The sequence below is a fragment of the Athene noctua genome, chromosome 21 (assembly GCF_965140245.1).
Source record: "Athene noctua chromosome 21, bAthNoc1.hap1.1, whole genome shotgun sequence".
In the NCBI taxonomy this organism is placed as follows: Eukaryota; Metazoa; Chordata; class Aves; order Strigiformes; family Strigidae; genus Athene; species Athene noctua.
Window position 1 is genome coordinate 6915654 of NC_134057.1, and position 72089 is coordinate 6987742.

Here is a 72089-nt window from a genome sequence, read left to right on the forward strand (position 1 = left end):
TATTTGGACACCCAAACTAAAAGTTCTCACTCACGTTCACCAACTTTGCCACTGAACATAAACTGTGCTGAATGTTCACACAGCAGAGGAGAGCATCTAAAACTTGGGTTGTTTATAAAAGCATACCACATACCACATCTACAAACATTCATTAGACTCAGGATGAGTCAGGTTTTGTGGCTTTTTTACAACTGCTTTATTATTTTTTAAAAAATAATAGAAGTTTAGGACATTTTAAAACTTGAAAGATGTGTAGGAGTTTCAAACTGAACATCAGGCATTTCAAACATTTCTTATTTTCAAAGAGAACAGCTGAACACCTACAGAACAGTTCCATTTAAGACACTGCTTAAATTATGGTCATATTTTATTCAGAGTGAAAAAGTTGTCAGTTCCTGACCTCACAGATCAGACAGCTGGACATCTAAGGTTTTTTGCCTATAATGAATTACATAAGATAGGTTTAAAACCAAAACGGTTTAGGCCTGACTTTAAAATGAACTGAACTATGGTTTAACTTCTATTATAAAATGTGCAAAAATTATTTTGTAGGGTTCACAGTTTGTTTCAATACTCTTTAATCAGAATATGTTCAGACTGTTTCAATCATCTTTATGAAAGCCAGACAATGTTCCTTCTTGCTGCCACAACATCACCATTAATGACTCAGCAATGGGGAATTCAGCAGAAGTAGAATTTAGGACAGGTATGGTGGAGAATAGCAAAACCTAGCTTCCATTTTCAAAGCAACATTGACCATGAAGCACTGACAGATACAAAACAAACAAATGAACCAGCTTTTCGGGCCTGAGCCCTCAACCTTGTTCACACAAACAGAGCCTGGGGTGCATGTGGAATGTCGTTCAACTTTGAGTCACTACTGTTATGAAGTGTTTTGTACCAGCTAGGGCTAGATCTTTGGGCATCAGAGTCCACATTTGTAAGTTAGGTTGAGAAAGACACAGTTTTTTACAACTGTTTCTTCAGATGAAAATCACAGAATCTGTTTTAAGAGTCTGGGAGAATAGCAAGGGATTGCTAAAGAGGACCCAGCTGAAAAAAAATTCTCCTAGAGATGCAAAGAGCAGACTGACTTAGTTTTGTAGCAGAGTTAAGGCCTCTTCCTCCCATCCCAATCGCATCCCTATGAGTAATAAATGTGAGCACAGACCAGGGCAGATGAGAAGCTACAGCCAGTGCCTGCACCATGCAGCAGCACAACCCTCTCCCACACTCACCCTCCACCAGAAGCGGGAGGACACATGGTGGAAATGTAGATGCAGGGAATATGAGACTGCAGTTATCCCTCCTTCTTCTGAAGAAAAAGGATGAGGAGCTCACGCTGTTCTTAATGTAGACCAGGACTAGTATCAGTCCTGTTCCTAATGGTTACATCTACTCGTTTAAATGAGTAGAAAGATGTTGATTTACAGGAACTGATGACCTCTTATTGACCTTACAATAGAAAAACACAAACAAGACAGGAACCATCATGATGCCCATGTCAGGTTTATAATTACTCCATTTCAGTAAGATACTCATATGAATATATAGACAGTATATTCAAGCCAATATTAGAATAAGAGCAACACACTCACTTGATGCTTTTTACTTTGCCGGAAGTTAAATATATCTTCGTGATTGCAGACATAAGCACACTTGCTCAGACCTTCCACTGGCCTGATAAATGGTATGGTGGTTTTCCAAATCAACTGGGACAAGTCAGGTGACAAATGATTTCCATTAGCTTCAGCAGAATGGAAACAAAACAGATCAATACAAATGATTTGCAGCAAGTTCAGATCATAAATTTCCTTTTGCCCAGTTCCATCATTTTAAAATAGAAGCATTCTCCCCACATAGTATGAATAAAGGCAGCAGTGATCCAGAGATCTGATCATTCCAGTTACAACAAACTGCTCATGATTACAGCTTGGAGTACTTTTTAATCAAGCATTAATTCTACTCAGTGATAGATAACAATATTATTTTAAAAGATGGCAAACGATAAAAATTATAATGACCATATTTTTTGAAAATTAATTGGATCCTACTGTTATGCAAAAGCCTTAACAGTCCTATATGCTACTTTTACTGTACTAAAATCACCTGTTATTTTGCTTTTGCCTGTCCTCATGTGTCCATGTGTCTATGATGCTTCCTAAACTCTGTTTGTCAAGAATATTTTGGGATCACCAATTCATTAGGTCTTTGAGATCAAAAAGCAATAGATTTTGAGCACACACGGCAAGGAATAGTTTGTGCCATAGATCCTTGTTCTTTGTAACTGGCTAAATTAACCGCTATTTAACAAACTAGAGTACCAAAATATACTCATCTACTGTAATGTTGAGAGGAGATGCACAGTGATTTATTAATCTGCTCTTATTGGGTAAACCATCTATACTAGTGAAAAAGACATTCATTAACAGGAAAAAAAAAAAAAAATCAGTGAAGCAAGAAAGCCATTAATTCATTCCCTCAGAGCACCTCACTTTGAGTTACATAATACACTTCCACAAGAACATGCTTTGGGGAAAATTCGTTTGTAAATTAGTTAACATAGTGATAAACACACACTGATGTTTGCTATTTGCACTTACATTCTATCAATATATCTATACAGTTATCAATGTTAGTGATGTCTCCTTAACTGACTCTGATTCTGGGTCCCTTTCCATACACGAATTCTTAATGCTAAACGCAAAAGGAAAAAAACTTCCCATAAAATTAAGTAGTCTCCCTTTCAGTGTATTGTCTTTAGCTCTTTTACCACTAAAAAAAAAAAAGAGAAATAGAAGGAAAACACTGTCTCTTTTCCATAACAACACAATAATATTTTTTCAAAACACCCCTCCTCTTGACATATGGAAAGGTGGAGATTGCAATTTTCTCCTCAGGATGGCTACATGACACCCTGTATGGGGCATACCTCTGCCTGCCTTGTCACAACACTTGTCCCTGTCTCCTACCTATCTTTATTCAGAAGCCACACAAAGAGGCCATTGGTAGAAAACAGACCTTTCTCTGATATAAAACAATCCTACCTTTCCATTTTTGTACTTAACAGCATAAACTAAAGAATTGTTATATATCACAAGTGGGTACATTTATGAGTTGGGATCCTATTTCTAGAAACAAATCTTAAGAAAAACAGCATCATGGTTTAGAAGATATAGCAAGTACTGTAGTCTATTTGTATATACTAAGTATTTCTCTGGAGGAAGAAAGCAAAAAAAAAAAAAAAATCACCAAAATGGAATTTAGAACTTATTTAAATAAACTAGAGCTGTCTGGAAGCTAATTAGAATGAAATGGCCTCTCTTCAAAAGGTAGAATAAAAAACTAAGAAAATACATGTTTTACTTTACTCCAGACAGGAGAGAATTTCACCCACGTTGCAAAATGCTCTGTGGTGCAAATTACTTCAAATCCAGAGCACCATTTCCCCATAAACACTAAAAAACCCCCAAGTTTACAAATACAGCAGCTGATCAATATAAAACAGACATAGCTCTTTTAAAAAAAGATATGAAATGCATCAGCACAGTTTTATTTAATTTGGAGAAAGTGGAATGAGAATGTATTTTACCCCAAATTTCTGGTGTAATTATGAGATTTACTGCTGCACTTCGATTTCTGCCTCCCTCTCTCTCAGCTACCCCACCCAATGGTTCTTACCAAAGTGTGCTTTCCTGCACATGGAGCTTTTCTAACGTCACGGCTGAACACAAAAGTGCAGTTTCTGTAACCCGTATTTCAGAATGGGTGACACGCACACCTGTGCCAGCGCCTGCCAGATATTCTGTCCCACCACTGACTTTCTGTGACTCAGTTATTGCACTGATAAATCCTGTCACAGCTTTGGCCTGCTCTGCAGGACACTGAGGTCATTTGTTGAGAAGTTCTACACAAGAGTCAGCTTGCGGGCACTACCCCATCCAATACCTGCTAAAGAGATTGAGCACCACAAAGCAGACAGGTAGATTTCATTTCAGTTTTTCACTCTGTCAGGAAGTAAAAACTACATTGGAGGGTGGGAAGCAGTTATCTGCTGTCCCTCAGCATTATTTTGGATCTCCCCTTCCCACCTACATTCATCCCCAGTGCACTTCTTCATTTAATCCAAGTCATTCTGTACAACTTAAAGTCAAAAGCTCAGATTGTTTTTTTATTCCTAAAAGGTCACAGAAATTCACTTTTTTGCCCCCCTCTTAGCAGATAAATACTGAAAAAGCAAGTTAACCCAGTTCACAGTACATTTCATCAGTTGGTTTAACATCTAGGAAGAATTTTTAAATTGGTTTTGCAATCGTTTGCTCACTGTAACACACTACATCAAAAGGACTGAGTAAACACCAGCCATATTAGAGCGTTTGAGAGGTAGCGACTGCATTTACTCAACACTTATAACTCTAATAGATCAGGAATAGAATAATGAATTATACTGTGTATTCTTATGCCTATACAGAAATAAGTGCAATATCTATAACCAGTAATGTTATGATGCTTCACAACTGAGCCACGGTATTTTTCCATTTCAGGGGAAAAACAAGACAACTGACAAAACCATCAACAGAAAGGACTGCAAGAGGCTGTCAGCTTTTCTAAAAGCCTCCATTAGGCTTCCCAGCTTCTTAGAGGAGAAAAATAAGAGAAAAATAGACAGAAAGAAGAGATGCAGCCTCTAAAATGAGCAAATGGTCACTTTAGGACTGCAGCTGCTTCTCTCTGCGGGAGGCACAGACAAGATACCAGAAGAATATTTGGCAAAGATGTTCAATATGGAGAGAAATACATAATGTGTGATCTATGGTGCTATGCTTTCCCCTTAAACAAATCCCATTCCCAGATGGCCTGTGAGATATTAAACTATTGCTTATGTTTGCACTTCCAGCTGGAGACTGTATATAAACAAAACTACTTCTGTAAGCCTCTTCACAGTTCAGTAGAATATTTATTCTTACTCTTAAATAAATCCCTTTAACAATATTAGATATAGATAAATACATAGAATTTCAACATTAACTTATCTCTCCACTGCAGAGTTATTAAAAAAAAAAAAAAAGCAAGAACTTCTCTTGGTCCAGTCTACTAAAAAGAAAAATCAGATGTTGTAATTGAGTATTAACTGTCCTCTGTGCCTTAGAAGCCTCTAAACACCAATGCAAGACTGAAAGCAGGAAAAACATCCAATGAACGCAGTAACCTCCTCAATTTGAAACCATTTATTAAATATTTTCTCTAACTTTACTAAATATACTATGAAGTATGGAACCCTCAATTGCTCTAATTGTTTTTTCATAGAAGCATAGACTGGTTTGGGTTGGATTGGGACCCTAAAGACCATCCACTCCCAGCCCCCGTGCCACGGGTAGGGCCAACTTCCACTAGCCCAGGTTGCCCAAAGCCCCGTCCAACCTGGCCTTGAGCCCTGCCAGGGAGGGGGCAGCCACAGCTTCTCTGGGCAACCTGTGCCACTGTCTCACCACCCTCACAGGGAAGGATTTCTTCCTCTATCTGATCTAAATCTACCCCCTTTCAGTTGAAAACCCTTATCCCTCTCATCCTATCACTACACCCCCTGATTAGGGACACATCGCTCGTGTAGGCCCCCTTTAAGTACCGGGAGACCACTAGTCTTCCTTTTATCACTGACATACAGACTTCGTTCTTGTTGCCCTCAATATCTCTGGCCAGGTTTAATTCTGTTGGGGCTTTGCCCTTCCTAACCTGATCCCTGGCTGCTTGAACAATTTCTCTTTATTCCTCCCAGGTCACCTGTCCTTGCTTCCACCCTCTATAGGATTCCTTTTTGTGTTTGAGCTTGTCCAGAAGCTCCTTGCTGATCCCTGCAGGCCTCCTGGCAGTCTTACCTAACTTGCTCTTTGTCAGGATGCATTGCTCCTGAGCTTGGAGGAGGTGACCCTTGAATACCAACCAGCTTTCTTGGGCCCCTCTGCCCTCCAGGGGTTTATCCCGTGCTACTCTGCCAAGTAGGTCCCTGAAGAGGACAAAGTCTGCTCTCCTAAGTCCAGGGCGGCAAGCTTGCTGCTTGTTCCTTCATGTTTAATCAAACAGTTGCACCTAGAAAAAACCTTGTTTGGTAAGAGGAATTCCCTGGGTACAACATATATTTGTAATTTTGGGGCTCCAAATTAAGTTTCCATGCATGTATACGAGGAAGAAAAATTGATGTTAGAAGACAATATTGAGAGCATAGAATAGATCTAGAGACAGCCAAGTATTTCAAAGGAATTAAAAGACAGAAGAATGCTAAAAATATACTTGGAATATCAAAACCTCGAGTTAAGTGAATAAGAAAAGTAATTAGCTTTCCCTGCTGACACTGCTTTCCTGTCAGTAGCACAAGAGCACCTAGTGACAGGGGCAGCTGGCCAAGTATTTGACAGCTGTCCACATTGTGGGGGGTGTAGGAGAGCAAAAAAAAGCTTAGACCATGGAACTAAAGAGCTTTGAAAAAGTTACGAATGTTCTAAATATTACTTCATGAGCAAGCTGATGCACAGGTTAATATTAGAGCTGAGCTAGTTTACTTAAAAAATCCAAGCCAACATATAAAAATTATTGCTGTGATTAAAGTTCACTGGTACAAGCAAAATTTTATCTGGTGTGTTCATCCACAGGCCTGTTTGTACAATTTTCAATTGAAAGTTTATATGCTGACAAACTGTTTTGTTAAATAAGAGTAAGATGTCTGTACTTCGAAATGTATTTGCTCAAAGTTTTATGAAATCTGTCTCCTCCTCCAAGTAGCAGAGTCCCTGATCAGCAAGTACCCCTGTAATGCTAAGTCTACACTAGCGTCAAAGGTCAACAGAACTGATTCCCAATAGCTTTGTTTAGGATTGAGACCAAATTAAAACAGAAAGATCCTTCCTCCCAAATGGAAAACCAAAGTCGGTTCTAATAAGCATAGCCCTGCTTCCCCATTACAGACCGCATTATGAAACCATCAGCTGCCTCCCCTAGGCCTTCCAGAGAGCGTAATTAACATTTTACATTGCCATCTTTGAAGCTCTTTTCCTTCCCATAAACCTCTGATTCCGCTTTTACTTTCTGCCTTTCTGAGTTCTGGTAATCCATCTGCTGTCTGCTGCTTTCCTTCATCTCTCTGAACTCTCTTCAACTAGAAGACTAATTCAAGGTGTGGAATTTCACACACACAGTACTTCTGTGCTCACTTATTTGCTGACAGAAGTTCAAAGACTATTTCAGAATGTATTTGTCCTCTTTAATAATACAAAGAGGTGCAAGTGAAATTATGCACAGGGAAAGCTGCTCAGTTGCTATGCTAGCTATGAGATATATCCTATCCTATCAACCTGGATCAGGGGAACACGCAAGGTGATTCCCTGACAAGGAAAGAAATCCAGTGCTGTACTAAATTGTTCCTCTATTTCTTCCCATCCCTTTCTGTTACTTCCTCTTCTCACCCCTTTTTTTTTTATTGTACTTCTAAATGTTATCACCTAGCAGTCATTCTTACAGCTGATACAGCCTCAAGATCTAGTTTTAGCTTTAGAGCTGGGCACTATTTTTTTTATTTTTTTTTTTACTGATGGTAGCCTCACTTGCTCATCTTATTTATGCTGCTGTACAGTTGGAACAACAGATGCTGAACACATTAGTATAACAAATCACTACAGCCAGGGTAAATGGGTAACCAATCTTAGAATATAGGGTTTATTCTACAGGTGTTTTTCTTAAAGTAGCAAGTTAAAGGCCCTTATCAACAGAAAAATCAATGCTATGAACTGCACTTAACATTAGAGATGATGTCCATCCACTTTCTGTACTTTTTTGTTTTAACAGCAGAATAGTTTAACTTTTCATTCACATTTATAAAAAGCATTAACATCGTGATAGAGTCCATGGTTTCATTTGTCTAAATACAATTCTACAATATATTTACTGCCTGCTGGATACAAGTACCACTCCAAGCCACCGACTGCCTCCATTTTACTTATACCTGCAATATGAAACTCTTCACATTTGCTGCACTGCTAAGATGATTGAGATCAAATACTTTAAAAGCTATGACTGATTTTGCAAGAGCACATTTACTTGCTATTTAAAATGTTCTCCTAACTTTATTACACTCAACAATACATTCCAAGTTCACTTTTTTATCCAGGCTTCAGCATCTATTGGTTCTTTGGCTGAATCTGTACACCTCTCCTATTAGACAGGATTTGAGCTGCATATAGCCTAAGGACATCAAGAATCTCGGAATAATACAGAGCTTCATGCCTAAGCCTTTCTTGTAGCTCTAGTGCCAGATGCACAACTTCAAATGAACACAAGAAAAACCCTACACAAATGAACACAAAAAAACCCTACACAAATGAACACAAAAAAACCCTACACAAATGAACACAAAAAAACCCTACACAAATGAACACAAAAAAAACCCTACCAAAAATACCCTGAACAAAACAACCCCAACAACAGCTACCCACCAAAAAAAACAAACCCCCCAAAACTCCCAAACCCCACAATAAACTGCCTTAGTTCAGCACGAAGGCCTTTCAAATTCTTGTTCAGTAGTTTATGTCAATGTTCAAACTGTAGTTTCTCTATTCCAGGTTTCATTCACAGACAGAGCAAGTTTCACTGGATATTTTTGCTATGTGTTTCACTACTGCAACTTTATAAATAATCCCTGAGCGGCAGTGCATGAGGAGTTACTGAAGATGCCAGGATCCCTTGGTTACCATTTCCTCCAGGTTAGCACCAACCACTGCTACTGCAGTCACCCACCTCCCAGGACTCCAGCATCTGCCAGTCCCATCCACTCCACATGGTCTCCCAGCAGATCCCAAAGTAACAGGGAAGAGATAAAAACCCAAACTAAAGCAGGAAATAGGAAACCAACCCAAAAAAAAGCGCACCTCAAAGCATAAAACCTCATAATTTTATGTCAAATCCCAAGACAGTAACATTCCCAGCAGAGCAGACAAACCTCTCTTTAATGAGCCCCAGAAGGGAAACTGCCATAAAAGTGGGGGTACCAGGGCTGGGGGGACTCAGCTCCTCCATTTCCACTTGCAGAGATGAAGGCCACCACCCTGCCCAAACCCTGCACAACCTTCCCCACCAACGTTGCTTGCAAACCAAGAGGTCCCTCTCTGCCCCAAGCCAAATTTCAGACAAGGCATTCAAAACCCAGCCTGGCTGCAGTTTACTTATTTAGCCCTCAGTGACCAGAGCATTTCACAGCTGCTGTTCTCCTGGATTTTCCCCTCCAGCTTTGCTGAACAAACACTTTTGTATTCAGTTCTTCTACCTGTATTGCTGCCTTCTATTTCCTAGAAAGCAACTACCTTTTTTGACCATCTGTCTTAAAATAAAAGAACCCCCCTGAACAAACCAAATAACCCACCCAGCACAAAAATAGCATTCCAGCCTTCTCTAAACCAGGCATGTGCAACACTTGGATCAAACAAAAGCACTTTTTTTAATTGACTATATAAACAGTCAGTTTAAGCCATCTCAGGCTTCTAGAAGGAACGGAACTTATTATAATTATGCTACAAATCACTCCTGTCTGATCTGTACAACTGGTTTTTGAAGGGCAGTTCTATTTTGAGGCTGAAAGTAGCAGAACTAGTGAATGGTGATTTGCCAAAGTCAAAACATCACAGGTAACATCCTACTGATCACAAACAGAGATGGAAAAGTCAAGCAGCTCCGTTGATCTGTGCAAGGTCTCACTGCCAGGAGAGTACTGCAGACACCCCACACTGAATTTTTAAACACATTGATACAGCTTCACTTGGTGTCAGCAGTTTACCTACACAGGCCAGTTAGCCCCCCCAACGCATACTCTCATCCAGAAATAACAGCAGTTGCCAAACTCTGCTTTAATGAATTTGGGGCTTTTTTGTGAATAGTATTTGTAAACAGGATTAAGTACAAAGTCTGCTTTGATAACTCTAATGATAACCAACATAAAGAACATCAACGAGGAGGGTGGAGAACAGAGTCAGCTTCTCGTTTTGCATTAAATTTTCTGGATTGCCAAACTGCTTAGTCCCAGCATTAGCCATAACCTCTACAGTCAGAGCTGCCAGTATTATTCCTGGAATAAAAAGCAGTCAGCTTGATCACTGAACACATAACGGTCATTTCAAAAAATACCAAGTAACAAAGTTGGGTACTGAAGAATTCTTATCTGCAGAGCAGCATGAACTGAGCATAAATCTGCAATAAAACCTCTGGCTGCACATATGGGCTATCGGAAAACACAGCCAGCCCAACAGTGCCGAGAGCGGGCCACCGCACGCTCCCCTCCCTGCAAGATCCAAAGGCCATTTCCCTGGCAGAGACCTGCAGCTCTGCTTGCCTTGGCGCACGCTGTCCCAGCAGATCACACAGCTGCCCAGAGTCACAGACCGTGTATTTGTGATGCTGCTCTGTGCGCGAGGAGCCGTTCCTGAGCATTTATACCACCCACGAATAAGGTGCTTTGGCTGTGTATGTCCCACTGCTGTTCAGGATGCACAAAATGTAGGTGCTGTTTTCCCCTCTCTCTACCCATGTACCAGCAGCTGGAAAGGTCAAGAGAGCCCATCTCATCCCGTGTTGTTCATATCTGCTGGTAATAAAGCTATATTACTTGCTTTCTGGCTGCTTCATTTCCTACACACTCAGTTCCATAAACACAGCAACACTCATCAGTCAGCTTTCACATTAGTAAATCCAGTTGTGGAAATTGTACTGCTACCCAGAGATGGTATCATGTATTTTGAAAGGCCATAATATCATCTGACTAATGGTCTAGGAGTCGATTCTCTTTTCACCAGCATTCTGAATGAGGCATAAATTAGCATATGCCAGGGGAGTTAAATCCAAAACCAAAACTTCAAACATAAAACTATATATCAGTTACAAATAAGTCACCAAAACCACCCGTATGAAAGCAGGCGGTGGAGATACAGAACCACAACAACTTATTTGGGGTTCAAAGTAAAAAATACCATTTTTGGTCACTCCAAATGTCCCTACCTTGCCACAAATAAATATTTTAAATATAAATGCTCATGGAAGGCTCCCAAAATTTAGCCCATATTAATATGCCTTTTGTTTCATGTTTGCCCTGTTAAGACATTAAGCCTTTTCAGAATGATGTTATCTTTTTCTTTTAATGCCTATTGAGAGTAGAACAGCTTATTATAAATGGATTTGGAGTTTGAGTGCAAATGAAAACAATTATATTCCCTCAACAAATAGATACTTGGTTAATTCCTAGCAATCCCTAATCTCCACACCAACTCCCAGAGCTCTGAAGAAGAAACTGTGTAAGGCTAAAAAAATGCAAAACCAATGGATTCCTTGCATTTTCTCCCACATAAAAAGGGAAAATGAGATGCTCACTATATCATATTATCCCATCCTTTTTAGGAAGTGAAGTTAAAAATACACAAGTCTACATTCTGGGACAAGCAAAGGTAATCATATTCGAACATCTGCGTCATTTTATCAGACAAGAAGTGAGAAAAACCTATTTGGCTTTTTTGACTGATGATTCTTCAGTGAAAGAACTGAAGGTCAGCCCTTGGTTTTCTGTCTCATCCTCAGTCACAGCCTGCAGCACAGTGAGTCTTCTACGGCATGAAAACCTCATTTGAACCTCCACACACTTGAACTGGCTACTCTAGGACAAACATTTTTAATGCATTCAAACACATTATGCTCAAGCACACCAACATCCTCCAGAGCACTCCAAGACCACAGATACTTTTAAAAACAGAAGTCCTAGGAGTTGTAACAGATGTGCCTGACAGATGTCAGTTGCCTTGGTATTTCACATTAGATAAGTATCAGTCAGAGAAACTTCTTGCACTTAAAAACATATTGAATGTTTGCACGGTGTATTCATATTTAGAAATATACAGCATTTCAAATTAACGATTAACATATATTAAAACAGAGACAAGTGCTTTGAGGAAAAAGTCTTTCAAGTTTAAACAAGATCTACAGATAAGAAATCAGTCTTTTTAGAAATAAATTCTTAAATAGTATTTTTCATTTGATGTTCCTGAAATAGAAGTTAACTTCTCATTAACAGAAGAAAAGCCAAAACCAGCAGAGTAAGGTCTACTGAAACTCCCATGTTAGGCTCATATAAACAAAGTGCTTATCTCCATTGGATCCTGTTGTTTCTTCTGAAGACTATAAAAGCATAATAAAACATAATTATATCTGCTCATATTGACATTTCTTTGTCACGTCAAAGACGACTTTCCCAGATTCAATCTGGAGAACAGAAGGGAAGAATCACAGACAAATCAATGTCTATGCAAAGCTGTCTTTGAAAACAGTTTTTAAAACCAGTATATAGACATGACGCTCTGAGCAACCCAGCACCGATAACCCAGGCACAGCCTGAACAGACAGCTTGCAGCCATGACCACGTTCCAGAGCGGAAGGCGATTCATCCACCCACTAATGACATGATCACAAAAGCCAGCTTTCTGCACCCTGTTCCAGTAAACACACCCTGTGGAATAGCAGCTGTACACCAAAAAGTGACTTAAAGCACCTAAGGGAAAAAACAAACTCTTAAAAAAAACCCCCAAATTTCAAGCTATGTACCTTTTTTATATTCCCCACATATAACAGCCCCACCTAACATCTCTCTCTGACAACAGAAATCTCACATACTGTGCAGTTCCTACATTTGGTTGACACAAACAGAAAATGTTCTACCTACCAAGGGATACCTGCTTCTGCAGATGCCCCACAGAAGGTTTCCACCCATGATCCTCACTCCTGGATCCACTCAGGATCCACTTATTCTCCTGTCGCCCCACCTTTACACCTAAATGTCTGAATAAATTTATCAGCTACCTTGTGATACAGAAGCTATAAGATATTACATCTTCATTCATAGAGTAGCCCCACTTCTTTAAGAGCAAAATCCTGGATTTTGCTATCAAAAAGCTCTAGTACATTAAAGCACAAACCAAGCTGGGCTACAGATCAGTTGAAGACCACACTGCACAACATTTTTCTGAACTGCAGCTTGTGTGTAAAAGTCAGATTGTCATACAACCAAAACTATAAAGAAATATTTAGTAGAGAAAGAAGATTATGCTTTGTCAGTTACATTCCCGATGAATGCGAGAAAACAACTGCTGACAGAGCTGCCATTCATTATGTACAACAAACCCAAAGAAACAAAAAAATAATAAAAAAATATTAAAAAAAGAAGTGCCTGGGGATGCTTTTTGAAGAATTTACTTACTCCGATCTTCACTGAGAAAATCTGGTCTCCTTCAAAGTAACAATCACTAACATTTTGAGATAAATAAATGTGTTACACCCACCTTACAAAATTCATCATTCTGGTCTATTAATATTCCTGGAACCAAACTACAGTTTGCAACATATATCTTCAAGCCTAGATCTGTAGATTGCTAAACTTGACTTAGTTTGAGGTGCAATAGTTAAGTTCTTGTAGAATTGTTATAGATGCTTGAAGGTTAAACTAACAGAATTATAATTTACAGTTTTTAGCACATAACCACCACCTGATTGCTGCAGAAATTTGATAAGGCTCTTATCTTTCAAACCAACCACACTACAGGATGTGCAAATCACAAGCTATTATCCTTTAGTTCCCCCTTCTTCTGGGAGAAAGGCCAGAGTGGCTGCGTTCAATGCGGATGAAGGCGGTTTGAGATGTCGCCACCATTTCAAATTCCAGCTGCAGTAGTCAGCATGCAATATGTTAAAACTAAAGGGTTTGGGTTTTTTTGTTTGTTCTCTTCCTTTTTTAATGCACTGTGTCCTACTGCAGACCAACTGCCTGTTTTTTCTGGGGGTAGAAAGGTAGAAGGCACATAAGAGCAAACCGACCTACTCAGTTACCAACGCTCCCTACCACCTCTCCTCAAGGTGACCTGTTTAACTCACAAAAGGAGCATCCTAAAGCTGCATAGCCACTTCACGTTGTATTTCAAGTCTTTTTAATTCCTCTCTGCCCAAAAATTCAAGTGACAAATTTTCCCTGCCCACACAACTCCCCCCCGCACACCCCAAGATGTACCTCTTCATACCTTGCTGGGTACACTTCTGTCATCTATCTAAGCTGGGGGGCTGCACAGCTTCTCTTCTATATAGCAGCTCTGCATTGAAAGAGGGCCCCCACCCAAATACACCAAACTAAACCCCTTAGCTGACCCTTAGTTGACTCCATTACTTTATTACAAAGAAGTTGAATTTGACTCTTGCCTAGCATAGGTTTATCTTGTATATCTTTAATAATATTTAGTATATTCGCTGTATTGTAACAGCATAATGGACTAAAAACCATTTCCTTGATTCTCAATGCACTGGTCTTCATTCATTTCTACTGAAGAATAAGCCAAACACATCATGACTGGAATATTTCACATTCTCTGTAGTGAGATGAATGACTAAACATGCAGAGCAAGAGAGATACAACATGCTTAGTTCACTTTTTTCTTTTTTTTTAAAGCATATTTAAAAGCTGTAGTATGCCCTAAACAGAAAACAGAACTGTATTAGAAGACAGTGGAATTAATTAGCTACCAAAACAAAGTACCGAGTTGAAATGTGAAGATATTCAAATGGCTGTTATACAGTCTAATACTCTAGTGACCTAAGTACAGAAATCCATTTCCCTTTAGCTGTCTACAGGAATCTAATTTACCTCAGTAGCCACCTGCGCCCAAAATGATGATATTTTCCAATATAAAAATTATTCTTTCCCTTCTCCATCTATTTACGTAGCATCTGCACATGAACTACTCCCATACAGTTTAGACAGCACTAATCATGGCTACACTTCAATAATGGATATACCATGTCCTTACCAGTTTAGCAGCACACAGCAACCTTACACGAGTCACTTGAGCCAGCAAAGGCAAGCAGCAAGTACATACAAATATTTTACTTCATCCAAAAAAAGTGTGTGTCTGTATAAATAAAATACACAGAGCTCCCAAACAGTTTTTCAGTGTTGTCCTCAAGTGTTCTCCTTTTATTTGTGCTTTACATGACTAATAGTTCTGCATGATTAATACAAGACACAGACAAATGAGGGGGTGTTTTTGTATTCCGGGCATTGAGATGATAGTGGCTGTGTTGCCACACAACTGCTTTAGTACTGTGCCTCTCTTCCTGAAATCTTTGTATTATGGAAGCATCAACCCCTTAGTTCTTAGTCTGAATTTCACTCTTCCCCAGCCTTTTTCAATTCAATCCTTCCCTTCCTTTGTTTTAAGGACATGACGCTGACAAACCAAGCCCACAATTTACAGAGTGTGGGCCAGATGACAGAGCAATCAAATGAGCACAGACCTGAGGACACAATACAGTACTCGAACTCCAGATCAGTCACAAAATCACAAAAGCAGCTTCAACACAACCTCATGCCAGAGCTACCAAGCCTGATTTTGCCAGGTGCATTAGCTCAAGTGCATTATTATACTGCTTTCCACTCCACAGCCAGCCCGGTGTCTGCCAGCTTGTATGTCTTTGGCCAATACTCCAGTGCATAGTAAAACTACACATGCTATTTGCTTAAATTTCACAGCTCATGCTCAATGTTGACTTGTCAAAGCATCTGGAAGACAAGTAGTAATGTGGCTGAGACACAGCAGAAGGCAAAAAAAAAAATTTCTACTCTAATATAGATCTACCACTAATGCTGCAGAATATTTCCTCCTGTGGCTCACCACCATCTTTTTTCTTCTCACCACCCTGTCACTGAGATTACTCTTATGAAAGTACTTTATCATGTTTTGCTTTAGATGTTTTTCCCCATGAAAAATTTTGGTCTAATGGAGCATTCCATCAGGAGGACCACGGCACATAGCCAGGCCTCTGAAAGGGAGTTTGATGATAGATAAAGGTAATTATAGTGTAACATTTGCCATACTACAATTTAAGGCTATGTCAGCACTTTCCCTCCTTTAAGAGCCTTATAACTCCATGAGAGCCTCTAGCTTGAAACTTGATAAATACATCCAGTGAAAAACAATCTGAAATGTGGAGTCAATGAGATGCCTTGAATTGAAAAACGGTAACACCAAAAGTAGTCTTGGAGTGATAGTGGATGGAAAATTAGATATGATTTGCAAAGAGACCTGATGGAAACAAATAAATCACTTTTCTACTTGTGTATTTTTAAAAACTGCCAGCGGACAAAGTTTTTAGAATATATACTCTAAGTTTCTCAGTAAAATTAAAATTAAGAGTGAAAAGTAGAACATGTTCCAGACCCCACAACCGAGAGCAAAAGCTCTATAAAACCAACAAAACCTGTCCCTCCCCCAGGATGGTTTTGCTATTGCATGCTACTGTGTTTACCTCATCCAACTATTCTAGGTAAACCATTGCACAATTCTTATTTTTCCATGAAAAATCTGTACATAAGCCCTGAAACCATGACAGTGTCTTATGGACAACACTCAAAGTGTGTCTGTACAACTGGGTACTGAGCACAGACCCGAACCCCTCTTGCCCTGCACACAGTACCAGCCCAGGTCAGCTCTGGTCCAGGGGTCCTGTTAGACACATCAGCTAGGTGATGCACCTGAGCCAGTGCTTCACTAGTGAAAACCTCAGAGTGAAAAAAAAAAAAAAAAAAAAGATAAGTAATTATTTGTAATTATTTTTCTGCCGTTGCCACAGCCTAGGGATGGTTCAGTTTGCTCAAGACGGTTTAATTACGAAATTGGAAAGACCAAACTAGAGTATCTCTAATTTGGCTGCATTTTTTTTTCTATGTACACTCCCACAAACAAGCCCAAGCAGCTGAATGTAAGCATCCTGAACCAGAGCTTTACCCAGACTCCAGTTCATTTGGCAAAGCACCTTCACCAGTATAAAGGTGCTGATATGTCCCAGTTCCTGTCAAAGAAAGGGAAGTGTCATGGGTGGCACAGGTCAGGACATTCCTGGGGGGGGAAAAAAAGACAACTTGAGCTATAAAAAGTCACAACAATGGCATCACAGACATTTTTGATCATGACTTGCAAAGCTCTCACAATGAGCTGCAGTAGGGTTTTTTTGGAAGTCCTCAAATCCATCTGTTTTACCATCAAGCCTCTACCAGTTCTAAAGCATCCTCAAGAGCCTCAAGAGGACAAAACAGGAGCCATGACAGCCCCCTTCCCTGCCCCCAGGCTGTAATTTCTGTATTGTGCCTTTTATAAAGAACAGCATAAAATGTCACCAGCTGTGTTTTCAGTGAAAATAAAACAGGAATTTCAGGTAGTCATAAAACAGAGTCTTTGACTGGAATCTGTCTGTATGAGGTGGTACAAAACAGATCCTCGCCTCTTCAGGTGAGTGTCTCATATGTTGTGAAAAATACCACTAAAGACAGTAAAGTTACACTATTGTGGAATTTTAAAAATTAGGGAACACCACAGCATTTAGCATCTCTTCCTAAAATTCATCTCAAAGAGCAGGAACAGCACCACATACCAACTTACCCCATAAAACAAAATGAAAAAAAATCCCATTCTGATGAATCCCATCACCACTTCATAGCCAGGCGACCCTGAAGAAGTAGCTGTCTGTTATTTAGGAGACACTGTAAAAATACAACCTGGCATCTGCCTTGTTCACAAAAATTGCATCAGCAGGTAAAACTTCCTCTTTGGTGGAAATCTGCAGGATAGAGAGAGAGCAGATATACATTGCTCCTCTTGCAGTAAACTTTTGGGGAAAGGTCACCTCAGATTAGATCTGGTTCCAGGTGTGCCGGCAGAAGAAAGAATAAATACCCACGTGCTGCCAGCAGACAGAATTGCTTCACCAAGAGGATTTGGGAAAAGTGTAAGGCAATATACAAATTAAGTTATATTAGACTTGAGAAACGGAGATTGTGAAGGAGAAACCATATTAGCAATGATCCCTTTGGGAATTTTGGAAGAAAGAGAGATTTATCTGGCTCTGGGAATTTATAGGGGATGAAAGCAAAAGGACATGGGAATGTTAGTAAGAGCATTTCAGAAGATCTTTTTGATATGCGTGACTAAAAGAAAGCATAAATTCATTTCAGCCACCGTTGTTTGCAATCACAGAGTAAGAGAAGGATAAATAAAAGTGAAAAGAGGGAAGACTGTTTCTTTCTGAGGAAATAACATAATTTATGATCATCTCCACATTCCATAAAGAGTCCCTGGAGAAGGTGATTTTATTAACTCGCAGAATACATAAGCATTACATTGTAAAATGACTCCAAGTACACATTTGTAAAGAGAGGAAAAAACATTGGAAAAACTCAGACTGGAAACAAGGACAACACACAAAGATAAAATGAGTAGAAAGAGGACTACATTAACCAAGCTTAAATAGGAAAGCAAAATGGTGGAAAAGTGATTTTAAATGAAATTATATGACAGTAGTAAGAATCAAGTCACTCAATTCCATTCTTTCCACTTTCTGTTTAAGATAATCCACAAGTGGCTCCTGTGGGACCGAAGAAGTCACTAGTTACCAAAGGGTCTTGTATTTTACTCTTACAGGGTTAAAAGCAGACACAGCACTCAGCTAGTACTAAAAGAAGGTCCAATTAAAATTCACAGAGCTATTGATCTTAGCCCTGCTCCAGTGAACCCTCTTTCTGCTTCTAGCTCATAAACAAGATGACATAGAAAAGAACTATCGATTTTCATATGATATCTTTTTGGAGACATTTTCTTAGAATCTTAAAATTGCATCAAGTGTTCATAAAACAAGCAGACTTAATGTGGTCATGTCTGGCAGACAGCACAACTCATTTGCTAAGTGTTTTAGATGGGGGAAAGTAAACCAAGTAGATAGGTTCAACTTAGCTCAAACTCAAGCTTCCCACCTGGAAACCGAAACACATCATCCTATATCCATTTGCTTTCTTGTTACATGACAAAGCAGTAGCTTTTTACTCCAGATTAAGTATATGCTGATCAAAATGCTCCCAGCTGACACTTCTTGCAGCCACAAACGAGGCTGAAACTCACTGAAAATATCCACTGGCCCTGCAGAGAAATGCTCCCCATGGACCGAAGCCTTTGCCCCTGTGGCACCTGCAAGGCTGCTGGGGTAACCCCTCACCTTCTCGATCACCCCCTGGTATCGACAGGTCCCAGCTGCAATACTTTTCAGGCAGCAGGTCATTAAATAGATGTGCTGAAGTTTAACATTTGAGTCAAAAAAGCAGTTAAAGCACAAGCACCAGAGAAAACAGAAGTGGCACGCTGCCTCTGCTAAAAACCTTACACACCACTCGATTCTACCCAGACTGTTCTGGAAGAGGTCGAAGCACAGCCCCTTTCCCTGACGTCTTCTCCTCGTGAGAGATCACGGAGATTCAGGTCACAGTGCCCACAGCTTTAATATTAGCAATTATATTTGTCACTATTAAAAGAAGTAGAAATACTTCCCCTCCCTTCTTATCAGCCTTCCAGCATTTTTTGCCAGTCTGAGTCACGAAGATACACTGACTCGCTTGCCATTTTCAAACTATACCTATAGCAATGAAGCATACTTGGATGGGATAAACAAGCACTCAACAGTGAAAATGCAAGAACTGAGGTTGTTCAGATTGTAGGCATTAAAAACTGCTATTTTTACTACTGCCCTCTCAGTTGAGTAGCTCTCTACATAAACTGGGCAGTCAAAAGTCAGGAATTGCATAAAAAAATGCTGGCTTTCTTACCTACTTGCTTACAAACTGGTGCAAAACTGATCATGCCTAGAACTCATCTGAGTCACCATATATCCAAGCCTTTCTGAAATAGGATACATGATAAGCTCAAGTATTACATGCCTTTCCTTGGATTAAATTTTGAATAATGGATTAATATTGTAATATTAACAGAGCGAATGGAACCACAAGCACCTTACAGAGAATATAACTAATGTCTTACTTGCAGGAATAAAAAGTAGAAAAATATCTTATTTGAGGAATCCTTTTATCTGCAAATTGCTTTGTTCTTGTAAAAAAGAAAAAAATCCCCACGCATGTAATGACAGAATACTCTGACAGAATTATTTTGTGATCTCCTCTTTTTAAGCAGAGACCACTTCAAAACATTCATTTGCTTCAGGGATTTGTTTAAAGCAGAGCAGGTTCATAAACATTTTCTTTTCAAGAGAAAGACTAAATTGTGGGTTGTTTCAATTCCCCTTTCACAGTCATTTTTTTCCATATTATTTAAATAACTACAGAATTTGCCTATAAACAAATGAGAAAGACCCCTAAATCTTTGCTTTCTGCTGTATTAGTGGTTTCCCTAGAAGGCAGTTTACAGCCTCTCTGTCTCCTATCACCAAAACTGAGTTAGAAGGGATGTCCTCACTGACGTGTTTTTATTTAGCGTTGAAGATTCCTGACCATGGAGAGCCCACACCTTCCCAGGCACTCTGTCTTAGTGCTGTCTTACCGCTAGGAAGTTCTCAACCCTTACATCTGGCTTTTTCACTTTTTGGTCTAACCGCTACGAAGAGGTGGAACAAGTGAGACTGCTCTGCTTTCAAAATCCGTTTTGGGCATCCTCTCTGCACCCAACCACTCCACCACCTTCTGTCTTTATTCTCTGGACAGTTTTTTCTCATCACTCACACTCTTCACCCCTCTGTTCTACCGCTTTATAGACTTGCTAGCTGGGTCATACAGCAAAATGTTTGCTGGTCTTCAGCTAAAGCTGTATCTAGCTGTAGTTATTTCATGAGCGTTTCCAGGTCACCACTGCTGATTTTGAAGAATCTTACATGGGATGTCAAAAGCTTTACTAAAGTTACTGCCCATGCTTCTCCTGTAACAAAAGTCCTATTTTTCTGCTTAGAAAAGAGTCAGATGAGTTTGCCAAGAACAAATCATGTCACACTGGGTTACTACTTATCTCCTCATCTTAGCAGCGCTGACAAAGAGAATAATTCTTCAAGGTTAGGCAGGTAAGTGACATTCTAGGTTTTCTTCCCCTTTAGAAAGAACGACGTTATGCTTGCTGTCCCCTGCACCACACCTGATCACAACAGTATCTCCAAAGTAACTGCTAACAGTCTGAATCAACAGTGAGAAATGAAAGCAGTAACTAAAAATAATCTTTAGTAACAGTAGTTAAGCCACAAAGTTCCTTGGCTTCATTTAGACTTCTTTTGATCCCTACGTATCCCACCTAACACAAAAGCAGTAAGAAGATGCAATGCCTGTGCACTGGCAAAAAACGTTTAATGACCTCAACTGAAACGGAAAACAGTAACCGTAGATCTTACTTTTACAAGTTTGTGATGATAAATGTACTGTAACTGAAATCAGAAGGGCTGCTCCCAGCACATGATCAGCTTAGGATGGCTGCATTTCCCTGCAAGAAAACAAACAAAACACACCCACAAAAACAAACTAAAAAAAATATAAGCAATTAAATCTTACTTCAGGCCAAACAGTTCGGTTCAATTATCAGTACCATTTATATTGCAAACCAGCGCCATCTGTCAGGACCCAGCTTGTGAACAGGCCATTTAATGTTGAAAATCAAGAATGACTATTCTTTCTCCTAACTGCTCACAGGCGAGGTCATGTTAAGGGACAAAAGGAGAAGAAGTTGTGAGAATATGGTAAAAATGGAAAAACTCTTTTTCAAGTGTCTGATAAAGGCCTGACTCTACAGAATGCCAGGTGCTGCTAGGCAAGCAGAAAATGTATAATAGCTGCTATTAAATTCTGTCAGTTGGAAAGTACACACTGTTTACACAGACATCCTGTAATTTCACATTGCAACTTTCAGGCTCTGTGTTTTGATCCATGGTCTATACTTTCTTCAGACTGAAACTTCAAAACACATTTAAGTTAAAAAAAAAAAAGTCACCAACCTTTCCTAGCATGCACTCAACAGCAAACTTTTCAACAGAAGAAAAAACAAACATACTTTTTGGTCATTTCAACAATTCAGTTTTTGCTGGTTTCTCTTACAATCATCAACACCTAAGTAACAGTTGTGTCTTATGGGACAAGTGGGAGCTTTGCTAGCTTTTCCAGACCAAAGTAGCTTAATATAAAGAAAAAAGGCAAAGCAGCAACCTAGTAATTCAGTGAGAAATCTCGAATTGATTTCAGAGTGAGGGCCAAGGTTTTATGATAAAACAGAACTATGCACTAGAGCAGTGATAGATTGAACTGGGCTAAACCTTACATAAGTGGGAAGCCTAAACTCAAAGATATATGATGCTATGGGAAGTCAACTCCATTTCAAATTCTTTTTTTTTCTTTCAGTAACCAAGGAATGTATTACAATGTAGAGACTATGGTGACTTCAAAACATACACCATTGCTTTATTCAAGACATGATACTAAAAAAAGCACCCTGAAGCAATGCTTACAGGTGGCTTTGGAAGGCAGTTAACTTCTCCTGAAGTCAAACAGGGCACAACATCTGAACATCTCCAATTCACCGTGCTTTTGCTCAAGTCATCAGGATTTTAGTTGCCTGAAGATCAGTCGTGTTGACAGCACCATTGAGCAACACACCTTCAGGGCTCTGAGCCCATTTCTCCTTGTGGATGAAACCCAAAGGCTGCAGGTCCCATGTGCTGCCTCCTCGGTAGTGCTGGGATATTTCATGAGCATGAAGGTTTGCTCTGCAGATCACGGGGGAGCATGGATGGTCAGAAAATTTTCTGTTTTCGTGTAACACTGGTTGCAGCTTATGTTACAGCTGCTGTGTGAGCCCCAGGACTGTAACAGGTAGTATTGATAGATCAACTCCTTTTCACACAGTGCAATACTACTCAAGAATTTAGCCATTTTTGTGTTTGTTGTTCATAACCAGCTTTTACCTGCGTTCTCATTTTGCATGCATCACTTCCACATATGAAATCACTCTCTCTTCCCTGGTATAGTTTGTGCCCAAACAGAAAAGAATCACAGCACAAACTCTAAGGATTCGTCTCCAGAGACAAGAAATACATTTTTCTGTCTTTATTTCTCTAACAAAGTATTTCATAAGGAATTCAAGACTTCATTCTCTCTTTCAAGTACAGATTTCTCTGGCAATTCCTCCTTAAAGCAGAGAAATAGAATACTGCTAAGCATACTGTGAAAATACCAAAAGTGAAGATTTCAGGAATATAAAGCAATTTTATATAACATCACTATAGAGCTAGTATCTGCTAGATTCAGGGGGAAAAAAAAAAAAAAAAAAAAAGAAGTAGCTATTAAAAACTACATATGCAGTGAGATTCAGTAAAGACTGAGAACATAAGGTACACATCTGATTTTAAGAATCACAACTACAGACTCATCTAGCATAAGCTGGCGCTCAAACTACATTTCAACTGAAATGTAATGGCATGACACAAATACAGAAAATAGCAATATTAGCGATACTCGGATATTGCCAAGGCTTATCCTTTCTACTCCCTTAGATACACATCTCACCTTCTCTAGGCACTCTCTAAAGATAAGCATAAAAATATGTCACCTTCCTCATTCCAACTATGCAGCTTGAAAGGAAAAATTAGGATGCTATGCAGTACAACTTGCATAAAACTAGTGTTTCACTGCATGATCCAGATTTGTCAGATGTGAAAGACCAGTGCCACCATCTGGTGTCTTCTAAGTCTTAGATCTTTCTTTCCAGTCAGAAAGGAATTCCTAGTTCATCTAATTCAGATGGGAGGAAGATAAGCAGTTCTAAAAAAAATAGATTAGAAGGCTTAAAAAAACCCACCAAAACATTCAATGCAGCTGTTGCAAAAGGAGTCCAGTATGTTAGAATGAGCAAAAGACAAATACTGGAAGCTGACAGGGATGAAGAAAGTTGTGGTGGTGCAATTCTGTCCCCCCTTCCTCCTTGCTGGGCCACTCCGCGCTTGGTGTGACTCCAACCCCCCTCCTGGGCCACATACCGACCCAGGGCACTATGGATTGCAAACGGCAGTGGACCAGAGCCTCAAGGCACCCCCTTGACAGTGCCTGGCTCCTGCTCTCCCTATCACTTGGGAGCAGTACTAACAGTCCATCCCTTCCCCACAGCCTGGTACACCTGTACCTGGGATGCGGCCAAAGGAGGGTGATAACTGAACTGCACATCCAGCAAGTTCTGAGCCTGCGCAACTGGTGGAAAACGCCGCAATATTTCATCGCTTGAGTTGGGCTGGAGCGGAAAAGTACCTGACAGAAGTCAATTATCTTGGACCCCATGAACAGCGACCTTAAGCGAGACCCTTTGAGTTCTCCTGGGTCGCAGCAGACCTGTGACCAGCGTCGCCCCGAGCTGAGATGCCTCTCAGGTATCTACTCCTTGAGGCACCACCGAAGGGCCAGGGTGAAACCAACCCCCTTGAGGAACAGCGATGCATTGTATTTACTCTATGCCAAGAAGAGGGAAATTTTAACTGTAGGCTAGCTTCTCTTTCACCCACTTCTCTACCTACCAATGTGTTTGGGTATACAAAGTTATTTTCACAGGTGTGGGTACATACATATTTCACTGGATCCAAATACTTTTGTCTGTGTGTTTGTACATCTTGTGTTTATGAATATACACATATATGTATTGATTAGAATACTTTATAGTAAGTTAGTATGAATCTTGTAATTTCTGAATCTGTAGTTAAATTGCTATTTTAATCATAATGTATTTTACTGAATTATTTTGTAAATCCTTAAATTGGCTAATCATTAAAGTGCTGCTAGTCATTAATCAATCTTGATCTGCTGCTAAATTATTACCATATTGATATTTTCATCCACAACAAAAGTAAAATAAGCAAGCTAAGTCTTGTCAAAAAAAAGGACAAATCTTAGAAAAAACACAGTCCATGATTCAAACCGTATCTGTAAACTCAGCCTTCATGAGTTCGGAACTTTTAAAAATATTTTTCCAAGCATGGTTCACAAGGAGGTTGGGAAACATCCAAGCGAAGCATTAACTATTTCTATGAGCTTCACGCAGAGAAAATACAATCACAATTCAAAACTTATTTTCCTTCAGTTATTACTCTAAGAAAACAAAATCAGTTCCTAGTACAACCAAATTTAAAAAGTATTCCTAAATATCAGATAAGCATCTTTATTTTAAAACCAATTAATGTCTTTTAATTGATTTCACATTGTATTTGGGGATGTTTGGGAACCCCCTAGGTGAGGGAAAACAGCAGCAACATTCATTAATATTTCCTCCTTCACTTCAAGGGGATGCTTAAAGTGGGAGCTATTTAATTTCTGTGGGTTTATGGGGGTCAGGTTAGTGTTCATAATATTTTAGTCATCTGCACCCTGCTCGTGGTGCAGAATGGCAGTGGAAGAACATCCTCCCCTGCGCACCTCTGCGAGGGAACTCTGCTGACACGAGCACACCAAGAAAGTCCCCACGATCTAGCCATGCACAAGGATAAGCAGCACTCTGTGACAAATGGGAGACTAAAAATCAAAATTGAGAGGAAAGTAGTCAGCACCACAGCACTGACTGTGCCCAGCGCAGCCGAGGTAGGGCTTGGGTGTGCCGTGCCTGGAAAGCAAGGGAAGCACAGGGGGGGCCTGTAGGACTCAGTCCTGGACTCTGCTTGAGCAAGGTATGGCACCATGCTCCAAAACTTGTTATATTAAAGTGCTAGTCCGGCTTATGCCACATGGACATGAAAGCCCAGCAGCGAAGCTCTCCGAGAGCAGCGTTCAGGGAGCACTGTGCCCCCTGGCTCAGAGCAGCTGTGGGCAGCCCTGGGCTGAGGCGCAGCACGCACACAGAATCAGCTAGATTGGAAAGGACCTTGAAGATCATCCAGTCCAACTGTTAACCTAACATTGACAGTTCCCAACTCCACCAGATCCCTCAGCGCTGGGTCAAACGTACACCCCCCATCCCGGGGCATTTCAGACTGCTTGCACCCTGTTCCAAGCCTGGCCGGCTCCACTGCCCAGAGCAGAGCGGCCCCCAAGACACACTTCTTGATATTACACAGAGATGGCTCGATTCCTTCTCATACAGATCCCTTATTTCCAAGTTCAACATGCCCTTCCCCTCTTCTGCCCTGTCAAAAGGACTGTGAAGGACACAGCAAGTACTTGAGGTTTTGCTCAGCTACCAACAGAAAAACAGGCTAATTCTTTGCAAGTGATTAATGGAAGTTGTGAACCTGAATATTAGACAATGCTGATGTAGCAGGTGAGGCAAAACTGAGAAGATACATATGCACAGCCAGTTATGTTTGACACTGGTTAGAGCCAGCCTTTAGGCACCTCAGCATTCAAAGCACAGACACATCCACATTTCCATCTTCCCTTTAAGTACTCCAATTGCAGCCTTCAGAGTCCTCAGCATGACATACATCTCTTCTTATATAAAAAGGCCTCCAACTTCCACAGATGCACCCCCTATCCAATTAACTAACAGTTTGTTTGCAAAGCCATCAAATCCACAAGACCTCCCTACGGTTGTGAAGTTTGTCATTCTGACTTTACTCTTCAAATACCCTCCCAGAGGCAGTCTGAAACATTCTGTCACGAAGCAATAAGGATGAATTATTGGGAGGACATTGCCAATATAGATTTGCATTAATTATTCATAATCGTGACAAAATATTTCCCATATTCATAACTTAGTAAATTACTAGTTTAGACACACAGTCTGAAGATTATGATTCACAGAGCAGCCTGCATGCTGTAGCACTTAATCACTCCTCCAAAGTTAAGGCACCTGTCCTGTGAAGATTACAAGAGCAACATCTGAACTTCAACAAGTTTATAGCCAAATAGCATGATTAATCAGAATTCTTATCAGAACAGTTGATCTATCTTTTGTCATCTCTGTCCGGCAGTGTCATTTAATTGCTTTCCATCACTAGCTTCTCATTGGGCCAGCTACATTTAAAGAATGTTTTTTGTAAGCAGCTTTCTAAAATATTAATTTTTATAAAGCCTGAAGTTCAACAATAATAAACAAAGATTCACATACATCATACATACTGTAATTGCCATGTCAGAATAACGATGTATAATTTTAATCCAGGGAATACAATATTTATTAATATGCAGACTTGAAAGGTATAAGTAAGCAGTATTTATTTACATCATCTGGTAGGAGGTATTGGTATTCTCAAATGTACCTGGTAAAAATCTAAACTACTGCTAAAGTAGATTGAAACATCCATGGTCTTCCAGAGTTAGATCTGAAGCCTGATGCAGTAACGTGGAGATTCTTTCCCTCCTGATGTCATGTAAGGGCTTTGTCCTATATTAGCCAGTAGGAAAGTTTGTCCTGTAAGACAGCTGCAAAAGGCAAATACTTCTACATCCCTACTACACAATACATACTTTATAAAAATCTTGGGTATTTTTCCCCCCCAAAGCAGAAAACAGTTTTCTTTTTATACATGAAGACATTCAGGTTTTAGCTATTGCAGAGGCAGGGTTAGACAAATCAAAGGTCTGTAACATTACAGACCTCCATTATGATTTTCATCACAATACAAGAAAAATCTTTTTCAGTCAAAACAATTATTCACTGGAACAACTTCCCCAGGGACATGGGAGATCACCATCTCTGGCAGTTTTTAAGACACAAGGGGGCATGGGACTAGATCATCTCACCTAGACTCCCTTTCCCACAAAGGGTTGCAGCAGATGATCTTCCAAAGTTCATTCCAACCTGGGCCATTCTGTGACAATTCTGTGATATATGGATCATCCTATGGACACTGAGCCAAGAGCCTTTTTTTTCTTAACTAGCCTATTACTAGGCTACTATTACTAGGCTGGTGTCCAGCCAAGTCTTTCCTGCAGTAACACCAGCCCATTACCACTTGTCCCCAGACATGAGGAGCAGAGCACATCATCATCACCTGCTGCTCCACAGATCTCTCTTGCATCTTTACAAATTTTATCTTTGTATGCCTATGCAAACACAGTTCTTTCAAGCCCTCCACGTTCATGTTTCATCAACCTGTGATCGCTCTTTGCTTTCTTCCAGGCTACTTTTGCCGGTTTGCAACCTGTTGTAAGAGTGGAGCCTGAGCTAGCTGCAACACTCCAGGCTGCACCTGGCAGCATCACAAGCAGAGTGCGAGGATGATTCTTTTCTTACAGAAAAATACATCTCCCTCATACATCCTAGCGGTGTTAATACTTTTCACAAAAGCTTGACATTGGTGGCATTTAGGTTCAAGTGAAGAGAGCATAGTAACTCCCAGCGTTCTTTTCTGTATCCCGTGTCTGCGTAGATGCTGTTCTTACCCTTCTGCCTGTTGAACAGCTGAATGCCAGACCAGTAAAACTGCATGCTTTGGAGTCAGGGGAGGGGGGGTGTTGTGCTTTCTGTAATTCATCAGTTCATTTGGAATTCTATTCCCTTCAAGTTCGGTATTACATGATAATTTGATAAGTACATGCTCTATTCCTTCATTTAAGTCATTCACAAAAAAAAAAAAAAAAAACCCACACCAAACCACAACAACAAAACAAAAAAAACCCCAAAACACTGAGCTGTACCAGGGCTGACTGCTGAGGAAATCCAGTCAGTAGGCCCATTCTTTTTCACAGCTGGCCATTTACAACTATTCCTCACACACAGTTTTCCAGCCACTCACGCACCACCAGTAGCTGTTCTTACTAAGAAAGTCCCCTCACAAAACATGAAATACAGCAGGGAACCTCTGATTTGTCCTTATGTACAACAACAGACCTGCTGGAGCTGCCTCTATTTCTGCCAGTTTAAGTCTGTGCCAACGGCCCGTGGTGCAGTTTACCTGTGCAATGTTAAGGAGGCGAAGAAATGCAGCAGTCTGGTAAGGGCACGCTCTGTCTCTACCAGAAAGAACACTTTTACAGCTTCAGTAATTGATTGCCTTTGCAACAATCACATACTGCCAGCTTCATTTTTCAGAAAAAAACCATCAGATTGGAGCAGATGGGAGCAGATCAAAACAGATTGCACAGAGCAGCCACATCTAATGGTGAACTGGGAATACTGAGCAAATAGACGAAGCCCATGTGCCTTGTGTCTGAATTGGAAGCAGAGTTCTTTCATTGCAGCTTTGAAGTGCTGGTGTAAATGCTCTTATATGCGTTCTGACAGCTAATGGCAGACTATCACCTATGCAATACCTTTACTTGCTGGGTGAATGCTTCGGTTATGACCAGGACTGCAGATCTGCACAATGTCGGAGAAGCTGCACAAAGATTGGTGCAGACTTCTTAGCTCACAGAAAGCAAGGAGATGCAAACAGAGGGTCTCCTCCAGCCACAGCTGCTCCAGCAGCCCACAGCTCATCCCTCACATGGTCATCAATATTGTACCCCATCCCCCCCAAAATCAACCATGTTCAGCAATGCCATGCCATCTAGAACCATCTTCCGATGAACATGGAATTAATTTTCCACTTGGGAGCAGATGATACAGTTCTGGTAAAGAAAAATTAAACATTTTTAATGAAGCTTTCCATGTAGATCAAAATATTTTCTGGTACAGTGAGGCAAAACAGGAATCAAGATAAAAACTGTGAAGTAGCCAGTCCATTCAGAACCGCTTCGTTTCTATACTTTTTACTGCACAGTTGTTAGATGATGGCTCTATACCTTTTGCCTTGTATTTCTAAGGAGTGGTGAAAATTTCCATCTTAAATCTTCATTTTCATTTTAATTATATTGATGGACCATTTCAGTGAAAATAGCAACGAGTATCAATCAAGTTGTCCTGTATTTTCATTCTGAGTGATCTTATTTGGTTTGGAGCAGGGGGGAAGGGGTTGCACTCATAGCACTGACTTTTTCCTTAGTGATTAAATCTAATCAGTCAATTGTTTCTTTACATGGCAGGCTAAACATACTGTTTTGATCTAAATTTTATACAAATTTTAATTGTATTTCTCTTTACATTTATACAAAACACAAATGAATTATTTTTTGTCACAAAATTATATCAGCTGTAACATTTGGACCCACCCTTTTTAAAGAGGAATGCACCACGGATCTGTAATTTAATCACTATAAATGGTCTACTTCCTAGCAAAAGAAATAAAAAGCTTCCAGAAATCCAGAGGAAAAAAATTAATTAAAAATTATGACATCAGGTTATCACTGAATGTACTAAGCAGAAATAATTAACAGTTTCTCTTTGTGACTAATGCATAGCTATAATAAGAGTTATGCTTTCAAACAATCACTATGCCATGTAGCCAGGAGATACGTCCAGAAAGTAAAGCTCATTACAGACGTCATTCCCCCCATGCTTCTTCCCAAGAGGATGGATTTAGGCACTGAAACAAGTACAGACCTAGCAGGGGGCACAGCCTCCCCTCAGCCCTTCCCATAGGTTCCTTATGCCTTCTTCAGGCTGGTGCACAAAAATCCCACATGTAGCATTTCATTATGAAAAGGAAGGTTCCACTCATATGAAACCTGTATTTATTGTTCTACCGACTGGTTTTTAGCTGCTTTTCATTGCACTGTGAGTGCCTCTGCCAAGTATGCAATACAGCTTGTTAACAGAAAACTTGAGGCTAAACCAAACTCCAGTGAACTGGTTTTCCTCATGCATTTGCCATGCCTATTCTCGTTTCTTTGTCATGTTTCCAATCACCAATTCACCTAGTAGGAATTAGTAGGAGTATTAAATATTATTTGGGAATGATGAACCTTACAGAAGATGAGATGTTAGTTCTTGGTCTCTGTGCATACATCAGGGTTTACTACTTCTACTCTAATTATTTACATGGACCTACAAAATTTATACAAGACATCTGCCAGGCAAATAAGCCTACAACACTACTAGTGCTCTGACACACTACTTGTCTTCTTACAACGAGCAGTGAAAATCTCCACGATATATTGAAGGCAAGTAATGGTTACCTACAAACCAACCTACCCAAAACCTACAGATGCTGCCACCTTTCACATGCTGCAGGGACCAAGATCTCCCAGATCTGTGTCAACACTTCCAGGCAAGCTCTAGCACCACCTTCCCTTGCCACTACAGGGGCAAAGAGGAGCCTAGGATGCCTCTCTCTCCTGCAGGCAAGTGTCTTCAGAGGATTTCCAGCACCACCAGGTTTCCTTCCAGGAAAACACCTGTCCCAGAACTGGCACAGAAACCTCCCTACCAGCAGGAACTAGAGAAAGGCAGCTATTTTAGCTGCACGTTCATCCTGGTGGGCACAGCGTGGATACAGCCAGAGCCACCCCTGCTCTGGGCACAGGAGCAGAACAAGGTCCCACAGCAGCACGGTTGCTACAGGAGAGCGCTGCAGAGACTGTGCCCACGTAGCAGAACCATAAAGCTGCGCACAATAAGCATTACCTGTCCCTCAGCTAGTTTTGTCTTTGAAGAAGAGAACCTTCATATAAAAAGATAAAAGAAAACCCTCAAAATTTGCTTGTTTTGCTTCCAGGGCATGTTATTAAAAAAAAAAAAAAAAAAAAAGTACAGCGATATCTCAAACTGAATGTTTGAATCCAAACACCTTCAAAGAACTAAGCTAAAAGCATTTCTTTCATTCTTTTTCATTTAAATTGAACAAAATAGTTTGCTGCATACATGCTGTTCACTTCAAAAGACCATTCTTAATCCATTAATAAATAGCAGCCTAGAAGGAGTCATACACAAGTAAATTTTTAATGCATTAGCAAAAAGAAGCAACCAGAAGATGAGCAGGACTGAATGAATTGTGTGAATCTTTACCACTTGTATCTTTACAAAATATGAAAATTAATAGCAGAAGAAGTACTATTAGAAGGGCAGAAAGTTTTTAAGGGTTCTTTGTTTTGAATCAATTAAGTAGGTTGTGTTGCACTCCAAGTTAGTTGATATATTAATCTTTTGCAGCTGTACAATTAAAAAAATCAAACTGTATTTGTAGCTATTGAATCTATCAAAAGGGTAATGACAATATAAAAACAGCAAAAGGGAAGAAAAAAGAACCTATATTTTCGCATAATCTCTCTGCTTTCGATGACTGGTTTTGGCAGATTTGAACTAGACTTTGATTTTGACTAGACTAGATTTTGAGTATCATACCACATTATAAACTGAAATACCTGTAGGGAGCCTGGCTTAGCACGTTCATATATTGATGATTAACAGGAAAAATCGGTTTCCACTTTCAGTAAAACTCCTCCCAACTCATCCTGGGCTCCAATATCTTTTTGCCTTTATTGTCCCCGATCACCCATGCAACAGATGAAATCCAAGTTGTAAAAGCCTCCCTCTCATAAAGACAACTGCCTGCAGGAAAAATTCATCCTTCCCCCCACCTTAGTATGTTTATTTACAAAAAACTCATTAGTTCTCCTGCACAGACCAGGTTCTACCCTAATCATGTACTTTCATTTAGCCTTGGCAATTAAGTTTACTTTGATAATTATCAAACTCCAGCCACCCTCTGGAGCACAACTGGAACAGCTTTAGAAGGACTCCTTTCAATCCGCTTTCCTGAAGCATTGCCTGTCCAGAAGATACCCCCATTACCCATGAATCCTAAAGGAAATCTGAGATGTGACCTCAAGACCTTTCCAGGTGGGGGAACATGTTTTCAAGATGTGGTAACGCTACTCACGGTCCTACTCTGTTAACAGTTGGTGGTGGTGGTGTCTGTATTAAATTTACACTTTTTTTTTCTTGCCCTAACAAGTTTATCTTTTGCCTGTCCCATAATGGACGAGGTCATCCCTCCTTGTCCTTATCCCAAATTCCCGGGTCTTCTGCTTTCTTCCTTCTCAGCGCTGGGGGGGAAGGGGGGGTGAGCAGCTGTGTGGTGCTCAGTTGCCCTCTGAGCTCAAACCACCACAGCTGGTTCAGCAGCAGAGGTGCCAGGTAAGTTCAGCTGCCAGGCTTGGCCCAGGGACAGGACAAGGAGCACACTCCTATTGTGCACGGGGGACAACACTATTTGAGAATGCTGCAGTCACTGCGAAATAAAATGCACCTTGACACCAAGAATCCATCCTTTACACCCTTGGGAAAACACTGCACCAGAGGCAAGTCCTATTTAACTAGAAAAAAGCAGCAATTTTCACCTTAATCCTTAAGGACTTTCAGTTTAGAAAGGGAACAGGAACCTTAATTTAATTACTAAGGTTGGGTGCTTTTTCTCCTTCAAGCAGACACACAGGGTCTTCATAAAACTACAGTGAACCCCTGTCCACTCAGGCAAAGCCTTCAGCAGGCTCTTGCTTCCCTCCTGCTCATTCTCAGGACTCTGCTGATGCAAAACTGTCACCTTCATGATTTTGCCATGCTCAAGCCCAGTCACTCCCACCCCAGGCCTGACCCAGCCAACCTGCAGCACTGGGGCTGGAGCTGCCCATGCGAGGGGCTGCAGGGACTCCCCCCATTCTGCACAAGGCTTAGCAGGCAACTGCCTCTGATATATTTTGGAATAATTAAAATGATATCCTAGTCAAAATCTTACTGTACAATCAAAAGCTGTTTGACTGTCACTGATTGTATTTATTTCTTCTCCAACTCAATAAGCAAAGTACTTACCCTCTTTTCTTTGTGATCATTATTTGAGCTGCATTCCGTTTCAATACAGATTGAATTTAATTTAGATTTTGCTTAAGTGATTTTTTTTCTACTATCTTTTGTTCTCTGGGCAAGCATATATTTAATCTTGAGAGTAAAATCGTTATAATTAAATCTGTGTTTTTGAAGGTAATATAAATTAGAGGGTAGAAATGAAGTAATATATAGTAGCTTGTATGAAATTAAATAGATGGAATAACAACCCACTTGTACTAGCAGTGCACCATGACAGAGATTAGTTGCTACCAAAAAATGGTATTTGTTATTCAGATTTTAGTACCCATTGAAGTACTACACGATGCTTAAATACAAAAGCCTCTACCGAAATACAAGCCTGTTAAAGACTCATTCAGAAATGTCAGCTTTACAAAGCAAACTAAAATTTTGAGCACTTATTTCTCTGCCTAAATCCCCAAGATGATGCCTATCACATAAGGCAGAGAAAATCCTTTAGCCTCGTTTTACCTCACTGTAGCATACAAGTTTAATAAACAGACAGGTTCAGGGAGGGAGGATAGAAATCTCAATAAAATTACCATGACACAAAATTTCCTGCATTTCTTGGGTTTGGGGCATCAGGTCTTAACACCTTAAGTTTGACCTGGAACCCAAAAGGCCACTTTTTACATTAAAAATCTGCACCTGTTTATCTCCTAGGTACAATTATTTGAAGATCTTTGCAGGATTATAAACAACTGCCCAATAGATTAACTTTGCCTTTTAAATACAAATTATATTTAATTCCTTTTTGTATTCTTGACAATCCAACAAGAATGAGACCAGCTCATGGGGGACCTGGAGTACGATGACAGGCAATTTAGCTTCTGAAATGCATAAGCCTTATGGTATTCACACGTGTTTTCCTTTATATAGCACATGTGAATTCCGTGTGATTTGTGTATTTCACAAGTTAAATTATGTCCCTAATTGGTACTTCATAATAAAATGCCTGAAGGAGATCAGGCTGTTCTGATACGCAAGCAATTTTAGATTTAAATCATATTAAGGATTGATTTCCATTTCAAAAGTGTTTTTGAAATTTAACAAGTGAAATGCTGGGCTATTTTCAAAAGGGACACAAAAGATGGGAATGAAAACTGTTTGATCAGGCAGTTGATATTTAGACAGCAGAAGTATTGCATATAGGAAAGTATTTTTCATTGTGTTTTTGTCTACTTGATTTAAAAGAATAGATGGGCATTTTAAACATCTCTGCTATATGAGCACATCAAACCTCCATCCACAAAAGAAAAATTGGCCCATAAAAAACCCCAAACTAACAGTGCTCTTGTTATTAAAAACTACCAGCACCTTTTTTTGCTGAGTACTGGAATAAGAGCCTAAGCCATCTTCAAGTGATAATTGTAATGTCCACTTATTATTTCTTTGGATATTGAAAACTGGCAGGTGGAGTTTGACTTTTAGCTCCAGTACTTATTTTATAACCTAAAGCTGTATTCTAAAACCATGAAAAAGTTATAAGTTGTAAAATAAAGACCATAAGGTGGTTTTGCAACTGCTTTGTAGGACATATTGTAATAACCAAGAGATTGAGAAATCATGTTACTCCAAAATGAAATGGAAGACACTGCTTTTCTTCGAAGGCCATTGTCATTAGACTTTGCAGTATCCCTTTCAACAATTTATACTCGTATAAATTTCATTTATACTCGTATAAATTTCCATAGCACAATTGCTCTGTACATAAATAAAGAACATTTTAGACCCACAAATTCAGCACAAGTATCAAGCTGATCTTTTATTTTCAAGCTCAAGCAGTTCCTAACAATACCAAAGAAATTTTAAAGGCATCTTACATCTAATGCTGCTCAGAATGAAAATGCTTTAAAAGGGAAGAGCGCAGAAGGATTTGACCTATCTTGTTCCACTCTGGAAGAATAATAAGGAAAAAGTCAGTGAGGTTAACTTTTTGAAGAAAAAAATTTTATTGGTAAGTAAACCACCCGTCTTCAGATTCTGCCTGCCACAGGGACATTGCAGTGGCTGTTTCTTCCAAGGCCCCTTCCAGCACAGAGGTTTATGATTACTGATCTTTTCTGGCCCCTTCATTCTTCACAGGAACACTTCTGAGCTGCTGCTGCTTCCACCACTATCTCTAACCTAAGCTCAAGAATATTCCACTCTAAAGTACCTCTGATGAAAGCCACCAAAAACCACAAGCGTGTTCACTGGGGAAATACCACAAAGTCACGGATGTCTGATCTCCACTTACAGTAGCTGTACAAAAGCAATGCCTCGCAGCTGAGACACGTCTGGATTAAAAAGATAGGGGAGCAAGGGGATAGGAAGGAAGGACAGACCTGACTACGATAAGCTTTAGAGACTAAAGGACCTGCAGTATAATACAAAGCAAACAAATTCAATTTAATAAAACATCCTGCATACAAGGTATCACCTAGCACTTTACAGAGATAAAAGACCAAGATAGTGCTTTAGAGAATTGGATACTGTGACTCAAAAGCAAAACAGGAAAATGCACAAAGTTGAAGTAGTTGAGATAAAGGAAAACTGCTGAATTTAAAAGCATCTAGAATACAAGCATATGTTCTTAGAGAACAGCAACAGCTACAACTAGAGAAAAAATGAACCTCCAACAATTAAAGGCTCATTTAAACATCTAAAGCCCTAGTGTTTATCAAAGCATCTCTGTACTACAAGTCTTAGGTTGATAGAAACTCATTTTAACCTGGTGGAATTGGAACTGCAGAAAAATCTCAGCTTTTCAAGGTTTCCCACCCCACCCCAATACCTCTCTCTGCCTTAGGCAAAACTTTAAATAGAGACTATAAAAAAGATGGACAAGCTTTTCTGAAAAATAAAAAAGACCGAGTTTGAATCAAATATTGGATTAGTTCTCTTCTTAGAGACAATTTTGTCAATTCTATGTTGAATTAAGGGAGAGAAAAAAAAAAAAAAAACAAAACACAAAAAGCATGAATCAATAAAGAACAACAAACGTAAGGAGAAATCTGAAGGCAAAACTGACTCATGATTTCTGGATACACAAAAGCAATAACTCCATCTACCTGCAAAATTTAAGTTAAAAACTGACCACATCACAGTTTTAATAACAACTTCTAGTTATTAGGAACTGAAGTGGCAGAGGGGACAAGCAGCAGCTCCAGAGGAAAGGAGGAGGCAGGTAGCAAGGTCACACACCATGGGGTGCAGCAACACAGGCACAGAGTCTGCCTGGATGGCTCAAAAGCCTGAGAAGCAGCAGAGCTGCCAGAACTGTGATGCTGCCCCAGGAAGCATAACTATATAGCTATAAAACATGAGTACTGGAGAGCAGCGAGGTACTTGGGGGGTCTGTTAAAGAAGAAAGCAGAGGCCCTGCACATTGGGAATCACACCGGCAGAATGAAGCTGAAGGATGCTTTGCACGCCACTTGAAAGGGCAGATGGGTGATGCTTCAGGGCAGGGAAATGTAGGAGAAAGAACCAACACAGCCTTGACTACTTACACTTTCTGCTGATGACAGTGATGAGCTGTAAAAGGACAGCTGGGGGGAAACAGCAGCAGGATCATAAATACAGGGTAAATGATTGATTCTTTCTTCCAGATGGGAGATTTTATCCTAGAAACAGAAAGTATGGGGGAGTCACGGAGCTGACAGAGTCTGGATGGACAGATCAGTGACTACAAGGTAGTTAAGACAGTGACTGATGGTAGTACAGCAGGGTATCACCTGAACAAGCTCTATTATCACTTTTAAAACGAAACCTGTGAGAGATGCCAGAAGAGACAGAAGTGTGGCACAAGTCACTGCAATTCTAGAAACTGCTACGAACCAAGGCTCCCAAAAGGTGGGGATAGGGCTGCTCACAAGCCCAGGTGACATCAGTCAGTGGCCTGACACATCCATACCCCTCCTCAGCACAGAGGGCCCAGCCCTGCTGAACCTCGCTAAGGGCCACACATGCCCCACTCCTGACCTACATCATGCACGTGGCAGACACTGCCCAGACTGTCATCTTCGCTTTGCGTAAGAGTTCTCACTCATCCCTTCTCTTTCCCTGGAGCACACCTATGTCAAAACCTGATCCACACAGACTTCCTTTCACAGCCAGGTTGCCCCTGGATTTATTTTCCTGTGATGTTTATCTTACCCTAATGCACATTAACACAGCACTGCAACTAGCTCTAAGTTTCTTCAGAATACAGGCTCTACACTCACACAAACTACACCTGCCGGAAAAGACCATCTCCTCACACTGGACCAACTCATCCTTCTACAGAAACTGCCAGCAGGTATTCCCAGGGGCCCTTCCCTTTTAAGTAGGATCTAGTCCCTCAGCCTACCTGCTTCAGAGCAACACGAGCTGCCACTGCAGAAACCAAAACTCCCAAACAATCTTTTGCCATTTGTTTGCTTTTAACCTGTTTCAATGAAGAAATTAACTGGAAGGTTAGGAGTAGATTAGAGGATCTTTCCAGGATCCTTTTTCACATGAGCACTGCACTTCAACATTCATCTCGTGAATCAAAGGTCAGGAATACATTATATGCCTGATGGAGCAACACTACAGCTATTCCTTTCAAAAGAAGAATATATAGCCACTGTTTCTATCAAAAATAAAATGACACAAAAATGAAAGTATTTCACTTCTTACAAAACTGCTACAGTACAGATTCTTCTATAAGCACCTTCAGGAATACTTTTTGTTATTGAATCTTGTAAAAAAACACAGCTTAGAATAAAATGTATGCATTAGATCTATTTTTCTTCCAAGCAGGACAAAAAATTTCTCATACTTTGCAAGCACAGTAGCCTCACAAAGCTAAACATACTTTGCATCAGCTCAAGCTGTTGTGTATACTAAAATGATCAATGTTGAAAGCTTCTGAAATTATTTCCACAGCTAGATACTGCATGGCTTTTTTAAGACCCATAAACAATTTTATCTTACATTTTTATAGATTGGGAATCATACATTAAGATGAATATGTTCAAAATAATAAGTGCATTTCTGGCATTTTCATTTCTGGAGTATACAAAAATATTCTGAACATGCCAAAAAGTCACATTTGCAATTAATTCAAGGACCTAATTAGTTCCAAATAAACAAGAAATTCCCTAAGACATTGGCACAATAAGAAACTAAAGTATATGAGATGTTAGATTGCAGATCCCATTAATTTGGTATTCCATGAAAAAACATGAGTTGACCATATTTGTTGAGCAACAGCTCCCACTGCAAAATAATTTTGTTTTATTAAAGCAGGTAGGGTAAATAATCTACAAAACATGCAGTAAAGGGTTAACAGCCATAATACAGCCAAACAAATTTTAAATAATGGGAAATCTTAGTATAGATGAAAACTAAAATTTTTTAATATGAAAGGGGACAAATAAAAGGAAGGTGAACAGTTGCAATTATTTAATGTGATTCCAGATGGAGATTGGTGATAAGTGGTGTCCCTCAGGTGTCAGTATCAGGACCTGTACTGTTTAATATCTTCATCAATGACATAGACAGCACTGTCAGCACATTTGCAGACAACACCGAGCTGTGCGGTGGGGTCACACACCGAGGGCAGGGATGGGCCATCCAGAGGGACCTGGACAGGCTGGAGAGGGGGGACCTGCAAACCTCATGGAGTGCAACAAGGCCAAGGGCAAGGTCCTGCCCATGGGTCGGGGCAATCCCCAGCACAAACCCAGGCTGGGTGAGCAGCAGATGGGGGGCAGCCCCAAGGAGAAGGACTTGGGGGTGTTGGTGGATGGAAAACTGACTGTGAGCCAGCAACGTGTGCTCACAGCCCAGAAAGGCAACGGTGTGCTGGGCTGCACCCAGAGCAGGGTGGGCAGCAGGGCGAGGGGGGGGATTCTCCCCATCTGCTCTGCTCCCATGAGACCCCCCTGCAGTGCTGGGTCCAGCTCTGGGGCACCAACAGCAGAAGGACACAGACCTGCTTGAGTGGGGCCAGAGGAGGCCACAAAGATGCTCAGGGGCTGGAGCCCCCCCTGTGAGGACAGGCTGGGAGAGTTGGGGGGTTCAGCTGGAGAAGAGAAGGCTGCGGGGAGACCTTAGAGCGGCCCCCCAGGGCTGAAAGGGGCTGCAGGAAAGGGGGGAGGGAGTCTTATTCAGGGGTGTAGGGATAGGATGAGGGGTAACAGGTTTAAACTGACAGAGGGCAGATTTACATTAGATATAAGGAAGAAATTCTCCCCTGTGAGGGAGGTGAGACAGTGGCACAGGTTGCCCAGAGAAGCTGTGGCTGCCCCCTCCCTGGCAGGGCTCAAGGCCAGGTTGGACGGGGCTTTGGGCAACCTGGGCTAGTGGAAGGTGGCCCTGCCCGTGGCAGGGGGGTTGGAACTAGATGATCTTTAAGGTCCCTTCCAACCCAAACCAGTCCATGGTTCTATGATTAATTTTGAAATCACAGAAGGCAAGTCTAATTCAGACAGAAAGCACACAGCTGGCTCACAAATAACAAGAACAAGTAGCTGCTGTAATGCTTCAGCACCTGATCTGAATGATTAACAGCCTGAAAACTAGCTTGCTTTTACAACTTTTTTCTACTCCAGAAACAGAGAATTTCCCAGAATAATTATTAATTCTGATAAGTCTTGGAAGTAAAAGCATGGTCATTACTTTCTACATAAAAATACGTGTTTCAGAGGTCCAAATTTCAGTTATAAGCTGGCAAATTAGCTATGTTGAAATAACGCATTTTCCCAGAAGCTCCTGCTCTGTTCTTATGTTTGTACTACCTACTTTGCTCCCTTATGTGTGTATATATAACATTGCACACTAATGTAAATACTTTGATCTGTGCCCTGGTGGGGCATGCTCTCCCAAAACAGTTTGAAAAGCCTCACATCCCAAGGCAGTCCCAACACAGGAGGAGGTAGCATCCATCTAGGGTGAGATCATTCAGTGGCCAGAGCAGATGAAATCAAGTGGTCTGAGCACACCCCTCAGTGCTCGCTCTTCTCACCAAGGAGCTCCCCCCACTTCCCTCCAAAAAATACCTCCATCACCACCAGCTGCCTGGCATAATCCAGCCAAGACTCTTCAGCAGAAGAACGTGGGGACTCAGTGATGGCAGACAGATGACAAATGTTGGCTGACAACAGCAGAAGTCCAAACATCATTTGCTAACCCAGGCCAAACTATTACAACACACTTACAGAAGAATGATTAGCAAATTCTCTGTTCAGATGAGACATCCGAGGTGATACTCAAAAGAATCAAGCAAGACAAGTTTCCCTGAAATCAGTCAATGAGGGCTCAAAACTATGCCGACACAACTGGATTTCAGAAGCACCACACATACATGTTATGCAAAGCAGCACAACAAATCCAAATTAAATGATCAAGAAAACTTAGAGTTAGTTTGGGACTGTTGAACATCCATCTTCCTGATGTGTTGTAGCAGCTCACATAAGTGTTATTTTTGTTGCAAGGTTTAACTGCACTTCTATTAACCTACTCCAGCCATTGGAGTTTTATTCCATTAATTCACAGTAACTGATGCTGGCTTGATTACTGATTGAAAATGTTTTTGAAAAGCAGAAGCTATGCTGCAGTAGTCACTTTTCCAACAAAAAGATAAATGGTTATTCAAATTTTGTATATGGAGCAAAAGATAATCAGTCAATACTCAAGAACAGACTACTTAAATGCCTTCAAAATTAAATTACAATGCAGCTCAATGCAATTTAAAATGTCAAAGAAATCAGAGGCTCTCACAGATTTTAATTAAAGCAATCTCCTCTACATTCAGTCCTTCCCTTTTTCCCATCCTGCTGCTACTTATTCCTTTAATGTTTATTTACTGCTCTGCATAAAACAATAAAACCAACCAAATTTACTACTTATTATTTAGAGTAGCATAGTTTTTAAATACACAAGAACAACATTCCCCATCCTAAATAAATGTTTTGGACAATGATATTTCAGAAACCCAGGCATGTCCATAATATAATTTCATGGATAAACTGCCATAGAAATAACCAGTTCAAATGTATGCAAAAATCTCAGTCACAGAATAAGCAGTACTTCAATATTCTTTAACCAGTCGCGGGGGGTGGGAAGCCAATGGGCAAAGGAGCAGATAAAAGTCAGATAAAAGAAAGGCTTTCCACTGCGGAACCCCCCGCCGCCCTGATTAACTGCAATGGCTTTTACAAGTCCCCAGGCAGTTTGAGTAAAGAGACAGGGGGACTGAAGGAGTTCACAGAATTGTCGTCTCCCCAAGGCAATACCCAAAAGCTTTCCCTCCCCTCAACAGAAATGGCAGCACGTTACAGACGACTCCAAGTGGTCTGGTAGGGAACCATTCAAACTCTTGCCCCTAGCCCTCGAGGGCAGAGTCCTCAAAGCACACGGCCAGAGGCAGAGTTCTGCTTTTGCACCTGTGAAGAGCTGCCAGTCCACCCCACAAACAGCTACAAGGCGATTTCAGCATAAAAGGAACAGTGCCTGGGGTCGGACAGGCCAGGAGAGGTGGTTTCCTCACCCAGTCCCACACGGTGGGTGCAGGGAACCAGAAAGCCCCTGGAGAGCTGTGCTACACCCAGGAGCAGCTACAGAAGCCCCTACGGCTACCTAACGGTCACCAAGCCAGCAGGAGCTGCCCAGCCACCTTCATCAGCATTATACAACTCAACCAGAGCCAAGATTTTGCCTTATTTCCACACCAGCTTTTCCTTCCCAACAAAAGTATCTGTCACTATATCAATTCTACTAGCAAGAGAAGAAAAAATATAGAAAACCCCCTCCTAAACTTTCCCTTACATCCCAGGAAACACTAGAGGCAACTGAATAAGAGGCTACAGCAAGCAGGAGAGCAGCACACCCGAAGAGGGCTGAGGGCTCTGCCCAAGCTTAAATGGGCCTCCTGACCCATGGCGGGGGCAGATGGGTGCTCAGCTGGGGTTCATCAGGGCAATTAAGTGCAATCAGGGCCCCAGCAGGAGCTTCTGGGTTTTTCTTTTCAAGGAACGTTGGTTTCTCCTGTTGGAAATGCATCAACAGAATATCATATGGCTGATACTGCCCAAGTCTACTCCCCAGGCCAGATCAGGCAGAAGTAATGCATTTTCTATGGCAAATTTCTTATCTTGTTTTATTTACAGATCATTATTTCTTAGCATATTCACATATTACTTCATTATCCAGAATTGTTCTTCTGACTGTTTCTAGGGGGGGTGTTTCTAACTAGTTCTAACTCCCCAGGTGACTGAAAGAGTCATGATGGCAAACTTATCTGCACTCTGCAAATATATTGAAATACATATTTTAACAGCTGTTCAAGAGTGATACAGAGAAATGACCATTTTCCTTGCAAATTATTTACTTATAGCAACATATGATGATTTCTGAACGCTGTCTAAGAATCCTGCTTGCCCAGACTTGTTTAGTAGATTCAGTCTAGTTTACCAGGTAGTTTGGGGATTGGCTCTGAGAAGAAAGTAGTAGGCAGCCCTGGGAGATGAATTAAAAGGATAACTCGCGGATAGCAGAATCAAAGCCCTCAATGAGCACTGAGGCAAACTTAAACTTGAACAAAAGGACTCAGAGATGCTCTCTAGGAAGGATGGTCTCACCGATTTAAGAAGACTACACCTGGACTTTGCTTCACAGCACATGCCCTGGAAAGAGCGGACACCCTGAAGAGGACCACAGTCCTTCTCCCCTTGAATAATTATAATAATCACACCTATTCCCCGAACTAATTGTAATAACCCGGCCCTTCCTAATGCATATGTATGCTTTGGTGTAATAAATATTTGGCTACTTGCCAGAGACGGGGTGCAAGCTTTGTGGAGCAATCCCCTTGCACCCCGGCCGGAATAAACATACCTGCTTTAGAACTCTATGAGAAATAATTAACTGCTTTTGGGATTTATTTACCTATAGAAAACTGCTTAGCAACTTATTTACTTACTTATAGCAAGTTATAGTATTTTTTAAAATATTGCTAAGAAACCTGCTTGCCCAGACTGTTCTGTGGAATTTTACCAAGGACTGCTGTGTTCATCAACACAAAGCAGTTCACTGTGAAAATCTACCAAGAATTACAATGTTCAGCAAAATATTAGACTTTTGGCCTTGAGGAACAGGTGGCTCTAACGAGTTGGAATTTTGCTAACGAGTAAAGATAGCCATATACGAATGGTTCTATTGGTTCTCTTAGATAAGATAGAAAGTAAACTGTCTGAAAAACACTCTCGTCATTCAAGAAATTGGCCAAGAGAATCTGCATATGCTCCGGAGAAAAAACAAAGTGTGAAAGACTACTAGCCTTCCTCCCAAAGCCCCCCCGAAGATGCCCACCAGGAGGCAATGCGCAGGTGCAAAGAGACATAAACTGTTGACATCAGCCTTTCGAACTAACCCAGCCCTACTCATGCGTGTGTATGTTTGTGTTATGTAACCCAATGAATATGGATATCCACGCTATCAGTATTTGGTAAAATGTGCAGTGGGTGTGCAAGCTTTGTGGAGAGAGCCTCTTGCATCCCGGCGACGGAGTAAACATCCCTGCTGTATAACTCTATTCAAGTTGTTCATTCTTTTTTCTGTGAATCAGTTGTAGGTTGTTTCCACGTGTCAAGAGACACTGGATAGCAAGGAGGTCTATCACCAGGAACCTTATGGATATCAAATTTAGCTCACAGTCAAAAAAATTACAATAAATTGAGTTAGAAGTTAAATATTTTTTACAGTCTGCAGGCCACTTTATAGTACCTGTAGCCTGCACCATTAACATACATTTACAGAATGTGCCCAACCAATTCCGTTGCTTCTTTAGTAAGTATTCAGATTTGTGATACAGCCTATTTACCTTTTGCACATTGCCTGCCACATTCAGAATTCTTTAAAGTGAGAAGTAATCTTTTTTCTTCCATTCAGGAGGTTTTGCTGGTTACTGTTGGTTGAATGATAAGCATTTCTTGCTGTAGCAAAAATTCTTGGGTTTTCAGTTTCTGACTGAGGTGACACAGCTAATTAGGAGCTACCCCATGCCATATCTTAATCAACCTCTCATTGACATAGTTAGCATCATCATTTCACCCAAAAAAATTCTTTTTCATGTGGAATAATTCAAGAAAAAAAAACAGATTCAAGACTGCATTGCAGTGCTCTCCTCTTTTCACCCAGCATGTTAAGACTAAAGCATTACTAACTGTTGTAGTAACATAAAACCTGTTACTAGCATTATTTACAGTCTTGAGCAGGATGCATCACCACCTTGAAATTATAACCACCTTCAAAACCTTTGATAATTTCTGCTTTCGTTCTGGTGACTCCAGTCACGATAAGAGGAAGACACTAACTGAACAGACTCTTCCCCATTCATAAAGACCATTTTATTCTTTTTGTTCTATAGAAAGCCTGGTAAAAAGAGGAGTTTCTACCACTGTTGCTGTAGGGTACTCCCTTGCTTATCTCCATAGCAATACTTTTGCAGCAGAAAGAGCTAGCAGACTGGAAAAGGTCTCTGATAACAGCTTAATATCCCTTCACATGCAGTCCCACTGCTATGAAATATGCCCAGACAGCTTCACCAACCCCAGAAGCCTGGAAATCAGCCCCTGTCTGACAAGATGCCTGTAGTGGCCTCCCTACTGCTCGTCTCGGCGACAGGCTTGAGGCAGACTTGATTGGTAGGTGCCATTCCACACCATACTGTTCCCTTTTCCTCCAGTCCCCTTCCCTCTCCACCCTCCCCTGCTGCCCCTGGCCCCCATCATTTGACTGTTGGATGCAGCCCTGTCCCCTTTCCTGCTCAAAATAGAGACTGACTTGTATAAGTGGACTCTCTTGAAGGGGACTAAAACCAAAGGACTTTGGATAAACCCACAAGCTGCACCTACATACCTTATTTGATGTTCCCTCTAGCATAAACAACTGAAACAGTCTCCTGACCCAGGACCCAACAAACATCCTCGCCTCCTTGCTGCATTATTGCTTCGCTTGCTCCGTGATCCTCAGTTATCACTTAGGGTCTGGGATATTTCTTGTGAGCGCAACAAGAAGCAAGTTCTTCAAGGCAAGGGGTTATACAGGGTATAAACATGAGAAAAGCGTTCACTTACTCACTGTAGCATTTTGGGGAATAGGAGAAAAGGCAGGAAAACCCCTGAATCCTGATAAGTAGTAATATATGTGGCATGTTGCCCCCAGGTTTCAAAGGAATCTAATTTTCTTTTGTGGTCCTGAAATACATCAGCTGACATTTCTCGCTATTACTAACTTTAGGTTAGACCTATGTCTTTATTTAAGCAGTGGATCAGCCAGACACCTGCATGCTGGAAAAATCATATGCCAGTATTGATTTTCTTAGTAGTAATAATTCACCACCAGTAGCAGCAGTTACAATGCTTTGAAAACTGATTCTACAATGGCATTTTAACATTTCGGAACATTTTATGAAGCAAAAAAATGCAGAAACTACAGTCATACATTTACCTGCTTAAACAGAAGATTAGTCTGATTTAGTTTTAAGGAAACTATGCTGGTACATAGTTGTAAGGATACTGTGCTGGTTCTTTGACTGAGAAGATCCTCTGCCACTAGTGCAGAAGGAAGATCTCCACAATCTGAACAACAGCAAGCAAAAACGCTATGGGGAAGGCAAACAGTTCTAGTTTAATGTACGAGGCCATGGCTCAAGTGAGAACAGAGCTTGTGTGGGTTTTGTACAACACAGATTGCTTTCTTCAAATACCACCGCCAAGAAAAGATGGTTTAAGAAAACAAAAATTTTGATCTGGCATAGCTACAGGCATGAAGCAGAATCGGGGCTGGAGTTCAGGTTTGGACTCAGCTCTTTTTAAACTGCAGAAGACAGCAAACACCCTGCAAGTTTCACTGGTCCTGAGTAATTTCCACCACCTTCAGCTGAGCATGGCTGAGAGCAACACTCTAACAGCATCAGAGCTGCTGTGCAACCTGGCTGCGAGTTCTGCAGGGGTTCAGCCTGCCCTGGGACTCAGACCCCTGCCTTTCCTCCCCATCAAAACTCGATATTGTCTCAGAATTTATCCTAGTCAAAAGCATTTAAGAAAAAGTCGGTGTTGTGGAAGATAAGGTCTACCAATGATTAACTTAAGTAGGGGCCTATTATAGTTTTAGCATATGGTTTTATATTTTAGTCCTAGCAAAAAGGCAGTTTGAATATTTACTGCAAATTACCAGTTGGTTTTTCTTTTGTAGGTTTACCCAGCAGTTTCAGGTGGATAACATTTCCTTAGCTCCTGCCTTCAAATATTATTTTCAAGTAGGCACCAACAATTAGCATATTTTCTCAAGAAGCATCTTCATGTCAGACCTGTGTGCAGCAATCTTTAGTAAAAGGGAATACTGAATATTAAGGTAAGTCTGTGAAGCTCTAGGGAAGAAACTTTATCACAGAACTCCATACAAAGAGAGGATATTTTCATTAGTATAATAATAAACATATCATTCATGTGAAAATATAAGACACAGAAAATCTAAGTATCATGAGCAAGTTATTGTGAAATTATGTTTTTAAACACTACCGCCTTTTTAAAGCAGTATAGTCTTTCACAATTATGTGCACATATTTCATAAAAGTTTATTTCCATGTATTAACCAAGTAGTAGACTTGAAAACATATCACTTTATTCATAAATGTAATAAGCAGTAGCCAATGGCTGGAGTTACCAGAGAGTCAAGAAAACAGCTCATCTGAAATATCTCAAAATCAGTAAAACTGATATTGCCCAGTGAGCCATGAACATTGGTTTTATGAAGACTGGTTCTAAAAAAGCATCCAGTGACTTGAACAAGCTATTTACATTTCTTAAAATACATGTCTTAAACAGGTTGAGCCTTAAAGTTTTTAAATCACAGCTGTATTGATTTATTAGATAAACTGCCTCTCATCCCTCTTTCTTACCAAGTAGAAAGACTGTACTTTATTGGAAGCATGCTAAATAAGCGACTTTTCTCAAAAGATTTGGTTTGAAAAATATTTTTTTAAATTTACCTTTGGTTACCATGCAATGGTACGTTGAAGCATTATCTTAGAAAAAATACAGGGATTAGAACTGACAAAAACTAATGTTCTTTAAAAACATGAATCTTGTCTTGATCTGAAGGGCCTCAACAATATAGGTGAGACTTTTAAAAGTAGCTAGCATTATTCTTAATCATGTATTTATTTAAATGCTTACATTATAACTAATAGAATTGTTAACAAGAACCATCTGTTAATTGCTACTATTATTTAGTTAATAAAGAGCATGAAGAGTTGAGGTACATTCAGTGCAGGCAGTTATCATACAATGGAAACAAGGAGCTATTACGAACAAAGAGAATTCTGTAAAGCTGACATCTGCATGCACTGACCCCTGCCAACAGACTACACTGCAATCTCACCATAGAAGGTCAAAAACATATCTATTAATCCAAAATATTTATTTTCAGAAGTTACTGTGTTCCTTTACATCTCAGCAGTGAAGATGAGAAATAAAAAGCGGGGCTGGAAAAACAAGACTGGTGGTGAAAATAGCACAGCTGTGGATGAAAGAATGCAAGCTGCAGGGAAGACATGCAGAACATTGTTTGTATTAGTGTGAGGCAGACAGAGGATAAAGGAATAGAGAAGCATGAAAAGTTGAGAAAAGTACAAGGGAATGTAAAGATAAAAGATAGGGGAAACGGAGATGAAACATCAATTTCTTTTTGAAGTAATAGATATTTCAAACACTAATAAAGCCATTTTAAAGATGATCAAGAGGTTTTATTCTTCTCCAGAATAAATAACAGCATCCAGAATACACTGATGACTCTGACCAGAAAAGTCAAAGGAAAAACCAACCATTATATGATAATAGTATCTGCTAATGCTTGCTTAGTTTTCACTTAAATATTCTTATCTGACACTAAACAAAGCCAGATCAAGGGAGTTTCCTGGCAGAAGCTGTCTGATGACAGGGGTCTGGTTTGGAATTGCACTGGCAGTGCATTGTGAAGTGCCTTACCTAACCGTTGCAGTTATTCCCAATTCAAACATTAGATGTTGGATTCGAGCTCCTATTGAAAAGAAATCCATAGATATTCAAAGTAGAAATGCACAGTTAGGATGTGTATATATCCTTAATTATAGCATAAAGTGGCACAGTGAAGAGGAGGATTAAATTATCATCCAAGACGTATGTTTCTTTTTCTCTAATGTGCAAGCACAAGTACTAAGATGCCTTAATTAGAGCCATATGGCTAGTGTATGGAGTCACTGCAGGGTATTGTTAATGCAGTTTGAGTGCCCAAACTATCCTCATTCAGATGTTTTTGAATTACTCTGAATAGTTATAGATAACAGTAATCAACTCTGAAAACACTGGTTGTAAAGATCATTGGATTTTTGATAATAATAATAACAACACTCTCTTTTACTGTGTCTAACCACAAATCATAAGCATACCAACTCCATAATAATGTAGACATGCATCCACAGATTGGCTTTGATCTGGTTACCTCCACAAGAACAGGACATTTTGGAGAAAAACCCAGAAAAAAAACAAACAAACAAACAAACAAAACCAAACACAACAACAAACCAACCAAAAAACACCACAACAGATATAGGTTAAGTTATGGATCCAAATCTGTGTTGTTGTGCCATAGTACCATTAGGAGACAGTGCACACGGGCACTCAACATCTTATAAAATCAGTCCCTCGTATATTTTAGAAGGGTCACAAGTCAACAAATAATCATGTAAACAGTACGATATATCCAAAAACAAATTAGAAAACTGGTGGAGGGGTTCAGTGGAGAGCCAATGCATGTAAACCTTGATTTCAGATGCTAGGACAGATGAAAATAGTCTAGAGGAAGCAGAACTTAATTTCTTAGATGATACTTTATTGGAAATCTTAAAATAAAAAGTAGTTCAAATGTACTGAATTCTGCTCTGATTGTGTATTACCTCATCATTTGACATGCCAGAAGAAAGAGGTTTCTTTAATTTGCCAGTAATGAGGACAAAAGGCAAACTTAACGAGGTGCTAAACTGAAGGAAGGAAAAATTCTATGTTATAAAGCAATGCTTAAAAATAAATGGTGATATTAGTGGATAATAGATAAATAAAACCAGACAGTAAATTACTGGTTGACTATTAACCTATTGGTCATCTTGCCTCTTTCAACCTTTTTCTGTCTCAGTGGCCATATCTGTAACGAGGGTCTTGCTGGCACACTCTCACTTGTTGCCACTGAAACCACTTGCAGGTTGATGAGGTGTGGTCATCTACACCACCCGATGAGCTGGCATTGGGCATGTAAGTTAGGTCTCTGCCTGAATTCCTTGCATATATGAAACATCAGTAGTTATTAATAAGAGATTTGGCACGTGGTGAGGGGGAGAGCACACTTAGAGCACTTCCAGTCTTGGAAAAAAAAAAAAAAAAAGAAAGGAGGAGGGAACACTTTTATCACTGAAAAAATCAGGGAACTGTTTCTTTGCAAAATGAAAATGTTTATAAAGGCCGAAGTGGTACCACAAGCAAAGAATGACATCATCAGGTTCCTGATTCCATCACTTAGCGTGTTAAAATACGGGGATAACATTGCAGCTAGCGGAATTTTCTTGCTGCTCATTATCTTTCATTCAAGTTTTAAATTAAGAAAGATAGAAAAAAAAAAAAAACCTCAAGAGCAGTATTTTCTTTCTGTGTTTACAAGAAGACACCACAATGAATCAAACACACAAACACACTGCTGTATCTTCAGTGCCCCATTATTATCAAGACTTGTCTGTTATTTCTATCATTGTCCTTCTTTTTATTTCCCTTGTGTGCTTCATATCTATCTCCCATTAACTAGAGGGAGTAAAAAGCTGAGAAGGGAGACAGCAGAAATAATGAAAAGAATGTTTTGGGCTCTGTGGCTGCCTGTAGACTCTGGTGGACTGCCCCTGCTCACATCCCTGCTCTTATCACAGCCACTGTCCAAAATCACTAGGCAGTATATTAAAGAACTCCTCATTTCTGCTTAAAAAAAAAAAAAAAAAAAAAAAGCAGATAAACTGAAACTCATCAAAAGATTCTGCTCAACAGAAATTTCATGGTTTATACTATATTCTTATGCCTATGCATCAATTCTGCACACCAAAAGATCTTGTAAATATAATGTCATCATAACACTGATTAAGTGAATTCTCATTTACCTTCCTACTTCCTTATTCACCCATGAGCAATAATGCAGATGGCAGTGGAAAGAGAGCAGGGAAGAAGCAGGTGTGGAGCAGCATAGTACTGTCCATAAAAAAGACTAATATCTTGATTAGCTTCACAGTGTTCCTCCAGATCTGATATCACAGAGATCTTATGAACCCATTGACATTAAGATGGATGTATGATCCACCTGCACCAAGTAAAGCCAAGTACAGTCAAACATCTCTCTAGCAGCGGCCAACAGCAATTGCCTGGAAAAGAGTAGAAGATGGTGGCACAAGCCTGAAGTGATGCTTCCTCTGATGCCCCAAACCTCTGCTACACCTAAAAAGCTCATAAACTCAGAACCCTCCTGGCTGAGAGGAGACACCTTATGCTTCAACAGCCATTTTTCTTTCATTAATTGTTCCAATGTTTTTTTTAAATTTTCTATTTTGATCTAAAAGTATAATACTGCACTATTTATTCTGGTAATTTCCCATTCACTGATTGAGGAAGGAATAATAAATGGGATTACATCTGGGGAAGAGATAAAAAAGTAAAGAAAACTAGGAATAAAATCCTAACACTATTAATTCCTAAAAAAAAAAAAAAAAGTGGCTAATAGTTCAAGAAATACAGTGTTTCTGAAACCTATGCCAAATCTCAAACATATTTGTAAAAACAATCACAGATATAATTTAATTCTCCATTAATTCTACTTCCCTGAAGCAAACAATGTTTCTCCTGTACAGAATTTCTCCCTATATACACTTTTTATTATTTCTTCTATATATGTGAAGTAAATGTCTAGAAATAATTTAAAAGTTAATTTAAAAATAATATTAAAGTTGTTTTACAAGTTTTCAAATCATGTAAGTTCATTTTTCTCCATATAACCTATTACTGCAATGAAGAAAAAACTTCAGCCTCGTTAGAAAGCTCTTATTAGCAAATATATTTGAGAACATTTCATCTTAAAAGAACAAAGAGATCCTAAAGAGTGAGGGATAGACAGGATGTTAGTTCCTTAAAAGTGTTTCACATATGCACATTGAACAAAGTTGGGCTATTTTATTTTTTTTTTTATTCAGACTCTGCACCTCCAGGAATCTTCAAATCATTAGCCTTTTCCCAAATATTGCCATCAGAGCGACAGAAGTAAGATTTATTTCATAAATACTCCGTGATGCAATTCAAGACTCCTGACTGACAAAACTAGTTAACTAATTAATTCCTGGAAGGCAGGATATAATGATAAACTAGAACTGCTGGGCTTAAAGACAGATATAAAACTCCTTTCAATTTCATCTACAGAAAAACTTGAGATTAAAAATAAACATGTAATTTCCTTAAATATGTTTCTTTTATAGGCTTAAAAAATACATCATCATGGGTATATGCTCATATGCAGAGCCCTGAAGGGATAGTACCTTTGTAATCTGTAACTATTTCATAAATAAATGATCTTTTCCCAAGTCTAAGGTCACCTGGCAAACACAGACCAGAAGACATGACCTGGGTCACCACTCCGTTGGTACAGCCCAAAGGGCCCTACTCGTTATTTGAAAGGGCCTCCCAAAAATTCTCATGTGTGTAGGAAATGAACTATGTACTATGCAGAAGAATGCTCCTGTCCACAGCAATCTCTCCTCTTGGAGGAAAAACTCAGTTGAATAAAAACTGATGATAATTAAGTAATCTAATTCCTCTGCTGGATGTTCAAACAAAACAACCTATTTGTCTACTGAATTGGCTCTGCAAGTTATAAATAATTTTCAGAGCACAAGTTCTTCTATAATACTCAAAATATTGTAAAGACTCACTTGTAGTTTAAAAATTATAATAAACTATAAAAACAGTTTTTCTCTTGAAATTATTATAATTCAATATGCAGGAAAAGGGTTTTGGTGGAAACACAACTGAACTTTTTTCTTGAATACCCATCTCCATTAAGAGGCAGAGTATCAAATAATAAACATCACTAAGATAAAACTAACAGGCAAGATTCCACCTTGGATTACTTTGAACAATGTGTTAGAGGCATTACTGAGACAATAGGTCAACAAAACATCGCTCCATGCAGGTCTAACTGAATTAAATTCTTTTGAATTGTCATAGCATAGTAAATGTTGTTGAAGAAAATCATGAGGACATACACTCAGACAGAAGTTTGTTAGAGTTACAAAAGAAACAAAGATCCAAATTCCTCCCAAACCCATCTTTAAATCAATTAAAAATAAATAGAGCCTTGATTTTCACTTTTTAGAATACAGCTGGCCTCAGAAAAAATGTGCCACCTTCCCTTGAGAATGTCTCTTTGACAGACTAGCAAAAAGCTGAACAGTATTTCACAGGAAGTTATGCAGAAAAAAAACTCATAAGAACAAACTACTAATAATTAAATCTCCCTAGATATTTGTAAGCACATTAGAAAAATGACATTAGGTGTGATTACCATTACACCTACAGAACCACAGGTAGGTCCCCATGCGAATATGGGGATCAGAGTATTTTACCTACAATCTACTTATAGATCCAAGAACATATTTTTGAAAACTTAAACAAGATACAGGGAATTGGTGTGCAGCATTATTTCCTTGGCTTTGGAAAGCTGCTTTTGTACTTCTCGGTACCAAATGAAGTTCAGCTGGGGCTTTGGTGACACTCTATGTTGTGAAATGAAACGTTCTATCCGTAAGCTCTAAGGAGAACTGCTCTGACATCTTTACATAAGCAATCTGCCGTTTAAGTTTAATGGGCATGCTACACCCCGCAGAAAACAGGAGAGCTGGAGCTGTGGTGTGGAGCAGGAATTGCCCTGGCCTGGGTAAGGACACACAGGGACAGACCAACCCCCAGCACAGCTCACCTGGCCCCAGCCAGCCCAGCCGGAGGCTCATCCCTGGTAAAATAATCTTAACGATAGCAGGGTGAAAAGGGAAGCTGCATAATTAATTTGGCAGAAAAAATAAAATGCCATGCAGTATGTCAGATTTATTTAAGAAAAGCAGAGCTTTTCTAGTAGAGAAACACAACTACCATCAAACCAAATTGTTGCTCTTGTGCATCTTCTGAGAACATCCTATGCCATTCTGTGCTGTGTAACTCTCTGCATGACAAAACTCTCTAATTTGGCAAGTTAACATAAAAATTATATAAATGACGTATTAACAATGTATGGATCCGATATCACACCTTTAAGTGTGATGTTAGCCTTTCATTAGAAGTTCTAGACATCACTACTGCCCTTTTTGAGGACTGTTAGGGCAGCTTGCATAACAGAACCCCCCTTCTCATGATCACACCATCATTTTGCTACCAAAGGAACTTATCAGAAACACCAGGGTTAAGAATTGCCAAAGTGGGGATAGGCCTCGATATTTTAAAACCATCTTGCCTTTGTTAAGTGAGCAGGAGCGTTTATCTTTTGTCACATCTGTTGAGTTCTCTCACCTGCACGTGGCACACGGTTTTTGCCAAGTTCAGTAAATAAGCCTCATAACCATGTCTCAATAAAATATTCATTTTCCCCAAAACCAAGAACATCAGCCAGAAACGGATTGTCAAAACTGTGTTTCCCTCTGTCAGCAGGAAGTTTTCCAGCAGTTGTGAATTTTCACACGCTGCCTGTTGGTTTTCTAGACAGACAATCTGACAATTCAGAGTTTTGCACGAGAGCACTGTTAACTGAGAACAACTGCAGAAGATAACTCACTGGATCTCTTCCTTATGGTTACTATCAAGCTAGGAGACAAAAACACAAACTGAAATTTCGTATAATAACAAAACAAATCTCAAATCATTTTCCTGCTTCTTAAAGATACCATCAATTGCAAATACTTTTACTGTACTTTAGAACCTGTCAGTGTGTTTAGTATTTATTAATACAAATACTAACAAGAGATAGACATGGGTTTGAATCTACACTTGAAAATGTAACAAAGAGCATCTGAAAAATGACTGAACCGGTTTAAACAAAATAAGCACACCCTTGAGACAGTCCAGCTGAAACTTTCCATTAAAACGTCTGGGAGTGCTCAGTACCTGGCAATTTCCAGCCAAATGGCCAGAACAAATTAGCAGCTATGCTTTCACTGTGCATCTCAAACCCATAAAATCCATACAAACATGGACACTAAGACAATGAGTAAAAACAACATTAAGAATTGCACAAGGCAGAAAATCCCTTTAGAGCAAAGAATTTCTGCTATTTTGAGTAGCATTCAGAAAATCAGAGATTTTAACAAACTGAATGTGATGAACTGGAAAAAATAATCAGGTAAAGCAATATAGGGAAAATGTTTAGTATAGTCATCTTTCTGCCTTCCTGTATGAAGAATGAGCATGGGGAAGGAGGGCACTGGAAGACAATGCATCAACCATCTGGAGATAAAACACCCACAGCAACAGACTTTAGGTCAATTCATCAGTAGTGTCTTGCGCAATCTATAAAACGCAGAAACAAACATTTCTTGTGGCAAAAACATCAAAGCCAAACTAATACCATCACCAAAGCTCACTGGATCTAAGATAAATACAGCTTTAGGCTGAGCATGGATCAAATCACCATCAGAAATATTCCATTTTGGACAATGTGCTTAGTTCGAGGTTTGAACAGGTAAGATACTTGTTATTACTTTACTTCCACAATTAGATGAGACAGTTTTATCCCCAGTTTCCTGTTTTTAAAAGTGCCCATTCCCCATGCTTCTCTTGATATTAACTGAATAAATTTATGGTCTGTCATGTTAAACCTATTCCCATTGCAGCTTTCTTTAATCTCGTGCATCCAGATCACCATACATAATCGTACACATTTTAGCACTTTCCATATTGTTTTATAGGGCCTAGCTGACATTTAACAAAATCACCTGCAGCTTAAAACGTATGAAGATGTCATTATTCATCAGAAACTTGCTTAGCCTTTACTTTAAAGAAGAGGCTGAAGTAAACTACAAACATGTTTTTCGTCTTATAATCTGGGACAGTTCCAGTTCATTGCTTTTACTTTTTGGAATTGCCTAACATACTCTTAAATACATTTTATAGCAAAGGGGAAATTTCACAGACCCTAATACACTTAAATATTTATTCAGGTCGCACATCATTCTGTCATTCATTGAACAGGAAGGAGCAATAAAAAACACTGCTTATGTTATTCATTAGATGTAAAATGTTAGTGGAGCTCATGGAACATACCACCTTGCGGTAGTCTCTGGCGCAGGGAGTATCAAGCTGCTCTCAGTTAAGCAGGTTCTTCTGCTAACAGGTGGTTGTTTATCAAACCTTCAGTTAACAATTGTCAATTCCTGAGTGCACACCAACACCTTGAATGAGAGCCCTAGTTTCCATAAGCAATATTTCAGGCTTCTTCAAGTTCTTGATTGTTTTACTACTTTATTCTCAATATTAGAGCTACATAGAACCTTCATCAAGAAGTTCAAAGACTGTTCATACCTCCCATGCTACACCTAGACTGTATTGTACCCTGAAAACATGGGAGGGTTAATACAATTTACAACTTTGTTATGCAGATGTTATCCAAAGGCACTGCTTTTGTTCTTTGTACTGAGTACCCACACAGTGCGTAAAGATCTTATTCTTACCCTTCAGGAGTGGAAACTAGGAGAGAGGTACCCCCCTCAGAAGTATTACTAGAAATAATGTGTGGGAAACGGAAAATCACAAGGTAACGCCTCTAACAAAGCACCGGGATGCATGATCAACCTGCAGTTTAAGGATAAACTAAGTCACTCAAAAGTTCATCACCTCAAACTCCTAAGAAATCTTCCTGTTGCAGAAGTGAAATGAAATACTTTTCCTCTCTGGGTTACATTTAGCACTGAGCACAGTATTCGCACAGCAATTGAGAGAAAGGAAGGAGGTGGTTTGAACATAAATGCAAGGCAAATGTGCTAGAAGAGTCATCTGCAGACAAGTTTGGCTCATGTTTTTATGCCACCATAATGACGATAAAAAGCTGGGATTATAAAAATTAAACTATTTCCTGAACAGTTCCAAAAGACATCCAGTTACCTTGAAAGAAATTCGATGAATAGAACAATATTGTTCAGTATTTCAAAGGTTAAAGCTACAATTTAAGCAAACACAGGCTAATTGTCTTGGTGGAACCAGGGCTAGGGCTTGGCATTTTTTAATCTTTGTAGAGATAAAAGAAATTTCAGACTTCCATCCTATTTTTCTGTATTAGCCTCACAGCTTCTCCCTTGAAATACTGACAATAAATTATAGTACTTAAGGTTTCCAGAAGAATGAAATGGAAAGTAAATTATAATGCATCATTTGCCTTTTTTAGAGCATCATCTTACAGAGACATAGTAATAAGTCTGCAGAATTAGATCAGCTATGAAGCTGGTGCAGGGTCTGGAGCACATGTTGTATGGGGAGTGGCTGGGGGAACTGGGGGGGTTCAGTCTGGAGAAGAGGAGGCTGAGGGGAGACCTCCTGGCCCTCAGCAACTCCCTGCCAGGAGGGGGCAGAGAGGGGGGATGTGTCTCTTTAACCAAGTAACAAGCGACAGAAAAAGTGGAAATAACCTCAAGCTGTGCCAGGGAAGGTTCAGACTGGATATTAGGAAGGATTTCTGTGCAGAAGGGGCTGTTGGGCGTTGGAATGGGCTGCCCAGGGCAGGGGGGGAGTCCCCATCCCTGGAGGGGTTGAAGAGTTGGGTTGACCCAGCGCTGAGGGATCTGGGGGAGTTGGGAACTGTCAGTGTTGGGTTGATGGTTGGGCTGGAGGAGCTTCAAGGTCTTTTCCAACCGAGACGATTCTGTGACTCTGTGATTCTGAGGGAGTATCTGTTGCTCTGGGCTGGCACCGTGCATATCACTCTCAGAGAGGAAATTCATCTTCCTGTATTTGCTTTTAAAAATGTTTCCAATCAAAGGCTCTCACGCTGTGCACTGGTCTCTAACTAGCACAGGAGAAGGAAGGCACAGTGATATTACGTTGGTCTCCAAGCAAACAAACAGAAGCTAAAACCACTGCTGGCTAGAGTAAGCCAGGCCAATGCCAGTGCTTCACTTGTGCTCACATTTGTACTCTCACTCCTCCTGCACTTTGCAATATTATTCTGCTCCACAAATGATGCAACTGAAGCCAGTCTTGACGGTAAGGTACGAAACAACAAGAGCAAAAGGATTTGAACCTAATCCAACAGCTCTATAAACAATTTTCACAGTTTTGGGCAGAGCTTTGGTAGATGGGTTTTTGTTTGCTTTTCTTGGTTTGGTCAAAGTTTATTTGCATAACTGTTCCTATATAGCAGGCATGGTATTTTAGTTAACCTGACAAAAGGCACCATCTGGCCTGGAGGAATGATTTGTTTCATCACTATGAGAACAGTTGAGAGCAAATCCTAATTAATGCACAAGGCAAGTCCAATTTAAAAAAAACCTCTTGCAACTTTATCAGATATTGATTTAAAGTAAGGATGACACACTTGGTGCACTTGCTTGAATACCAGTAACCCATAATCCTTTTACAATTCAAAAAGTAATACACAGAAGTACTATTAAATGAAGTTCAGGAAAAAGTTTTACTAAAATTTTCAGATAGGATTATTTCCTGTGGGATTTTAACATCATCTAACAGGAGATGCTACAAAATGAAACCTATCTTAATGCATTATCTTTTATGTTACTTTAGTTTCAAACGGGGTTTTTTTAGGTCTCAAAATGAAAGGCTCATTGTGAGACACTGAAATGTCAGATGACTGTCTCAAAGCTTGCTTGTGTCTGTGCAAACCTCAAGGACAAGTTGTGGCCTTTGGATTAGTCTAAGGAACGTCAGCCAAGGAAGGGGGAGTGTATTGAAGGATGCACCCCACACTGTCCCTTGCAGTTGCATTGCCGAACTCCCTAGATAACCCTCAGAGGGGGAGATGTGGACTGAGTGAAACCAAATGTTTATCACTGGCTCCATGGTGTAGCCATTTGTGGCTCTGTTGTGTACGCCAGACACCAGGCATGCACTGCCACTGAACTGGTAAGAGGCGAGCGTTTCTACCCCAGAAGCCAGATGGTTGCTCAAGAAGCATGAAGTCAGCAAAAACCTGTGGGAACAGAGAAAAACTAAAGGTGGGCAGATATGCTAATCAGCTGATACGATGAGCCTAAAAAGGCCACAGAAAACTTTGCTGTGTGTGCACCCACCACCAAAGAACTGACGCTTCTAAATCCAGGTGCACCCACCACCGAAGAAGACCAACAGGACGCTGCTGGATCCGTGTGCACCCACCACTGAAGAACTGAAGACTAAGGACCAACGAGATGCTGCTGGATCCATGGTGGTGACTATTCTTGCAATTCTATTCTGGATGCTTGCTTGATTCCTGTCTTTTCCTTCCATTATGTCCTATTGCTACCGCTCTTCACTTTTAATAATAAAATCTGTTTTGGGTGTACGGCATTTGAACACGTTTGTGTCTTAATCTCGCTCTTGGGATCATATCGAAACCTCCCCCAACACTGGATCACAACACTCATTCAGCATTTCAAAGGCAGATATTAATGGAGAATTTCTCCACAAGTGGGCTCTGATACACAGCTTTAGACTGACACCACTGTTTTGAGCAGAACTGTCTTAACTTGAAGAATTTTTACTTGATTTTATTTCTTGCCAATTAATACAAACACCTAATCACTGACTCAAGTGCTGAGACAAAAGATGATGTAAACAGTTCAACTTAGGGCATATGGATGACTGAGTGCAACACTAAAACTCGGCACTTTATGCCCAATACACACCACAACATTTGTTAGCCTGCCTCAGTGTGTGCCACTTAACGCTATGGCACGTTGCTTCTCACTTGAGAAGAGGTGAATGGTGACATGGTTTGGGACTTGCCTGAAACAAGGCTTTGAGGGAAAAAAGGGCACTACAGCAGGCCTGACCAGGAGGCCGCTATCAGTTTTCTTTCCTTGCTCAGCATCTCTAGAGTATTCGAACACAACTGTCTTATGCGAATGTTAATGCAAGTATCCATATCCCCACAGGATAAGGCAGGCTGGAAAGGGACCTCAGGAGGACTCTGCTCCCAATCCAGGTCAGATTTGTGGTTGACCAGGTTGCTCAGGAAAGTTCTTACTGCTTTCTATATTCAAATCAGTATTTTTAAAAAAGTACGCTGGTAACCAGCTAGTTGGCATTTTGTAACTTTTTGAAAGTTTATTTTATTGAGGAATTATGAGAAATCAAGCAGTACTACGTGAATGGGAAGATGAAATTTCAACTCCACAGAAAACTGGAGAGTGAGTGGTTTGGGTAATGTTAGTCAACACTGCATTATTCCTGACATTTCTTTAAAGAGTAACTGGTAAAACTTTACTTGACTCTCATCGTTGTCTTTAATCATTAACTTTTTTTATAGCATGCCAAGCTTGGAGATTTCGTGCAAATGTACAAGAACTTTACTTTCCCCTACCAGTGGTTCTATTAAGCTACTCACATCTTATACATTACTCAGTACTATGTGCTAATAGACTTTTTCCTAAAATCGTATCTGCCATTTCTTTCAGGATTCTTTCTAATAATTTTCAAACTGGCATTAATATTCCTTCCTGATGCACAGTTCTGTTATTCAAAGCGAGATTTTAATTTTATTCTTGGGATCAGTCTTCAGAAGACAAAATCTCTTAGAAGGTTTCACTATCAAATGATATGGAACTTAGTTTTGTTTCTTATTACAAGCTTTTAAGTAGGCACTTACTCTACAGTTCACAATGAACCTTTTTGCCTCAAAGAAATCAAGACTTTAATAGCATGTATTAGTCACACCTCTCTGTCACATTATTTCATAATTTCTCCTGGTTCCAAAGCAGCTTGATCCTTTGGGAAACAAGTGAGGATTGCTTATGATATAAGACATTACAACAAAGTTCACTCTAGATAAAGTAAAATGGGATGATGAAATGTAGGCTGAACACTCTGGAAAAAAAAAAATGTTTAAGTTGGCTGAAGTGTCATTCCAAGCTATTTCTAATTTCACCTTTCCTTGCCTTCCACAAATGCAGCATTAGCCCATCTAATGATGTGGGAGTACTTCCCAGGAACACAGATCAAATGACAGTCTGCTTTGGACATCTGTTCTTTGGTAATTCTCACAGAGATGCACTAAAGTCAGTGATTCTAGTTCTACAGGATTTCCAAAATTTTGTTGTGATAGCACACACAGCGTTTGTATGACATTGCTCTGGCTTTGCGTATAGGAGTGATATCACCCCTTAATTACTGGTCCAAAATTGAATCAGCATATAAGAAACAGAATACAGTCACTCAAAGCTTCTATTGGTCGATTCTTAACTCCATAAAGCCATTGTATCTACCCATATTTCACAGGCAGGTTGTTACATCCCTGCGTGTTATTTCCTAGTTCATGTCTACAAAGGAAAACACACAAGACCTACTCTGAAACATCACCAAAATTCAGACCAACCTGAATAGTTTCTTCTTCGCTTCAGAAAATTCTGGATTTTGTAATTTTTCAAGCTTGCACATGAGAAAAGATAGTAAATCTGCAGAGGAGGATGGGTCACTTGAAATTCAGCCTGACTTGAAACAAGTGACGTTAACTTGCATCATATACAAATAGAAAGATTAAAAGCTTAATCTGAAATTCCAAGTGAAAAACCCTGTAAATGATGAAACATTAGATATGATAGAGCATTTTCTTCTTCATAGGTATCTCTATAAATTTAACATGTTTTCAAAATTTATCACTCTTTTTTTAAAGAAAAAAAACCAGTCTTCTGTCAAAGATATAAAGACATATTCTGAGCTAGTAAGATTAATAGGACTATAGTGATATCCAGGTAGCTGGATAGTCTCCCATCAACTTCAAGCATTTCACTGGCACTGTGAGGCAGGGCACCTGCTTTTCCCATGAAGAGATCGGGCTCCTAAGAACATTCTTCTGCGTTGAGTGCAACGAGGTGTCTCAGTTAAGCCACAGCCACACTCTCGCTGAAGCTCTCAACAGGAGAAACATGTATAACGTTCTTCTCTCTCCAGTTTCTCAGTGAGAAAATTCAACTATAACTATTCCTCAGCTAAGGGGGAGTTTTCTAGGTTGCCATTTTCTAAGTTGCCTATAATGATGCCTACATCATCTGTCTTAATATCTAATTATATTCTCTGACACTCCATTAGACTGCAGTTTGTGTTTTCTGCAGCTGCACTGCAAATCCCTCTCGGGACTACAAACTACTCAAAACCAAACAAAAACCCTACATTGTAAAACAGATTCACAGATTCCAAAACATAATTTTTTAAAAAAAATCGTTTATAGGTAACTTGCTAAGGTGAAAAATATGCTTCTGGCATTTTAAGTCCACTTTCTTGTAAAAAAGACTTAAAAGCCTTTCATTTTTACTCACCTTAATTCCCATTTAGACTAACTGGTTTTGCTGGTGGGATGGGGAAGGACAGTGATTCTGGCACTGCCAGTGAAAATAAGCTGAAATTTTAACAACTGAGCAGGAAAGAAATTTGAGGCAGTCTGCCTGGAATTCTTCAGTTTCAGCCAACTTCTATCAAGGTCTGCTTGGAGGAGAGGGGAAAACATGATTTTTTATTCAGTTCTGCAATCTCTCCCATAAGAGTGGATGCTGCTGTAGGCACAACAAAGACAGCAGCTGCTGGGTAGAGCAGACTCCCAAGGCCACTGAAATGGCCACAAAAAACTCCTCTGCCATCCGTAACATCAGAGTCTGAGGTAGCCATGAATGTTGCTGATTTTTCTTATGTTTTACTAACAAAGGAAACAGAAGGTTCTGCCAGGAGTGACACTAATCTTACCCATCCTTCCCCTCTGTCAGCCTGCTATGATACTACATTACTGCAGAGGAGCATTTGGAAAAGACAATGTGCAGTGTGTTTAAGGAGAGATTGGTGGGAATCATCTGATGGTTCCCCTACCTGGGCACGTAATGCCTTGTTTGTCTGAGACCAGAGGGAAACAAAAATTCTGGTAGTGAAAAGCATGTGCATGTAGATAAAGGCTGAAGCCTCATTCTCCCTGGATAAATGGCTTTCCTCTACAGCATCCTTAAAGGAGAGAGAGATTTATACTCTCAGTGATTTGTCATCTAGACTCAAAAAGTCCCATAGAATTACATTACCCCATACACAAAAGCACTGTTTTGCCATAATCTGTCATGACATAATACAAACATATGTATTTTTCCTCCTATTTCTATAGGAGTCAAATTTCATGACAGCTTATTTTCTGTTTTACCTACAGGAGAGCTGATGTGAAAATGTCCTTCACCCCCATTTCTCCTCTTGGGAGGAGGTGACTCACAGTATAACATCTCATTGGAATAACCTCGTTAACAAGAAGTAGGTGATGATGTACCCCTTTATAAAGTAACTAAGTTGATCTGTCATCAGTCTAAAGGATGGGGATGCCTGCCCTCTGCTTATCTGAAAATTTCACTTGGCATTCTGTGATTTTCTGTTTCTCATGTGTTTGGTAACAGTCTATGGGGTTCCTTCCCTTCAAAGAAATGCAGGTCACCACAACAGTGTAAAAGAGAGGCAAGCAAATATAATAAAAGGCTGAGTCGCTAAGACAAGATGTGTGCTTACAGTCCTCAAGGTTTGAGGCTATATTTGCCACACACAAAAGGGAACATTGAAGTGAAAGGAAGTGTAATGCCAGAAAATAAAGGTGTTACTTTTGTTTTAGCTTCAGTTTATGCTTTGAAAACATAAACCACAGAAGTGCTCCACTTCAGAGGGCAATCATGCTGTTACCCTCTCCTACTGACCTCTGCATGGAGGTGCTGAGAAATTCCATTCTTGAAAAGGATGTAATTAGCAATAACAATTGACTCATACAATAATTAGTACTTAAGAAAACCACTTGTCCTTGAGAGCTTTCAGTTAAAGACCAGAAAGAGATTGGAGTAAAAACTATCCAAATCAGTAATATGGTACTTTGGAACAGAAACGGGATCTGCTTTTCCATATGGAAGGAGACGGGCGTGTCCTAGGTTCTAACTGTAATTCCACTCTTGGAAAAGACAAGAGCAAAAGGTAAGAGTAACACTGGACAATATCCTGGGCCAAGAAATAAACGAGCAGGTATCACTTGATAAGCAACTTCTTGAGGAGAAAACATCTGTACAGCATTTGGAAAGAAGATATAATACACTGTTCTAACAAAACTTCTTTGTCACTGCACGGTTATTCCAGTGAGATAACATCATATTGTTATGATACTATCTCCAGGCAATCTCAGTTTCCCACCTCTGAATCCTCATACCCAAACACCTCACTCACTCATTTGACTCGTGCTACCAGGCACTGCTACAACTCCAGCTCCCCGAGGTGAACACTCACTAAACCCAATCTCCAACAGAAATCTTCACCTCTGTTTTTTGTAACTCTAATCTCTCTCCTCTGGTCCTTATACTGACTTCTCATAGTATGAGTTACTGACTCTTATCTGCAACTTCTCTGTGGCTCTACTCTGCCCACTTTCTTTATTCTTAGTGACTCCCAAGGCTTTCTGGAACTGCTTTTTTGTTGTTTTATACCATATGCTCTTGCTCCTTAGAAGACCAAGAATATCTTCTGAGCAACTAATAGAGGCATAAGGCTGTCCATCTTCATATGCCTACTTTCGCAATTACTCTTTTAATATAAAACTGTAAGGCAAAAATCAGAGCGGTGCAGGAGGGATCATTAGCACTGCCAGGGATGTGAATCCACCCTATTTAATTTTACAAGCCTATTCTGAAAGCACAGACTATCAAGCCCACTGGTTTTCAGTGCGCTTTCTCTACCTATTTTTCTGTTTGCATAGTTCTCTTTTCATTTAACACACCCTGCAGGCCTAGGCCCATGTGCTTGCCCAAGTGACACGCTCAGCACTGCCTGGCACATTCAGAATTCACAGACCAAGGAGAGTTTGTGGCACTTCATGTCTGAAGTGATTTCTGGAGTGAGTGTTTCACAATTTGTGCTGAAACTTTTTAATAACACAGCCAGAGTATTCACATAATCAAGCCTGATGTCACCTCCAGAAGGTTTCCAAGTCAGAGAGATTGGTTTTATTGCAGGCACTCACACAGTGTTCCCAACCTCCTTCTCCCTCGTTCAGGATGTATGTTCGTACCTGTCCAGAAACTCATTGCTTGCTTTTAACCTGAAAGCATTTTTCTTCTTCACCAATTTCCAAGTCTATAAATCTGTTCATTACCTTATAAAATTTATTGCCTTCCTTGATTACCGCATTGTTTAGCAGCTCTCAGTACTATTGCTGGTTTCAGACCTCATTTTAACACTTCACCTCCTTCTCAGAGTTTCAAGATGTCTGCACCAAAACCACAGAAACCCCCTCTTCATTCATGATGCATCACCCCACTGTCACTGCAATGTTTCAGAGATGATGCTCCCTCCTAACCAACCATCTACTTCCACAGCTGAAAACAAGCCCCAAGTACCACTGTTCCCATCTCAAGGGATTCACATTTTCTCTTGAGCTTTTAATTCTTTCCTGAAAGAAAAAGAAAAAAAAGCCCTTCAACTTATTGCCTTTATTGGCAACATCATACACTTTCAACTCTAAACATAAATTACCTAAGAAAATATATTTATTTTCTCTGAGGAAAGCTAATGCATGTTCCAGGAGATGAACTGTACTTGGCTTCAAAAGCTGTCACAGTGACTCTCCCCTTTTTTGACAGCACAGGCTGTTTCACAGATTACACTTGCTGCTTATCACTGCCAATTAGGAATCATTTTCCTTGCATTTAGTTTTACATTGATGCAACTAACAGAATCAGGCATGTTAGCAGGATCTGCGCATATATGGCTGACCAAAACATATTCAATTTTTTATTCAGTTTATTCCTTATATATTACTACTTGGTGTTTTAGGGGGTGGGGATGGGAACACAGAGAAGGGGAGACCAAAGAACCTCCTGAGCAGAGTCACTCCATGTTTTATGCCTAGTGTAATAAACAAAGGTTACTTAGGTCATCAAAGGGCAAAATTATGAACCATTAAAATGTAGGTGATCCGTCCTGATTTTCATCAACTAAGAGTTTTAACCTTAATAACACTGATGATAAAGACTTCAGGGACTACAGAGTTCCCCAGCCAGGACCCCCACAAGCTTGCTTACCTCCATGCCATAAATAGCGTTATAGTTTCGTCCTTCCTCCTGCGCTTATAAAATAAGTTGCTTACAACTCAGCCATTGCCCGCCCACAGTAACTTGGCAGTGCCTTTTCTGCCTCTGTTAGGCAAGGTGCCATCCTTAGGCAGGGCACACGGCAGACCAGATTCAGCACACGGAAAGAGTACTCACTGGGAGATACACAATGTAGAAGGAGCTGCCTAAAGTAAGAGCTGAGAAATGTGGGTCCTGATCCTGCAAAGATGTGCAGGACTGTCCCCATAGCAAAGGAGTGTCAGACAGACCCTGACAATGGGGACCCTGAGCAGCAACTGAGCAAGAGGAAAGTTATGTTTAAGTGCTCACCTGCTCGTGCGTCTGTTCAGTTGATTGATACAAGGCTTCATTCGCCAGTGGGAGTGTGAAATCAATTTCATATAAATTGGAATATGCACACAAAAATCTTATCAATGCCTAAAGATATATTTCCATTAGTGTGTTTTCTGTTTTCCTCAATCAGCTTAGTATTTATGGGGTGGCTGAAAAAGAATCCTATACATTATTTATTAACATTGATTTTAAGCAAGTCATTCAATTCATAACCATGAATTACCTAAGAAAATAGAGTGTTTATCTTATTTTTTCTCTCTAAAGAAAATTAAGTATTTAATTATTAATGGGATTTTACTGTTGAATTCAGTAAACAAGTCCTTAAAAATAACAAAGGGGGATAGAGATAACTACCCGTGGTACAGTTATACAATGTCATTAATAATTCCAGTGTTTACTGCATTTCTTAATTTAAGGAAGTACTGGTGCTGATTTAGAAAGAAAGTTGCATCTAATTAAAAAAAAAAAAAAAAAAAAGAGCCCTCTCTTTCAATATTTTCTGAATTTACATTTGAAAAAGGCTCATTTTCACCAGAGGCCTTTATCTTCTGTCTAGACCAGTTCTGCTCTGCTGACCACTCATTATGGTAACAGGCTGCAATGAAAAAAATCCCACGGAGGACGCAGATCAATTACTCAATGACATGCACTTACTGATATTGATTAGGCCATGCGTTGTTTGACTTCCCCTTTGATTCCTTCTGTCATGAGGAAATGGTTACACCCCTTCTGTAGGGCAGAGGAAAATGGAATTCATGAAAACAAAATGACTTTGAGGTTTATAAAAATCCTATCTAACTCGAACAGAAAATGGCCAATTAAATATGCTAACAAGCAAAACCCAGTAAAACAGCACAGGCTTAGATCTTTGCTCTGACCATGCAATCCTGTGGTGAGACGATTTTGCATGGTATCACACAAGCTAATGACCAGATCAAGGGCATCCAGGAATGCAACTCTGCCAAAGTAACAGCTTTCAAGCATTTTTTAGTTAACACTGTTTTCCCTTCAGTCTCAATCTCTCACAAGTTCACATACCCCCAATTTAAATTTCCTGGATTTTTGGTTATCCGTAATTTTTGGTTATCCACAATTTTTGGTTATCCTCATCCTCTAACATTTGCTATCCCCTGATGATAGGTCTGTTACACATAGCCAAGAGTATACATAGCGGTTCTGTTAACACATTCTTCCAGTGAATCTGTTGCTTTATCAGTCTTTAAAATGTCAGCTTTTTCATTACTGTGGTATTTTTTATTCCATTAAAATCTTAGAACCAACTATTAATTTTTTATGGGTTATCAGTTACAATCCATTTATATCCAGGCAAAGTGCAACAGTTTATAAAATTGCGTGTTGTGTGTTATGTGGCTGATGAGATGCTGTAACTTATTAAGCAAAAAATATTTCGCTTAGTCTGCTCTTCTGAAATTATTCTTACAGCTGAGAAAGTCTTACGGTCAGGCTAAAGCCTAACTGCCTACATCTGCGTTCCTCTTGGTTTTATTGCTCTGGCTAAGGAAGTGATCAACAAGGAGATGGGGCCTCCCAAAACCAGGACAGCTTGTAGTCTTAGCACTCCTGCTGACGTCCAAGCCAACGCTACTAAGAGCACACACAGGGACCAGAGGCACTTGCAGGCCCCCAGGGTGACCCATATGCATTTTCTCTCATAGTGTACATCACTAGTTCACAAAAACTACTGGAACCAAGAGTTCTTAGATGTAGCCCTACTCTGTTGTACTTTTAACCTTAAAACCTCTGTCAGATGCATGGAAATTTGTTCTTCAACAGCCAATTTCTGCAGCCTGACTTACTCAGATGTGGTAATTATTACCACTGCAGTTATCTGCTCAGGTCTCCCTGAGCCTGCTCTGTTTTCCTGGGCTGCCCTTTTCCATGCCACGTTTTTCCCCGTGCGCCCCAAGCCCTTCTGAGCGCACAGCACACCCTCCACCAGCGCCCACCTCTCAGGAATGTCCCTAATGTCCGAGAGCTTCCCTGCAAAGCCCCGCTGTGACCCTTTGCATGCTCTTCAGGTTCTGCATCTTCCCAGAGCTGCTTTTCTTTCCCATCTCCCTTTCTGAAGAAAGGCATCCTGCCCGGTGCCAGCACTGCACCCTTGCTTTCATCGAGATAACCCTCTTGATATCTGAGCAGCCCCACAAAAGGCAAAGTCAGTGGCTGTTTTTTGAACAGTTCACTTTCTTTCTTCTCATCTCCTGCCTGCATCTTCTCCCTCCTCTTTCTTACCCTTTGCCATATCAAGGAGGCCACAACTTCATGTTCTGCAAAAAAAATGCATCTCTATAAACTAAATGCTTGAAGAGCCAGTGTACAGTTTATTCTTCAGAGCTGTTTCACTATAATACATACCCACGGAGGCTAGCAATGGAGGGACTTGAAGAGGGCCAACGGGAAAGATGTATTTGTCATCTGACCACGCAGCTATTAGGAACCAGCCCTTTGCCGTGGCTCCTGAAAGCTACTGCATTGCAAATAATCCAAAGCACTCTTAATTAAGTAAAAGAAAAAATAAGAGAAACTTAACTAAATAAGAGAAAAAGAGAACAAAGATAGTAAATTCATTTCATTTGCTTTGTTTCCCACCCAGTTTCATCAGTCAGTACTACATGTTATCGGCAATTCTGATGCTCTCATAAAAAACTTTTATTCACGACTTTGGGAATATATTTTAGAAAGTTAGTAAATTTAGAAAATGACAGGCTGCCCATGTCATTTTTTCTAACTTATCGATAATTCTCTTTTGTTCCCACAGAAGTAAAAAGAAGTAAAAAAAATACAGTAGGTGTGTAACTGAACTTGAGAAATAATAGCCTGCAGATTTGAGCAACATTTTAATTTGCAGTGACTACACTCTTATCATTCTAAACAAGTAATCTGCAGTCCCATCACACCTCCTGCCGGCCTGGGTGACTGTACCACAGATATTCTGGCATATAATGTGTTAAATGTCCTAATCAGCCTTTTGTTTTTAACCCTTTCTTTGCCCACAGAGCAAGTACTCTCCGCCTGCCTTCCTGCCGCACACACAGCCATGCTCTGCCCATCTCCGGGGAACAGCTTTCTCCACTGAAAAAATGCTCAAGTCTTTGCCTTTGAAAGCGTCAGTTCTCTCCCTCTCTCCCCTGTCTGCATCGTTATCTCACCTGCAGGGAGACCGTGTGTGACACCTTTGGGACTTTATAAAGTTTGCCCATAGGAAATCAAGTCCTCCATCTCCCCCCTAGCACCCACTAGCACCCACGGAGTCTCTAACAGAGGCACGCCAGCACCCCTTTCAGTGTCTCATGCCCCACACAGCAACTGGGGTAGGATGTTGGTTTAAAAACATTGGATAACCCCAAGGAGAGGTAGGTCTGTTCCTTACATTCCCTTCTCTTTCCACAGTAATTTGCATTTAGGTACAACCACCTTGATTAGAGGTGTGAAATGCATTTCAACATGTCCATTAATTAGCTTTCCATAGTTTTAGCTTTCATGTAACTTTAAAGCAGGGATGTTCTTTCCCAGCTAAATACAAAGATGCATATATAAGTATTTTCATATAACATATGCATAGAATTACTTAATAGCACTATAGATAAGGGTTACAACATACCTTAAATATCACTAAAAATAGAACAGTACAGAAGTTGTACTGCTCAAGTGTTGCAATGTCTCATGGGAACACTTGAAAGGAGAAAAAAAGTACAATATTCACACTTGGTATTCACAGCCTGTTCATTACACATTTCTAGAAATGTGCCCCCCCCCCCCCCCCCCCCCTTAATTAAAAAGAAAGCTGAAAGAGTAGGAGGAACAAAAATGTTCTCAACTTCAATGACACTATTGGAAAATAATTATTTCAAAACTGCTTATCTGTTAAAAAGCTGGCAAGCCACCAGGATCTTGATTGCTGTAAGCAATTTTATAACTGCTCTACACAGATAAATTTAACAAAGAAATTAATTTCGGTCTCATAATAAGTCTCATCTCATTACCAAAACGATGTCTGTTCTGCAACAGAGCCTTGCGCAAAGAACTGCTAGTAGAGGATTTTGTGTGCAGACATTTAACAACTGCCTAGAAAAAGCCCACCTCAAAACTCTGAATGCCATTTAACACTTTTTCTAAACATAATTATTCCTAATTGTGAAATAGGAAGTGAAATATTGTGAAATAAAGTGAAATCCTTCCCAATTTTACTTGTATTTTGGATTGAGAAAAGCTACCCCTCACTGCCTGGAGTCATCATTTATTCTCAGTTTGCCAGGAACGTGCCCCTGGGAGCAGTAGCAAGAGTATTGCTCCTTCCAAGAACCATATCGACTATGCCATCTACCTTGTATATTTATTTTTTTTTTTTTTTTTGTAATCCAGGGCACATAAAGGCATGTTAATTATATGTCAGATTTCGCTGTCCACAGACACGGTAATAATACGATTAGATAATGAAAATTGTGGGTAAAAAAAAAATAGTCTCCTTCCTTTATTTTACTTGTCTTCCCACAGGACGTTTCTATTAAACCCTTAACCCCTCCAACAAGTCTTTGAAAATGCTGGAAAATACAACATGATCAAGATCCAAAATTAAAACTTGACAGCAGATTCAGCAATAAGCTCTGGATGCTTTGAGCCAATTTATGGCCACTGTGCTCTGCAAAAAAAAAAAAGGCACAAAACAATAACAGTGTGCATAACAGCTCATAAATCCTGCCACGCTAGCACTCGTGCTTGCAGCTCTCAGATGGCACTGCTCGAGCAGCGGCGTTATGAATAGCCTGATTTTTTTTTCTTCTCCCATTCTTATTGGTGTTCTTGTTATGGCACATCAACCAGGGTATAAAAAAAAATGAGTGCATGATATATCCTGATGAAAATCCTGATATGGATTTCAGCTTTGCTAACGCATACCTTCGCTATACAGCATCTCATCTTTGGGAGCCACAATGACATTTTCTGCTACTAGACATCCCATCCAACAAACTGCAGAGAGCAGATTTACTGGCACAGAAAGCATTTTTTCATGAGGTTCTCCTCACGCATTCGCTGCTGTACCCTGACCATGCAAATCAGCATCTCTTCACAGAGCACACGCAGTGAGCAGAAGCAAAACAGGCCATTTTCTTCAACCAGCACATCCTTGCAACCTCAAATTCATTTCACTATTTTTTCCCAATTACAGAACTATCTTGTTCATCAATTTTGCTTCCTTGGCATAAACTCATCTACAGATTTATAGAAAGTACATGCATTTAATACAGAAGATACTTTATTTGTTCTTCAACTTTTCCACAGAAATTGAAGATAAAAATCCTCCCCTAAGACTTCTTTGATTATTATTAAACATATCTGATCTTCGACCTAAGAATCTTGACCTATCTCTCAAAGATGTTTTTCTCATTGCTCCTTTTCTTGTTTCCACAGCAACCTTTCCATGATTCTCATTAAGTTTTTTCCTGTTTTCTTATAATTCTATAAGGAAATCACAATTTTGGGTTTTGGTGGGGTTTTTTGGTTGTGGTTTTTTTTTTATTTTTAACAAATGCAGAGATATTTTTATATATGTTTTTTAAAACAAAACAAGTATTCTAGGAGAATGGTCATCTCCATCATTCTTGAAGTAATTCAATGATTCTATAAAATTTCATTAAATCACCAGTACTGTTGCCAGTCTCTCACTTTGCCATGTTCCACAACACCACAAGCTTATTGCAGTCCAAGGTGGGGAAAGAATTTTCTCTGAACCCTGTTTAAATACTTCATATGGGAACATCAGTCAGCATACTGAATCAAGGCATCCATTAAATTTAAGATTTTTGAACAAATGCTAAACAGAGCTAATACCAATATCCAGTGACTAATACAACCCACTT